The sequence below is a fragment of the Primulina tabacum genome, chromosome 5 (genome assembly GCF_025594145.1).
Source record: "Primulina tabacum isolate GXHZ01 chromosome 5, ASM2559414v2, whole genome shotgun sequence".
Taxonomy (NCBI): domain Eukaryota; kingdom Viridiplantae; phylum Streptophyta; class Magnoliopsida; order Lamiales; family Gesneriaceae; genus Primulina; species Primulina tabacum.
In genome coordinates, this window is record NC_134554.1 from 35,014,535 (window position 1) to 35,068,336 (window position 53,802).

Consider the following 53,802-nt stretch of genomic DNA (forward strand, 5'->3'; position numbering starts at 1 on the left):
TTGCTATCACGATTCAAAGCTGCTATATTTCTGGTGTTTTCGAGTATATGAGTGTATGAAGTGTAAAGGATGAAGGTGAATGATATAGGAGGTGTTAAGGGTTAATACTATGCATTTAGTTAGGAGTTACAAGTGAGAATTTGAATTGTTTCTTCCACCTTGTTGTATTTGATTTTATTCTTCCATTCTTGCTGCTAATTCACGATTTTAGTAGCCTATTTCTGATATTTTTCAAAGGTGAAAAAGTGGGTTTGCTGGATAATAAAGGTGAGTGTTATAAGGGGTGATAAAGGTGTAATAATATATATTAAGGTGGGAGGTTACAATTGAAGGAGTTGAATAGCATTTGAATTGTTTCTCCTTCTCCTAACTGCCTTCGGTTTATTCTCCATTCTTTGCTGTAGCTTTCCGTTAGTTTGCTTGGTTAATTAGTTGAGGAAAAGTTATGTGAATTATAGTATTTGAATGTACTAATAACTAGTGAATTAAAGGTGGAGAATTATATTTTCTTTAAAGACTAATGAGGTGATTTGAATGAAATTTACTACACCTAAGAAATATTTTGACCGAAATTGTTACTCATTTGCATGGTATATTTTTATTTAAACTTTGCATTTTTCTTGTTTAAGATTTTAAACCTTCATTATATATATTTTAATGCATTAACAAATTAATTTAGTTTAAAATCTTGCTTAGAATTTTGTATGGCATGCTTGACCTCAATTAAGTATTTAAATGTTATGTTTAATTTCTTGAATATATTATACCTAGATTAATTCATCCTCAATTGTTTACACATTTTAATTTAAGATTTAATTAAATATTGAACTTAAAAGAATTTATTTATCAACTTAGCTCTAATTAATTAAATAAATTCTAAAACATTCTATTTCTTTAAATTAAATTATTCCTTGACTTAAATTAAATTTAGGAATATTTCCTTATTATTATTCTTATCTCTAATCTCCAAACTTCGGTCCGACATCGCGTATTTATCCTGAAAAGATAAAGCTAAACATCTACTTTTAAAATAATTAAAACACTTCATATTCATATAAAATATTCATTTTTAATTTAAATAGTAGCAATTATGCATGGCTTATACGTAATCTGATTTTCGGGTTCTACAGATTATATCCGAGGAGGTGGAAAAAGCCGAAGCCTGGAGAGATGCTTCTCATCAAGCTACGCATGCAGGAGGAGAGCAGGAGGGAGAGCCGGAGGCGGGGGAGGGAGAAGCAGGGAGGGAAGAGAGAGAGTCAAGTGCTAGGTCCAAGTCCCCGACTGTGGTAGAGGAGTTGCAAGAGTTAAGGCAGAAGATGAGGGTGTTGGAGGGATAGATGGAGGGTAGAAGTCGTTCCCAGGTAGTTATTAAGGGATGCTCGTTTTCTAAAGCTATAGTTCGGGAACCTCTTCCTGGTAATTTCAAGTCTGCCAAATTTAAAGATTGTGATGGCAACGCAGACCCCGAGGAACACCTGGCCATGTTCGAGAATATGGCCATGTTGCACTGCTATACTGACAGAATAAAGTTCAAAGTATTCTTAACTACTCTGGTTGACTCGACGCAGAGGTGGTTTGAGGGACTGGCCTCTCAGAGTCTTCATTCTTTTGAGGATTTTCAAAAGGTGTTTTTACACCATTTTAGTAGCAGTAAGAAATACAAAAAGACTGCATTTAGTCTTTGTGAGGTTAAACAAAGCTCTGAGGAGAGTTTGAGGGCTTACATTCGAAGGTTTAACAGAGTGGCCTTGGATGTCCCTTCTTGTGCCCCCGAGACAAAGACAACTGCATTCACCTAGGGGTTGACGGAGGGTGAATTTTTCCTGTCGCTAACAAAGAAGACGCATGGGGACTTTGAAGATTTGCTAGCCCGGGTGGAAAAGTACATTATTAGGGAGGAAGCACAGACGCAGAAGAGAGAGGGAGGAAGGAGAGAGAGGAGAGAGCGGGCATCTAAGCACGATGAGAGAGGATCGAGGAGGATAACCAGGGGCATTTTTCTCAACATGTGCCCTTGAATATTATTTGGGACAGGGAGGTCCAAGAGTGTAGCAGAGAATTGCCTCCATCTCAACAGTTTACTAGGCATGAGAAGAATGAATTTTGCACCCTTCATAAAGTGTGCTATCATAACACGGAGGATTGGAAAACCCTCAAGAGAGATTATGTCCCGCCCTTTGTCCAGGGACATAATTAACTTAGCAAGAAGCCGAGGTTCCCTCCTTGGACAGCTCGGTAGCCAGGGCATAGTACTCGGGAAGATTCTAGAAGTGCCCCGAGGGAAAGAAGGGAGCCAGAGCCTGAGAGGAAGAAGACATCACCCCCGTCTTGGGGGTAATGAAGATGATATCTGGAGGCTCTACTGATGGATATTCCAATCGAGCAAGAAAGTCAAGAAGCAGGAGGGAGTGTATGGAGGTGGAGGGAGTAAGGAGGAACGAGGCAGACATTAGTTTTGGTCCCGAGGATCTCAAAGGTGTGAACATTCCTCACAATAACGCCCTGGTGATCCAAGCCTGGATAGCCAACTATAACATTATGAGGGTTTTCGTGGACTCAGGCAAATCTGTTAATGTTATATTCGAGGATGCCCTGGTACAAATGGATTTGCAGGGGTATCAGCTGGAGACTGTGGATACATCACTTTTTGGCTTTGCTGGACAGGTTGTTTATCCAGAGGGGGAGATTGTGCTGCCTTTGACTTTGGGTGCCAGGGAGATGAAGAAGACGGTGATCACTAGTTTCACTGTAACATAATATTGGGGCGGCCAGCCATGAACGAGCTAAGGGTCGTAGCATCCACCTATCATCAAAAGATTAAATTCCCACTGGGAAACCGGGTAGGCGAAGTCCGGGGAGATCAGATTTCTTCCCGGAAGTGTTATGTAGAAGCGGTCCGGGTGGACCAGAAGAGGGCAAGGATGGAAGAGAAGAAAGTTCAGGGTTGTGGGGAGATGGAGAGGGTAGTGGAGAAGGGAGAGGTGCAGTTTGTGGCAGAGGAAGAGCAGGAGGTGGTGGAGATTGGACCAGGCAAGGAAATCCGGGTGGCTCGAGACCTCGACTTATCCACCCGGGTTAGTTTGATAAAATGTTTAAAAACTAATCTTGTTTTTGCCTTGTCCCAGCAGGAGTTGATAGGGATCTCACCCCTGATAGCGTAGTATCACTTGAACATGCTCCCGGGATATCAACCTGTGAAGGAAAAGAAGAGACACTTTGGTCCTGAGAAGGACAAAGTGATTGATGTACAAGTTAAAGATTTGCTGAAAACCGGTCACATTCGGGAAATACAGTTTCCCACCTAGCTCTCGAATGTGGTGTTGATGCCAAAATCCACCGAGAAGTGGAGGATGTGTGTGGACTTACGGGATCTCAATAAAGCTTGCCCCAATAACCATTATCTGCTGCCTAGAATTGACCAGTTGGTGGATTCCACCTCTAGGTTCGATCTGCTTAGTTTCATGGATTCTTACCAAGGGTATCATCGAATTCCCCTGGCCAAGGAGGATCAAGACAAGGCCAGCTTCATCACCTCGTGAAGCACATTCTATTATGTGGTCATGCCTTTCGGGTTGAAGAACGCCGGGCCACATATCAGCGTCTCATGAACAAAGTCTTTGAAAAGCAGTTGGGCAGGAATGTAGAGGTGTATGTGGATAATATATTGGGTAATTTCAAGGAGGTTGCTAGATTCGTTTCTGATTTAGAGGAAATTTTTGCCACTCTCATGTATTATGGGATAAAGCTTAACCCGACCAAGTGTATCTTCGGCGTGAAGAGTGGTAAATTTTTGGGTTTTGTGGTTACTGACCGAGGGATTGAGGTAAATCATGAAAAATTCAAGTCTGTACTGGACATGCCATCTCCTCGGTCTATCCGAGAAGTTCAAAAGCTGACCGAGAAAATTGTTTCCCTTTCCCGGTTCATATCCCGATCAGCGCATCGAAGTTATCCATTTTTTCAGGTTTTTAGGAAGGCCCAGAAGTTTGGGTGGGATGATAAGTGTGAGTAGGAATGTAAACGAACGAAACCGTTTGTGAGCTATTCGAAGCTCGATTCGATAAAAGATCGTTTGAGCTCGTTTAATGAGGCTCGTTAAGATAAACAAACCAAACTCAAGCTTTACAGTATTCTGCTTGTTAGCTCGTGAACATGTTCGTTGGTAAGTTCATGAGTAATCTTTTAGATGAAAAAATAATAGTTTTGATATTTTTTTTATTGATTTTGCATATTATCTATGAAATATATAGAAAAATCTATTAAATTTATTTATTATAATAAATTTACAATTTTTAATAAGAATAATATATTTTTCTTTATATATATAATTTACTTTTTAATTAATTTAATGAAAATTTAAATTTATAATTCATATTTATTAAGCTTGTTTAGGCTCGATAAAGGCTTGAATAAGCTTGTGAGCCATGCATATATTCGTTAAATAAAGCTCGAGCTCGGCTCGATTATAAACGAACCAAGCTCAAACATTCAAGAGTTTGGCTCGACTCGACTCGATTACATCCCTAAGTGTGAGCAAGCCTTCCAAAACCTTAAGAGACATCTGGCCGAATTGCCTGTATTAGTGAAGCCAGAGCCCGGGGAGAAATTATTTGTTTATCTATCCACTACAGAGTATGCTGTCAGCTCAGTAATGATAAACGAAAAAGGCTATGATCAGAGGCCTGTTTAATATGTCAGTCATGCTCTTAAGGGCCCCGAGCTATGGTACAATGAAGTGGAGAAGATAGCTCTCGCTCTCGTTATGACTGCCCAGAGACAACGACCTTATTTTTGTCGCATCAAATTATTGTGCTAACCAATAGTCCTCTCGGGAGGATTATGACTCATTCAGAAGTTTCCGAGAGGATGATCAAATGGACAATTGAGCTGGGAGAGTATGATATTGAGTATAAGTCTCAGGTGGCAATCAAAGCACAAGCCTTGTCAGATTTCTTGTCTGAAATGGTCCAACCTGATGATTAGGAGGTCTGGAAGGTATTTGAGGATGAGACGTCTAGCCTTTCAGGGTGTGGTGTAAGAGTTGTGATAATAGCTCCCCCGAGAGAGAAGATTAAAATGTCACTCAGAATAGACTCCCGTGTGACTAATAACGAGGCATAATAAGAGGCTGTTCTCGCCGTTATTCGAGCTGCCCGGGAAGTTGGAGCTTCCCGGATCATTTTGTATTCTTATTCACAACTGATTACTCGGCAGATAAAGTGAGTTTATGAGGCTAATGATGATAGGATGCTTAAATATCTCAAGCTCATTCAAGCCTGGTTAGAAGTTTTTGTGGATTGGAATATTGAGCATATACCCCGGGATGAGAATGGGGAGGCAGATGCTTTGGCAAAAATGGCCGCTTCTTTATCACAAGTCAGTACCCGGGAAGTATTGCATGTTTCCCGGTTAATCCTCTCCACGGAAGAAGAAACATTGCCAGCACCAGAGGATTCTTGGATGACACTCATGATCAAATTCATTGTAAGCAATGAATTACCTGAAGACAAAGCTCAAGCTCAGAAGATCAAGAGACAAGTTCCCAGGTTTGTTCTCTTAAATAATGTCTTGTATAGGAGATCATTTCAGGGACCTCTATTGAAATTCTTATATGAGGGGGAAGTTGATTATGTCCTCCGGGAAATTAATGAAGGGTGTTGCGGTGAACATCTTGAAGGAGTATCATTGGCCCAGAAAGCAATGCTTGCTGGATTCTGGTGGCCAACTATTAGCCGGGACTCTGCACGAGTGGTTCGGGATTGTGAAGGTTGTCAACATCACTCAAATTTTCAACAAGCCCGGCCACTCCCATGAAGCCTATCTGGGCCTCTTGCCCCTTTGATCAATGGGTTATGGACATTGTGAGTCCATTTCCTGTTGTTCGGGCTCAGAAGAAGTTTCTTTTGGTGGATCTGGATTATTTTTTAAATGGGTAGAAGCTGAGACCCTAGCAAAGATTACTGAGCATGAAGTTTTAAAGTTTATGTGGAAGAATATAGTATGCCGATTTGGAGTCCCCAGAAGACTAATTTCAGACAATGGGAGACAATTTCAAGGAAGAAAGGTTACATCTTGGTGCCGAGAAATGAAAATCACTCAGTCTTTCACTTCTGTTGCCTACCCTCAAGCTAATGGCCAAACAGAGGTTGTGAATAGAATTATTGTTCAAGCCTGAAAAACTAGGCTACATGGCAACGGAAAAGACTGGGTGGAGAAATTGTTCAGTGTTCTTTGGGCATATAGAACTACTCTCCGGGCACCTACTCAAGAAACTCATTTTAATCTGGTGTACGGTTCTGAAGCAGTTCTTCCGGTTGAAATCGGACAATCATCTTCTGAGGTAGAATCTTACCCGGATGACAATGATCAAAACCGAGCAATGGAGTTTGACCTAGTAAAAGAGAAGAGAGAGCAAGCAATGATTCGAATGGAGGCTTACCGAGGTCGGGTTATGAAATCATATAACAAGCGAGTCTGAATCCGAGATTTTCAAATAGGAGATTTGGTCATGAAGAAAGTTAATCTAGCTGGAGATGTTGGAAAACTGGAAGCTCGGTGGGAAGGGCTTTATAAAATTATTCGGAAGGTTAGCTCGGGAGTTTTTTATCTTGAAGATGCTCAAGGACGTTCTCTCAAGAGACCCTGTAATGTATTTCATTTAAAAAAGTATTATGCTTGACAAATGTAATGATTTGTTTGAAGATATAATGAAAGTTCTATTTTTCTCAGAAAGTGTGTGAATATGATTGTTATCTAAATCCAGGAGGTACAAAGCCCCGGTTAATCTACAAGTCCCGGGAGCTTGTCTCTTGATCTGGGAGCTTGTCTCTTGATCATCTGAGCTTGAGCTTTGTATTCAAGTAATTCATTGCTTACAATGAATTTGATCAGGGGTGTCATCCAAGAATCCTCTAGTGCTGGCAATGTTTTCTTCTTCCGTGGAGAGGATTAACCGAGAAACATGCAATACTTCCCGGGTACTTGTGATAAAGAAGCGGTCATTTTTTCCAAAGCATCTGCCTCCCCATTCTCATCCCGGGGTATCTGCTCAATATTCCAATCCACAAAAACTTCTAACTGAGCTTGAATGAGCTTGAGATATTTAAACATCCCATCATCCTTAGCCTCATAAAAGCCCTTTGTCTGCTGAGTAATCAGTTGTGAATCAGAATACAAAATGATCCGGGAAGCTCCAACTTCTCGGGCAGCTCGGATACCGACGAGAACAGCCTCATACTCTGCCTCGTTATTAGTCACGTGTGAGTCTATTCTCAGTGCCAGTTTAATCTTCTCTCCCGGGGGAGCTACTATCACAACTCCTACACCACACCCTGAAAGGATAGATGTCCCATCCACAAATACCCTCCAGACCTCCTTCTCATCATGTTGGACCATTTCAGACAAGAAATCTGACAAGGCTTGTGCTTTGATTGCCACCTGAGGCTTATAATCAATATCATACTCTCCCAGCTCAAATGTCCATTTGATCATTGATATGTATCTGGCCGGGGGCATGGTGTTCAAAGGATTGGGAGAAGGTTCAAGAAAACATTGCATAAACTAATGAGCAACCGAGAAGAGCTTGCAAGCAAGATTCAAAGTATCGAAGGGTTCGTGATGCATGGAAATGAGCTTGGATGCTATAAGATCATTGTGCAAGTGTTTAAATGAACAAGAGGCCCGAACGCCTTGCGCCCGGGCGGAACAAACTTACCACCTGAGCGCAACACTTGGTCCAAGGAAAAAAAAAGTTGCCGAACACTTCCCGCCCGGGCAGACATAAATATCCGCCCGAGCGCGCCCTTGAAAAATAAAAACCGAAGACACTCCGCCCGGGCGGACGAAAGTTACCGCCCGAGCGCGTCGCCTGCGAAGAAAAGACCTAGTTTCTTAATTTAGCGTTTTATTTGTTTTGGTAACTAGATTTTGATATCTTTGAGATTTTTGAACAATATATGGACAAAAATTTATCATTATAAAGGACTTTTGAATGAACTAATCAGATTGATAGAGTTTTTCTCTCAACTTCAAAGCGTGGCTTTGTATACACCTTAGTGTGTTTCTCAAATCAAACTTATAAAAGTTTTAATACTTTGTGGAGTTTGTCGATTGTTCTTCACTCGGATTGTCAAAGACGAGTTCTTTGAAGGTTAGCTTGAATTTCGATTGTTTATCATTCGTTAATATTTGTTGCTAAATTCTTTGTAATTTAGAGGTGAATATTACAACCTTACTTGTTCAAAAAGATCGGGACAACACAGCCGTTCCTTTATTTCATTGAATCGAGGTCGTGACTCCATTTTTGAGCGCGTTTGCTTTTCGTGATTCGAAGGATCGCATCATTTGGTATCAGAGCTTTAGGTTCCCTTTGATTCAAGTAAGTTTATCCTTTTTATTTTCAGATCTGTATTTATCCTTGTTTGTTATCAGATCTGATTTATCTGTTCTTTCTTCGTCTTTCGTGAATCACTGATTCTCGAAATTTCTGAAATTTTTTTCTTTTTTTTTCGAGTGCACACAGAATCCATCTTGTGCAAGAGAAAAAAAAAGTACCAAAATTTCGAAATTTTGCCATAAATTGGTTTTGGTATTTTGTTCTATTCTCTTGTGGGAGCCATATTCAAGTGCCTCTCACAATAAAAAAAAATATTTAAAAAAATATATATTTCAAATTTCTTGTTTTACGCCGTCCGTGTAAGTCAGTTTGCAAGTGTCGTGAAGTTTGAACTTGTGAGTTTGATGCACACAAGCTACAAAGCCTGAAAGTTTACCCTACGAGATAACTCTCCAAATCGAGTGAAATACTTGAGTGTGAGCGTTTATTTCTTGGAGTGACGTGTGAGGTATTTGTAGTGAGGACAAAAAATGAAAAGGAAAAAGAGGCCAAAGAAAAAAAAAATAAATTAAAGGCCCAAAAGAGTGAAAAGAGTGAGATTGAGAGTTACTTGTTTTTGCATAAACCTCTTCCTGTACCTTTGTACAAAGTGGTTTATTATCATTGTGATGATATAGCCGGTTCAATCCCCAGCATTGTTATTTCACTCTTGCAGGATTATGAAGATGTCATGAGAAGGAGACGAGCAAGAACTGATGGTGGAGGAAGGCCATGTGTTGATCAACATGATGTTGAAAGTAATCAAGGTGATGTAAGGTTAGTTGCCAACGGAACAACCATGAGATATGACTTCCGTCCTTATCTTAATTATTTGGTGTATCGTTTTCAAGAGATTGGAGAACGTGTTGCAAATGTGGTGGTTAATGGGTCGGATGTAAATTTACCTTTATTCCTTGATTGTTATGAATTTGAGACCATGGATGAATTGCATGTACCTACTATGAATTTTGATGTCTCATTATTTACTCAGTTGATGGGGTTTGCTTGCTACAATGGTTTATGTACATTAGACTTAGATTTTTGTGATGAGATGAGATATTGCGTTGATACTACATGGGACGTGTCCTATTTTCAAGATTTATATTTGATTGGTGATGGTTGTGAAGATTACATGGATAGTACATTTAGTGTGTTCTATTTGCATGATTCATATTTGTTTGATGATGGCGTTGGAAAGAGCATGAATGAATATCAGAATTTTTATGTTCATAATGAGTACAATTTTAAGGAGAATAAATTCTTGATTCTATATACATTGCATGAGTTACGTACTAGTGATGCATGTAATGGTGTTTTTATCTTAGATAAAATGCATGATTATATGTGTTGGTTGCATATGAAGAGGTATATTGAGTGGGATTGTGAAACATGCATTGCATATAAGAGATTGACATTTTGGCTAGATTCTTATATCGTGCATGAACTATGTCTTATTCCTAGTGAGCTATGGTCGTACACGTGTATGGATTTCATTTTTGTGTTAACTAGGTCTAAGAAGGGGAGAAATCTGATTTTTGTGATACTTAATGATATCTTGTTGTTATTATTTGGTGTCATTTGTTATTTGGTATGTTGTGAAGTTGATGAGTTTATAGGAAAGACAACGGTGATGTTGGGGTTTCCAGTGCTGAAGGAGCGAGCTAACAATAACACCTACAAATTTAAATTGAAAGGTAAGCATGTTGATAATTTAATTATTTTTATTACTAACTTGCTTCGTTTTTGCGTAGGTAGACAAGATTTGAGGACAAATCTTTTTGAAGAAGGGGAGTATGATATGAATATGGCCGAGCATGGTGTTCAAAGGATTGGGAGAAGGTTCAAGAAAACATTGCATAAACTAATGAGCAACCGAGAAGAGCTTGGAAGCAAGATTCAAAGTGTCGAAGGGTTTGTGATGCATGGAAATGAGCTTGGAGGCCATAAGATCATTGTGCAAGTGTTTAAATGAACAAGAGGCCCGAACGCCTTGCGCCCGGGCGGAACAAACTTACCGCCCGAGCGCAACACTTGGTCCAAGAAATAAAAAAGTTGCCGAACACTTCCAGCCCGGGCGGACATAAATATCCGCCCGAGCGCGCCCTTGAAAAATAAAAGCCGAAGACTCTACGCCCGGGTGGATGAAAATTACCGCCCGAGCGCGCCGCCTGCGAAGAAAAGACCTAGTTTCCTAATTTAGCGTTTTATTTGTTTTGGTAACTAGATTTTGATATCTTTGAGATTTGTGAACAATATATGGACGAAAATTTATCATTATAAAGGACTTTTGAATGAATTAATCAGATTGATAGAGTTTTTCTATCAACTTCAAAGCGTGGCTTTGTATACACCTTCGTGTGTTTCTCAAATCAAACTTATCAAAGTTTTAATACTTTGTGGCGTTTGTCGATTGTTCTTCACTCGGATTGTCAAAGACGAGTTCTTTGAAGGTTCGCTTGAATTTCGATTGTTTATCCTTCGTTAATATTTGTTGCTAAATTCTTTGTAATTTAGAGGTGAATATTACAACCTTACTTGTTCAAAAAGATCGGGACAACACAGCCGTTTTTTTATTTCATCGAATCGAGGGCGTGACTCCGTTTTTGAGCTCGTTTGCTTTTCGTGGTTCGAAGGATCGCATCAATCATCCTCCCGGAAACTTCTGAATGAGTCATAATCCTCCCGAAAAGAGTATTGGTTATAACAATAATTTGATGCGGCAAAAAATAGGGCCGCAGTCTCCGGGCAGTCATAACGAGAGCGAGAGCTATCTTCTCCACTTCACTGTACCGGAGCTCGGGGCCTTTGAGCATGGCTGACTTAATAGACAGGCCTCTGATCAGAGCCTTCTTCTTTTATCAGTACTAAGCTGACAACATACTCTGTAGTGGATAGATAAACAAATAATTTCTTCACGGGCTCTGGCTTCACTAAGACAGGCAAATCGGCCAGATGTCTCTTAAGGTCTTGGAAGGCTTTCTCACACTTATCATCCCACCCAAACTTCTAGGCCTTCCTAAGAACCTGAAAAAATGGATAACTTCGATGCGCTGACCGGGATAGGAACCGAGAAAGGGAAGCAATTCTCCCTGTCAGCTTTTGAACTTCGCGGACAGACCGAGGAGATGGCATGGGCAGTACAGACTTGACTTTTTCATGATTAACCTCAATCCCTCGGCCAGTAACCGCAAAACCCAAAAATTTACCACTCTTCACGCCGAAGATACACTTGGCCGGGTTAAGTGTTATCCCATACTGAATGAGAGTGGCAAAAGTTTCCTCTAAATCAGAAACGGATCCAGCAACCTCCTTGGACTTACCCAATATATTATCCACATACACCTCTACATTCTTGCCCGACTGATTTTCAAAGACTTTATTCATGAGACGCTGATAGGTGGCCTCGACATTCTTCAACTCGAAAGGCGTGATCATATAACAAAATATGCCTCCTAAGGTGATGAATCTGGCTCTTGTCTCTTCCTTGGCCAGGGAAATTTGATGATAATCCTGGTAAGCATCCATGAAAGTAAACAGCTCGCACCTAGAGGTGGAATCCACCAACTGGTCAATTCTAGGCAGCGGATAATGGTCCTTGGGACAAGTTTATTGAGATCCCGGAAGTCCACACACATTCTCCACTTCCCGGTGTATTTTGGCACCTACACCACATTCGAGAGCCAGGTGGGAAATTGTATTTCTCGAATGTGGCCGGCTTTCAGCAAATCTTTAACTTGTACATCAATCACTTTGTCCTTCTCAGGACCAAAGTGTCACTTCTTTTGCTTCACAGGTTGAGATCCCGGGAGGATGTTCAAATGATGCTCCGTATCAAGGGTGCGATCACTATCAACTCCTGCTGGGACCAGACAAAAACATTAAGATTAGTTTTTAAACATTTTATCAAACTAACCCGGGTGGATAAGTCGAGGTCTCGGGCCACCCGAATTTCCTTGCCTGGTCCAATCTCCACCACCTTCTACTCTTCCTCTGCCACAAACTGCACATCTCCCTTCTCCACTACCCTCTCCATCCCCCACAACCCTGAACTTTCTTCCCTTCTTCCTTGCCCTCTTCTAATCCACCCGGACCGCTTCTACATAACATTTCCGAGAAGGATGATCTCCCCGGACTTCACTTATCCGGTTTCCCATTGGAAATTTAATCTTTTGATGATAGGTGGATGCTACAGCCCTTAGCTCGTTCATGGCTGGCCGCCCCAAAATTATGTTATATGATGACGGGGCATCCACCACATCTAAAGTAGTCATCATCGTCTTATTCAGCTCCCTGGAACCCAAATTCAAAAGCAGAACAATCTCCCCCTCTGGATAAACAGTATGGCCAGCAAAGCCAAAAAGTGTTGTGTCCACAGTCTCCAGCTGATACCCCTGCAAATCCATTTGTACCAGGGCAACCTGGAATATCACATTAACAAAACTGCCTGAGTCCACGAAAACCCTCATAATGTCATAGTTGGCTATCCGTGCTTGGATCACCAGGGCGTCATTGTGAGGAATGTTCACACCCTTGAGATCCTCGGGACCAAAACTAATGACTGCCTCAATCCTCCTTACTCCATCCACCTCCATACACTCCCTCCTGCTTCTTGACTTCCTCGCTCGATTGGAATCTCCGTCAGTAGAGCCTCCAGATATCATCTTGATTACCCCCAAGACGAGGTGTGAGGTCTTCTTCCTCTCAGGCTCTGGCTCACTTATTCCCCTCAGGGCACTTCTAGAATCTTCCCGAGTACTAGGCCCTGGCTGCCGAGCTGTCTAGGGAGGGAACCTCGGCTTCTGTGCTTCCTTCATATTAATGTGCTTTTTCGTCCAGGCCAGCACATCTTCAAAGTTCCCGGACGTCTTCTTTCTTAGCGACCGGAAAAATTCACCCTCCCTCAACCCCTGGGTGAATGCAGTTGTCTTTGTCTTGGAGGCACAAGAAGGGACATCCAAGACCACTCTGTTAAGCCTTCAATGTAAGCCCTCAAACTCTATTCAGGGCTCTGTTTAGCTTCAAAAAGACTAAATGCAGTATTTTTGTATTTTTTACTGCTACTAAAATGGTGTAAAAACACCTTTTGAAAATCTTCAAAAGAATGGAGACCCTGAGGGGTCAGTCCCTCAAACCACCTCTACGCCGAGTCAACCAGAGTAGTTAAGAACACTTTAAACTTGATTCTGTCAGTATTGCAGTGCGACATGGCCATATTCTCGAACCTGGCCGGTGTTCCTCAGGGTTTGCGTTGCCATTATAATATTTTACTTTGATAAACTTGAAATTACCGGGAAGAGGTTCCCGGACTATAGCTTTAGAAAACGGGCATCCCTTAATAACTACCCGGGAACGACTCTTACCCTCCAACACCCTCATCTTCTGCCTCAACCCTTGCAACTCCTCTACCACAGTTGTAATGCCCGAGATTATGTCGTTTAATCCGAAATTATTTAATAGATGAATCGATGTGATTATGGAAGGAACAGACCGAGGAAGACATAAGAAGACATGATTATATGTGTGAAATCCAGTAGGCATCGTGCACATGCGCGGAGACAAGGCACGCATATGCGCGAGCTGCCATATGCCGAGGCAAAAGACCTCGCGCATATGCGTGTAACGAGGCGCGCATATGCGCGAGCTTGTGAATTGCCCGAGTGCCGAGACAGTAGGTCTCGCGCATATGCGCGAGATGAGGCGCACATATGCGTGAGCAGTTGATGGTACAAGCACAGAGACAGTAGGTCTCGCGCATATACGCGAGCATGGGACGCGCATAATGCGCGAGATGATGAATTCATTATTGCCGAGACAAAGAGTCTCGCGCATATGCGCTAGGGTTGGACGCGCGTATGCGCGAGACGTGCTGAAGGAAGGATGAGCCACATGTCTTGCCATGCAATTAAAGATGTATGAATCTTTCATTCTCCTTTAGAAATTCAGCAAGGAAAGAACCGAAACCTCCATAGAATTCTCAAGCTTTCTTGAATTCCAAAAAATTGATGGTGCAAGATCCAGTCGTCTGATTTTCAATCCGAGTTTAATTCCATGCTTCTCTCGTCAAGAGCTTCAACGGGATGTAAGTTTTATTACTTTCCTGTATGGTTCGAAGATATGGTATTGAAGAAATCATGATATGATTGTTATTATGTGTTCTTGAGATTGTGGTAATCGTATAATCGAAACTAGATCGAAGAACGGACAGTTTATGCAATTGTTATCAATTTTCAGCCTATATTGAATAAGATTGTACAGATCTGGTAATTATGGGCTATAATTGTATTGATTATGAGTTATGATTTGTATTTGTTGATGTCTGAGTTGTTGGATATATCGAGATGGTGCTGTTATGCCGTCCAAACAGAATTAGATTGAGTTCTGATCATATCCAGTATTGCTTTGAGTTGTATATTGATATTGTACTCCTCAATAATGTCATTCCAGAGTAGGTATTGAAAGCTTCAAAGAACGAACAGAGCCAGATTGATATTTGATTTCATTGATCAGAACTACGAAAAGAAAGGTGTAAATCAATGTTCAACCGGGAGAGATAACTCGAGTAAGAGACAGCTTGAGTTTCCCAAAACCACATACTATATTGTTATTGCTTTGATGTGTTTGCAATTTTTGAGATTGATATGCTTAGTCTATTGAGTTATAGCAAAGCATGTGTTATGAGTCTTTGGCAGAGGTGTCAGGTCACTGGACATTTGGTTTATATCGAGGTGCTTAGGAGAAGATCGACTCCTATTGTAGAGATTCGATATAGAGGGCCAATGTCTGGGAATAAGAACGTACCACCATCTAGCTGGGAAGAGTAGGTGGGAGACTTGTTACGTTCTTATTCAAATCGGGATCCCTAGATAAGAGTCGAGTAAAATAGTAAGAGTCAAAGAGTTTGATTTACAGATTTGTATTGATTTATGTTTTATTAGATTACGATACATGTTGTTTTACAAATGTTATATGCTTCTGTATATGTTTGTATTAAATGCATGTATACGTTTATACTGAGAAATATATTTCTCACCGGAGTTATTCGGCTGTTGTTGTGTTTGTATGTGTGCATGACAACAGATGGGACAGGATCAGGGTCGAGAAGAGGATGAAAGATCGAGATTAGAGTGGAGATCCGGGCCTAGATGTAGAACTGGTTTTCAAAACTTGCTATGTAGTGGATGAACACTAGTGTGTTATGATTGTATAATGTACAAGACTTGTACTTTTGATCATGTTGTAGATATAAAACTTGATCTTGTAATTTGAATAAGATAGGACCTAACTTGTTGTAGAAATTTGTACACTTGTTTATAAAGTGTTCAGCATTTAAAAAAAAATATTTGCGACCCAGTTTATTTAATTGATCCATTTAATCCTAATAATGATTGAAAAGAATGGGTTAGCGTCCGGGTCCCCGCAACAGTCGGGGACTTAGACCCAGCACTTGACTCTCTCTCTTCCCTCCATGCTTCTCCATCCCCCGCCTCCTGCTCTTCTCCTGCATGTGTAGCTTGATGAGAAGTATCTCTCCGGGCTACGGCTTTTTCCACCGCCTCGGATATAATCCGAGCCAAATCCTCCGGGGATAAAGTTATAACGGGTGGAGGTCCTGTGAGTGGAGGACCACCCTGTCCAGAGATATGCGCATCAGTCTCCAGGAGCCCGAGACATATCTTGATTTGTTCTTCTAGTAGGAGCAATATCAACGTCTTAGACTCAATTTCCCATAGACGGCACCAATGATGATATCCAGATGAATCGGGCAGTGAAATACGTGGGAAATTCACCGGATAGTGAGGATAATTTTGTGTTAGAAAATTTGAGCAAGGATAATGGCTTCAACTGTAACCTGCAAACAAGTAAAGTAACTCGTGAATGGACGCCGAAGGAGTGTCCAGCGTATCCACTCCGATGCTTAAGTCAGCAGGTGAAGAAGAAAATAAGGACGGCTGTATATGTGGTAATATAAGTGAGTGTTTGAGAATTAAGAATTCCAGAATCTGTAAATGAGAAATGTACCTGCTATTTATAGGAGGAGATCTCAGCATTACCTTGTTTTCATTGACCACCTACTAAGTATGATAGGGCAGCTGCCTATACCCTGTGCTTCTGATGGCTTCTCTAACATGCTAAACCCATGTTATTCTGACAGATAATATTTCCCATATCAGTACAGTCGAGTGCAGTGCGCTTCTCAAGGTAGCCTGGGTAGAAGTTCCCGAAAGCTTGCTAAGAGCCCGGGCGCTCGATTGCCCGGGAAGAAAATATCCCAGGCGTCCCCATGTCTGACTGTTGAAGAAAGTACTCTGCATATTGGCTGTGATTTGGGCTGTTCATTTAATATTCCGGGTCATCCATGACCCGGAGTCTTATGGGGGTATCACCATTCACCTTATTAATTTAATAAAGTAATGGGGAAAAAATTATATTGAGTTGGGAGTAGGTATGAGCAAAGTCTCGGTTTAACCGAAATAATGGATCAAACCGATTTAAATCGAAAATTCTGATGAATATAAAAAATGGGTTGAATAGGGGTTTTTTTTTAAATAATTTAATTTTAAAAAATTAATTCAAAAATAATTTTAAAAAAATTGCAATAATACTGCAATCCGCGCTTTGTAAGCGCGGACGTGCTTCACGTTGGAGCGTCCACGCTTACGAAGCGCAGACGGTCCTACGTGGACCAGCGTCTGCGCTTACGAAGCGCGGACGCTGGTCCATGTGTACAGAGTCCGTGCTTCGTAAGCACGGACTCTGTATATTATATTATTATTTTTTTTAAATATTTTCGATTTTTATTATCCGTTCATTTAGTTCACTTTGTTATGTCCATTCATTGCCAGACCATTTCACGTGAAAGCTGAAGATCTGAAAATTCTCGTGAACTTCAATAATTCAAATATGAATAGTGTTCAAATTCTTCTCCTATATAATTGATGAAAAATTCAACGAATGAGTTATCAATTTTCTCTTAAATTTTCTCTCAATTTTCATTGGCAAAATGTCTAACATCGACGTACTCTTATATTTTGGTGGTCATGTAGTTAGCGATAATGGATCGGTTGAATATAGCATTTCATTTGTTAGACCGATACGAGTATTATGATCCATTAATTTGATGGAGTTAGTTGAAGTTGTGCATAAAATGTTAGCAATCGATCAAGCGAATTTTTCTCTGAAGATGTCAACAAAGTATTCATTCATGGAGAGAGCATTTTGGCATGAAATTCAAGTCAATCTCGTTGATGACGATGCTTTACATTTTATAATCTAATGTGACAATATGCATATTTTGCATTTGTACATGGAAGCAAATTAAATTGAGCATCATGTTGGATTTGATGATCCTGAATCCTACGTTCCACATGCATCCGATTCAGGTTTATATAACCAACCCGATGCGTCTACATATGGTGGTTTGCAGGAGCACGGATCTTATGTTCTACAGGTTACTGAAGGACTCGATAATATGAGTTTCGATGTTGTAAGTGGGCCTTGGGATCAATATATAAATGTTTCGTCGGAACAAAATAATGCTCCATATTGGCCGAATCCAACATTAGATATGAGTGCTCGTTGTCTGGATCAGGCCAATAATGATGATATTTGGAGGATTGATTCTGAATCCGATATGTCATATAGCGAGTCTGAAGAAGAAGAAGAAGTGAATGTTGATGATGAAGTGATTACTTTTACAAATCCTAATGAGGGGACATCATCTCGACAACCACCTACGCGACACATTACAGAGGCAGACCGTACCATTTCTTTCAAACACTTCTGAAACTCCATCATTTTTCAATAAATTTTTTGGGGAAGAGCCTCCTGATTCTGTCGATGTTCTTGTGGAGTGCAATCAAGCTATTACAATCCGGATAGAGGTGAATTATTCGTTAATATGTTATTTAAAGATAAGAATGATCTTATTGCATCTGTGAAGGATTATTCAGTAAGAGTTGTCAGGCGTGAGTACCGTGTCGTGGATATCACACGCAGTTCGTGGAAATTACGTTGTAAAAATAATTCTTCTACGGTCATTTGTCGATGGGGACTTCGCGCTTCTTTGAAGGCCAAGACTGGTTATTGGAAAATAACAAAATATGGCGGACCTCACACATGTATATCTACCTCTGTTGGTATAGACCATAAGAATTTGAACAGTGCTATGGTGGCACATATGCTATTGGGAGTTGTTCGTTGTGATCTTTCAGTACGAGATTAAGTATATCATCGAAAATATGAAAGATAAATAAGGATATCAAATCTCGTACACGAAGGCATGGCGAAGTTTGAAACGTGCTATGGAAATTGCATATGGTACATAGGAGAGCTCTGTTAAATTGCTTCCAAAATATATGTGTGTTTTGTCCAAATATAATCCGGGAACAGCTGTGGAGTAGAAGAATCTCAGAGCCAACACTGAAATTTGAAAGACACTGAACTATGTTTTTTGGTCATTCAGGCCGTGTGTTGATGGGTTTCGACATTGTCGGAAAATAATTAGTGTCGATGGTACACACTTGTATACCAAATACAAGCACAAAATGTTGATTGGTGTCACTCTGGATGCGAACAATCAGATTCTACCGCTTGCATTTGCTATTGTGGATGAAGAAACAACAGATTCTTGGAAATGGTTCTTGGAGAACCTAGGAAGACATGTTGTTCGCGGTGAAAATGGTGTGTGTCTTATTTCTGATAGGCATAAGGGAATCGTGCGAGCAACTGAAGATCTACCATAGTTTCAACCTCCTTACGGTGTGCATCGTTTTTGTTTGAGACCTGTGTTCAAACTTTAACGCTAAATTCAAAGACGTGCATTTGAAAGATTTATGCTGGGCGGCAGGCACACAAAATCAAATCTGTAAGTTTGAAGCAATAATGGAGGCAATCAATGCAAAAAAATATTTTGGCGCACCGATATTTGGCTGGAATTGCTAAAGAAAAATGGAGTTTGGCTCATGACGGTGATTGGCGTCGTGGGGTGATGACAACCAATATGTTGGAGTGTTTAAACAGTGTGTTGAAGGGTGCTTGTAGACTTCCTATATCTGCCATAGTACACTTGACACTTCTGAGGTGCGTACAATATTTCATTGAACGTGTGACAAGAGGTGGTCGTATGGTTCAGGAAAATCAGCTGTGGTCAGATTATGCATGTCGGAAGTATGAGAAATGGGCGAGAAAATCTAGTGAAAATCGTGTTTCCAAATACGATGTACGTGAGCAAACTGCTTCTGTTGCAACGGTAGGAAGACCAAGTCGTGGCCAACATATGCAGGTCGTCAAGTTATCAACAAATGATTGTTCATGTGGTAAATGGACGATTTTTGGCATCCCATGTTCCCATGCTATTTGCACAGCTAAGTGGCACTCCTTGGATCCCATGACACTTGTGCAGCCCTGGTATAACATATCTGAGTACTTGGCAACGTACGAGGGCAGATTTCAACCTCTTGCAGATGAGCGATACTGGGATCCTCCAACTTTCGAGTTGCGCCACAACCCGGTTAGACGTAAAAAAAGAAGAGTTGGTAGAGACAGAACAACTCGAATTAGAAATGAGATGGACACACCAGGTTTAAGAGAGAGACAACAATGCTGAAGTCTTTTTTTAATTTGTATTAACGTCTGATATGTAAGCAACTTATTTGTTAACAAAAAAAGAGTTGAAAAAAAATTCCGATTATTCAGCGCGTCGGCGTACAACTTTTTTTTAAAAAAAAAAATAAAATTCATAGCGCCGCAGCGCTATTACCTAAGGGCCTTGGCACCAGATTTGCGCAAATCTGGTGCCTCGGCGCTAATGTTTAAGCACCTCGGCGCTTGTCTCCCAAGATCTAGCGCCGCAGCGCTACATACACAGCGCCTCAGCGCTAGATCACCTATTTAAAAAAAAAATTCCTTCCCCTACCCTCATTCCTCCTCCTTTAACATCACCAAATCCTCCCACTTTGTTCTCCCACTAAAAAAAAATCGACTTCCACAAATCACTCCTGGTCGAAGTGCAATACAATTTCAGTTCTAACATAAGGTAACGTTATTCGTGTTATGAATCATTCATCAATTTCATGTCAAATTTTGAATTAACAATGTTATAGAGTTTGTGCATATAATGTGTTCGATATAATGCTTCAATTAGGTAGTTGTTATTAATAGGTGGATTTTTGCCTTGTACATACTAGGGCGATTTATGTGTTTGCTATGTTTTAGTTTCTGACAAGTTCTAGGTTATTAGCGCAATTTCAAACATGCCACCGAGGAAGAAAAGCAAGAAAGTTGCTTCTGGGGATGGTCAGTCGTCTCATGCTGGTTTTGATAGACGACGTTTTTGGGATGCAGTTGCTGCGGAAAATTATACTAAATTACAAGAGATAAACATGCAGCGAAAAAGAGGGATGGATCAGAGCGTCCAGGGTTGTGACACATTAAATCTGGCTCAACATTTGCATTGGGCTGAGTTTGTGAAGCCACCACCAGATGCTGTGATGTCAGTTGTCCGGGAATTCTACGCTAACTTGATGGTTAGGCATAAGGACTATCACGTGAGAGTAAGGGGGTAGATGGTTGCCTTTGACAGCAGGACTATTAACTCGTTGTATTCCATGCCTGACTACGAAAACGACGATTACACGAGATTTAAGAGAGATCCCTATCCCTATGAGACGATAATCAACACACTTTGTGAACCGGGCACGGTTTGGAAGCTAAATAATCAGCGAGCTCCGGTCACATTTTCTGCGACATGCATGAGTAAGGAGGCATATAACTGGTACCATCTTGTCGCAGCGCGTTTGATGCCATCCGGGCATGTTTCTGATGTCACAAAAACGAAAGCAGCATTGGTGTATTGCATCATCACCGGGAAGAAAGTGGATGCAGGTCGGGTGATTATGAATTCGATTCTGCAGGCGGCTCGAGGCACATCCACAGTTAGCATTCCCCATTCTTCGACCATCAAGGAGCTCTGCCGCCTAGCTGGGGTTATATGGGATGATAGTGAGCCAGTCTTGCACAAGAAAGACGATATTTTAATTTATGGAAAGATGCCGAGAGATAAAAGACGGAGGCAGATTGAGATTAGGTCCAGGCGAGGGTTCAGGGAGTGGAGCACAGCCACTGCCCGCCAGACAGGCACGACACGCAAGGACAGGCACGTGCAGAGAGGGGACAGACCGCACACCAGCGTCTTGATGACCTAGAGCGCATGATGAGGAGACAGTGGCAGGTAACACGCGAGCAGTTTGATTACGTGCATGATTATCATCGTGTTCTTGCGCAGCGCTTCCCTGCGACTAGCGCCTCCGAAGAGCCATTTCCACCCCCAGCATTTTCACATCGACCCGTTGAGGATGATTTTGAGTATGATGATGATGAGGATGTTGAGCTGTCAGGCGAGGACAGCGAGTCCTGATGCCTTTTATGATTTGGCATCTTATCCTTTCGTTTAATGTTCGTTATGAAATAATATTATGGATCATGTGTTTTTTATGACACGATGAGTTGAGGTGTATGTTTTTATTATTGAATTTTGTTATGGTTTAATTATGTTTCTTTGTTGTGCTATATTTCAATCGATGGTAACAATTTGTATAGATAATACAATTAAGACTATGCAACAATGCAAACTGTACAACAATAGAAAATTATATAGTTACAATTAAGTAGAAGAATCATCGTCATAGTTAAAATGATACAAATGGCTCCCTGTTCCACAATCAGGTGGATTGCGTCTTCTCGTCCCTCTACGCAATCCTACATTTTTAGGATTTTCCTCATTTGAGTAACCTGGATAAGTGATAGGTGAAATAACATTCCTCTGTGGTCGAGTGTCATGCACAATATGCTGAGGTCCAACATTAAGCAAATTCGTAAAACTTTGTGTGTTCGACCAATAAGGAGTCTGAAAATCCGGCTGACCAAACGAACGAAAGTCAGCAAACCCTGAATCACTGAGAAAACCAGGTTGAGTAGTAGAGGTTCCTGCAATATTCAATTCAGCTGTTGTGAAAATATTAGAGGCTCCTGCAAACCCACTTGGTTGCCTAACCATGTCACTTCTCCACCCGATTGATGACTGATGCGAAAAAGAGAAGACATACTGAAATTTTGTTGAACATTAAATTGTCCAACTAAAGTATTGTACGGATGTGGTTGAAAACCAACGACAGTAACTGCAGGTGATATGGTGCGCACCATTATTCGATTATACCATTGGACTAGTCTTCGTCAGTTTGCATCGATCGCCCGTGTCGCACCCCTTTAGAAACATATCTCAGCCTATTATTCCACAACTTACTTGAATTTCTCTGATAATCTCTCCAATCGGTGTTTCGATGTCCTATTCTCATGATATTATGCATATCGTCATTGTCGACGTCAGACCCTGGAATTGATTGTCGTCTTCGAAATTGTCGCATGACCCGATTAGGATTATGCATCTCCACGATGTCAAAGCATATAAGGGGACAAACACATCGCCATATTTTGTTGTCGTATGAATCAATAATCGTCTTCACATCTATGTCATTTTTCTGGTAAACGATCCAATTAAACTATAAAAAATAAATATGTTAAAATTAAATATTCAATATGTTAAATAGTCTTCATTTACTCACTATTAAATATTAAAATTCTATAATAACTCATTATTATTCATACGATCTAGAGAATCCCTTATAATTCTTACAGAATGTGTAGGCGAATGTGTGTAACTAAATCCAAATTTCCACCTAAAATTATAAAAAAAAATTTACATGTCAAGAAAATATACAAGATATATATGATATTACCACAATAATTTTTAAATATTACCGTGCACCATATGGAGAAACTGGAATAAAAGCATCCGTATCAACGGGAGGTACAACTAATGTTAACCCATCTCGATCGGGGTTAATACATTTAATCATGCTCCATGCCCATATCTGCTTATAATAATAAAAATTGTTCAACAAATTTAACAAAAAAATTGTGTTAAATAATCACAGCACATTAATGATACATGCAGGATATATAAAGGTCCAGCCATTGTAGTCTTCTTTATAAGTGACGCGTTACACAACTCACGGTATAGAAATGCTAAAATTGTACTACCCCAACTATAAGACTTCACGTTATCAACATCTCGTAGCAGTTGCAAAAATATTAGTCTAGTAGACCCTCCTTGATAGTCAGAGAACATTATTCCTCCAATAATTATTAACGCAACACAACGGGTAAATTTCACAACATCTACTTTAGAAGTATCATCATTAACAAGGTTATGCATACAATGATCGTGTAGTGCAGTCATAGACAGATGACCACCTTTCAAATGTTTTGATGCTGGCAAAAATCCCAACATATCCAAACATATGTGTTGTCATTCCTCAACTTTATGTGACACATCTACTCCAGTTACTGCTTCAACATCAATTGTTAGACCCCAAATTATTGAAACATCTTGTAACGTGACTGTTGCTTCACCATATGTAAAATGAAACGTCTGTGTCTCGCGTCGCCAACGTTCAACAAGCGCAGTAATCAAATGATTATCATAAACTTGTGAGCCACATTCTAAAACTCCATAAAAACACATATAATTTAAATATGACAGTACACGACTGTGTAAGTAATTATCAGTATATAACTTCCAAATCAAATTGTCTGACATCTTCACTTTGACAATATCATCAACGGTTAAGGAAGAAACTTATGATGACATATGTGTCGCTTGTAAATAGAGGACACTGGGATCTTCTGAATTTCGATTATCTGCCATTCTGAACTATGTTGTAGATCTTCTCAACTTCGTCTCAAAAAATTTTCGGTGAGGAAAGGAGAAACTGAGAAATGCGAAAATGAGACGGCAAAGAAAAGAGGAGGAAAGAAGAAGAGGAGGAAAGAAAAAGGAATCCATTCAGATAAGTGTCGGTCGAATGGAATGGCGCCACATGGACGCTCACATGGAGCATGTCCACGCTTACGAAGCGCGGATTGCAGTATTCTTGCAATTTTTTTTAAAAAAAAAGTTTTTGAATTAATTTTTTAAAATTAAATTATTTAAAAAAACCCGTTGAATAGGTTATATATGTTGAAAATTAGTATTTAAAATATGTGTATTGAATATTTGAATATTGAATATTTGAATGTTGAAAATAAGAGTTGTAAATATTGAAAATTAGTTTGTGATGATATATGTAATGATGAATTTATTTTTGGATTATTTGTAAATAAAATTCTATAAATAGATCTCTCATTTGTGAAGAAAATCACAATTGAGTTGAGAGAGAAAAATATTATAAAGTGTGTAGTTTAGTAAATTTTGAGAGTTTGAGATTTTTACTTTTTACCATAAATTTTTACTTTTTCATAACACGTTATCAGCACGAAGCTCTAAAAGTCCTCCATATTTTTCCAAGCTCCAAAACAGAAGAAAAAAAGTAACAAAAGTAATAATATTTATTTTACTGTTTATTTGTTTATTGTGTATATATTTAATATATAATATAATGTTATTATATAATAAAGATAAACAATAATAAAAATAAATTTTTCAAAAAACTTGTTATAAATCTTGGGAGGATGTTAAGACGACATCTCACACTCCCGGTAAGGGATACGACAAGTATAAAAGCCTATAAAGTTTTTTAAACAAAATACCTTATGACACATTATTATAATAATGTGATATGATATACATAATTATTTAAACATGACTAATATTATATACATCATATTATTACCATAAAATTATACAAATACATACATTTATTTTTTGTACACCAACGGTCATAAATTGTAACAAAAAGGATAGTTTTTGCCCTATAAATATGATCTCACAAACACATTCAATCACTCCAACTTTTTCTTTCTTCTCTAAACAATTATTCTTCATCAAATTTGCGAAGAAAAAAGAAGATAGTTTTCTCAAGGTTATTTTTAATTATTTTGGTTATCATACTCACGAGTCTTGTATTTATCAGAGAATATCCTCCTCGTGTGTATGCTTGTACTTGTTGTTTATCTATTACTTTATATTGCAATATTCATTAACTAATAAAATGCATAGCAAATTTTTTTAGTACCACCATGTCAAACTTGGCAAATCTCGAATTCATTGCTCTTGATATTACGATGAAAAATTATATGCAATTGACTCTCGATGTAGAAATGCATCTTGAGTCATTGGGTCTAAATGAGACCATAAAAGAAAATGGCATATCCACATCACAAGAAAAGGCAAAAGCCATGATATTTTTGCGTCGACATCTCGACGAGGATTAAAATGCGAATATCTAATTGAAAAAGATCTCATGGCTTTGTGGAAGAGATTAAAAGAAAATTTGAACATATAAGGGAAGTTATACTTCCGACCATCGGGGATGAATGGAATACATTGAGATTCCAAGATTTTAAAAAAGTAAGTGATTACAACTCGACGATGTATAGAATAATCTCGCAATTGAAATTTTGTGGGCACGAGATTACTGAATTGGAAATGCTTGAAAAAATATTTTTCACTTTTCACGCATCGAATATAACTCTACAACAACAATATATAGTGTGTGGATTTTCAAGATATTCTGAACTTATCGCCTGTCTCCTTGTGGCAGAAAAAAATGACGAGCTGTTAATGGGAAATCATCAGGCACGACCCATTGGTTCAACGGTATTTACTGAAGTAAATGTCGTAAGCAAAAATGAATTTGAATCTGGAAACCAAAATCAAAATTATAGACAAGATTTTGGTCGAGGACGAAATCGAGGTCGTGGTCGTGGTCGTGGACGTGGACGCGGCCGTGGTTTCGAAAATAATCGAGATAGTTACTTCTATAACTCATCTCAAAAGAACGTCCCAAACCATCCACTAAAAAGGCATCATGAGAATATGAGTGTTAATGATAATCACTCCAAAAGATTTGAAAGTTCTTGTTTTAGATGTGGTACTCCAGGACATTGGTCTCGTATTTGTCGAGCCCCTGAGCACCTTTGTAAACTTTATAAAGAATCAATAAAGAGGAAAGAAAAGGAGACCAACTTCACTGAACACAGTGAACCTTTGAGTGATTCAACTCATTTTGATGCTGGAGATTTTCTGATTGATTTCTCGGACAATGATCAATTTGCCTGGTGGAATAGATATGTAAAATATTTTATTTTTCCATGTATTCGTATGATAATGTTTTATCGTGTGTTATATTTTTACATATGTATGATGCTTTGTATTCACCACAATCGAAAAGAAATTTGTTGAGTTTTTATGATATATATTCCCATGGGTATGATACTCAAACAATGAATGAAGGGAATGAGAAATATATGTGTCTTACCACATATAAATCAGGAAAAAAATATGTGATTGAAAAACTACCAATGCTCCCTACTGGATTGCATTATACACATATATGTCTCATTGAATCAAACATGGTAGTTGATAATTCTTCAATATTAACCAATTGGCATGATCGATTAGGACATCCTGGTTCAACAATTATGCGAAGAATTGTAGAAAATACACATGGTCATCCGCTGAAAGACCAGAAGATCTTTCAGAATAATAAGTTTCAATGTAAAGCATGTTTTCTTGGAAAACTTATTATAATAACATCACTAGCCAAATCCAAACTAAATCACCAATGTTTCTTGAACGTATTCAGGGTGATATTTGTGGACCAATTCATCCACCATGTGGACCATTTAGAGACTTTATGATATTGATTGATGCCTCCAGCAGATGGTCACATGTATGTTTATTATCAACTCGAAATTTTGCATTTGCAAGATTACTTGCTCAAATAATAAAATTGAGGAATCAATTCCCAGATTATACAATCAAGAAAATTAGACTTGATAATGCATGTGAATTTACTTCCCAGACTTTCAGTGATTATTGTATGTCTATGGGAATCACAGTTGAGCTTCATGTTGCTCATGTACATACACCGAATGGATTGGCTGAATCATTGATTAAACGTCTGCAACTGATTGCTAGACCAATGATTAGGAAAACAAATCTACATATTTCTATATGGGGACATGCAATTTTACATGCTGCTGTATTAATTCGCATCAGACAAAGTGCATATCATAAATACTCCCCATTGTAGCTTGCATTTGGTAAAGAACCAGACATTTCTTATCTGTGAATTTTTGGAAGTATGGTGTATGTGCCTATTGCACCACCTCAACGAAAGTAAATGGGACCTCAAAGAAAGATTGGAATTTATATCGGTTATGATAGTCCATCAAACATTCGATATTTTGAACCTCAGACAGGCGACGTGTTCACAGCACGTTTTGTTGATTGTCATTTTAATGAGGAAATCTTCCCAATGTTAGGGGGAGACAAGAAATATACCGAAAAGGAAATTACATGGTATGTATCATCATTGTTACATCTGGATCCAAGAATAAAACAATGTGAAAAAGATGTACAGCAAATTGTGCACTTGCAAAGAATAGCAAATCAAATACCAGATGCATTTTCAGATGCAAAAAGGGTAACTAAATCATATATACATTATGTAAATGCTCCTGCTCGAATTGAAATTCCAAATAAACAAATTGAAAAAACTCATGATGTCGTAAAACGCCTGAAGCGTGGAAGGCCAGTCGGTTCCAAGGATAAAAATCCTCGAAATTATGTAACACCCCAGATTTGACGACTGTCCTCACTGTACCACGTGCGAGTCTTTCCAGCGTGCTTATGGACTGTCCTCACTCACACGTACCCTAGGAAACTTCCCAGGAGGTCACCCATCCCAAAATTGCCCCAAGTCAAGCACGCTTAACTTTGGAGTTCTTATGTGATGAGCTACCGAAAAGAAGATGCACCTTCGTGATATGAGTAGTACAAATCAAATCTTTTAAGCCCTCTTCAACTGTACAGTCAATTACATTGAACAGTCTCGGAATCCCTCTCATTCCCGTGTGGGTCGGTTCATTCATGTTCCCTCCGCCTAGAAGCCTGCCAGGAGCCGCTCATTGTCCGTGCAACTGATGGCACCGGCGATCACCCCCCGCCCTCTTCGGCCCCGGACCTCACAAATAAAATTCATAAAAAACACGATGATCACAAAATAGAGAATGATGTTCCTAAAAAAACACATGATGATCACAAAATAGAGAATGATGTTCCTGAAGAAACACATGATGATGAAAATGTTCTATCAGAACCACAAACTGACGAGAATCGTGAAATCTCTATCGATTATATTAATACTGAAAAAATATGGAACCGAAAAGATATAGAAAAAATTGATGATATATTTTCTTATAATGTGCCAATCGACATCATAAATGATAATGAAGATCATGAACCAAAATCTCTTGATGAATGTAAAAATCGACAGGATTGGATAAAATGAAAATATGTCATCCAGGTTGAATTGGATTCGCTAAATAAACATAATATTTTTTGGCCTATAGTCCTTACACCTGAAGGTGTAAAACCTGTTTGATACAAATGGGTTTTTATTCGAAAGCGAAATGAGAAAAATAAAATAGTAAGATATAAAACTCGACTTGTTGCACAAGGTTTTTCTCAAAGGCCTGGAATTGATTATGAAGAAACGTATTCTCCCGTGATGGATGCAATTATGTTTCGGTATTTGATTAGCTTGGCGGTATCTGAAAATTTAGAAATACGTCTTATGGATGTTGTTACAGCTTACTTATTATATAGATCACTTGATAATAATATATATATGAAAATCCCTGAAGGATTTAAGATATCTGAAGCACAAAGTTCAAAACCCAAGAATGTTATTATGTGAAATTACAAAGATCATTATATGGGTTAAAGCAATCCGACCAAATGATGTATAATCGGCTAAGTGATCACTTGATGAAAAATGGATATGTAAATAATTCAATATGCCATTGTGTTTTCATTAAGAAAACAACATCTGGATGCGTAATTATTGATGTATATGTTGATGATTTAAACATCATTGGAACGAATAAGAAAATTCAAGAATTTGTGTCATACTTGAAGGAAGAATTTGAAATGAAGGATCTTGGAAAAACCAAGTATTGTCTGAGTTTAAAATTGAACAAAAAGAATGTGGAATATTTGTTCACCAGATAAATTATACAGAAAAGATTCTTAAACGTTTTAATATGGATAAATCAAATCTTTTAAGTACTCCAATGGTTGTTAGATCATTAAACATAGAAAAAGATCCATTCCGTCCATGTGAAGATGATGAAGATATTCTTGGTTCAGAAGTACCATATCTAAGTGCTATCGGTGCCCTTATGTATCTTACAAATTGTACAAAGCCTGATATATCTTTTGCCGTAAATTTATTGGCAAGATTTAGCACATATCCAACAAAGAGACACTGAAATGGAATTAAACATATATTCCGTTATCTACGAGGAACAATAGACTTGTGACTTTTGTATTCAAAAGATGCTAATCCAAGTATAATTAGTTATGCCAATGCTGGATACTTATCTGATCCACACAAGGCACGTTCCCAAACTGGATATGTATTTACTCGTGGAGGCACTGCAATTTCTTGGCGTTCACAGAAACAAACACTCGTAACAACTTCATTAAATCATGTCGAGATTATTGCACTACATGAAGAAAGCCGTGAATGTGCGTGGTTAAAATCAATGACCCAACATATCCAAATCTCATGCGGATTATCATTCGACGATAAGCCTATGATACTATATGAAGAAAATGCTGCATGTGTTGCTCAAATGAAAGAAGGATACATAAAAAGCGACAGAACTAAACATATTCCTCCTAAGTTCTTTGCATTCACCAAGGAGCTTGAGAAGAATAAATATATTGATGTTCGTCACATTCAATCAAGTGAAAACTCATCAGATCTCTTCACAAAGGCACTTCTTACGACAATATTCAGAAATCACATATATAATATTGGGATGTGCAATCTACGAAATTTGTAAAGAATTGTTCGTGTCAACATGAGGGGGAGTTTACGTGACTGCACTCATTTTTCCTTACATTGGTTTTTATCCCAATGGGTTTTTCCTAGTAAGATTTTTAACGAGTAAGTATAAAAACACGTAATGAAGACAATCATTATGATCATCATCCTAAGGGGGAGTCTTGAAAATTAGTATTTTAAAATATGTGTATTTAATATTTGAATGTTGAAAATTAGTTTGTGATGATGTATGTAATGATGAATTTATTTTTAGATTATTTGTAAAGAAATTCTATAAATAGATCTCTCATTTGTGAAAAAAATCACAATTGAGTTGAGAGAAAAAAAATTATAAAGTGTGTAGTTTGGTAAATTTTGAGAGTTTGAGATTTTTACTTTTTACCGTAAATTTTGACTTTTTCATAACAATATATATATATATATATATATATATCCACAGCCAAGCTGGATCCCACTTTCCTTCGCACTCTAAAATGGCATATTATGCAAACCCTTTGGTTATTCCCTTAGCATCGATCGTTGCAATTGACATAGATGACAAAAGAAGAACGCTTATCTTCCACTTTTGCTGTCTCATCCTAAGGTGCTGCATTATTCACTGTCGACCTATTTACCTTCGAATTTGGATCTGCAATTCCGTGTTCTCCTACTTCGATTGCTTGGGGAGAAAAGGGGAATACAATTGACTCAAGGATCGAGACATGGGGTGAGTGTTGTATGGTGACACGTGGACGGAACTGGGTATGGCTCCCTAACAAACTGCCTTGATGAATAGGAACGCAAGCTAAATATATATTTTAATTTTTTTATCGGTTCGGTCTTCTCAGTTTCGATATGTACAATCAGTCCGTTTGGTTGATTGAAAAAACATTTTGGTCAGTTCGATTTTGCTAAGTTCGGTTCGGTTCGGTTCGGTTCGATTGGTCACCTCTAGTTGGGAGGGTTGTTGGCCCTTCTATTGTGACTAAATCTTTGAATTGAGTGGGTTAAAGTTTGGAGGTAAGGTTGTGCTTCGGACAGAGATGTATTTGATTTGAATGATTAAAATTTTTGAGGGATGCATTTTTAAATGGTATATTTTGGATGTATTTGAAATCCACTATAATTAGTGTTCACATCGCATAACTTGATATGAAGTTTACTTCAGTTTTGTCATTCAAACAAGTCAAGAAACATGCTTGGAGTACAGAAAATAATTTCTAAGAATGTCTTCCATCAGTGTGTATAGTAGAGTGCTCAGAAATCGAACCAAAATGTAAAACTAAACCAAATCGTACGGTTCGGATCTTTTTTTGACTCAATCATAGTTTGAATTTATTTTAAAATCAATTAGTCCGAAAAAATTTTAATGATTTCAGTTTTGGATAAAAATAAAATGAACCAAAACAATCCAAAAAAATTACATTAATTAAAAAAATTTATGTTAAGTTAATGTGATTTTTCTTAAATATAGAAATATTTTTATCTAAATTTTAGTTTTATTTTTTTAATTTATGAACTTTGTATACAACCTAAGTACATTGACAATTTATTTATTTTATACTTTATCCCAAATAAATATAATCACGACTCTAGAAGTTTAGATTTTTTTATATATAAATTGCAAAGAGGGTAACTTGTATCAATGTTTTAATATATGATATTTTACTTATCACAGATTTAGCTCATGACCAAATAAAATGTTCACATAATTTTCATCAAGTGTCAGTTGTTACATTTTCAAATATCTCATAATAATCCATTATAAAACTCAAAACTTAATATAAATAATTCAAACTAGACCAAAGGAAATGCATTGTTATAAATAATTCATGGTTTGATTTTAAATTTTATGAAAATGATAAATATGGTTTGCGTTGAGTTTTATTTTAAAATCGAATCAAACCGTAATTGAACATTTTAGCATCTAGGATAAATGTATTTTGTTCTGTTAAGTCAATAATAAATACGTTGCATCAAGGTTTTCATATGTTGGGTCAAACATTCAGAATCTTCAACACTTTTGAACTTAATTGTTCATGCATGTGCCGGACCCGAACACCAGAGGAATTTTTCAGCAATTTTGACAATATTATTTTTCATCAGTTTCCGAAACAGGGCCAAGGATGGGAGGACCATTTAAAAATTGACCTCGGCATGATTTATTTCATCTAAATTTCTCCGCAATATTATTTGAGTTGGTCTTTTGTGAGACGGTCTCACGGATCTTTATTCGTGAGACGAGTTAAGCCTACCAATATTTACAATAAAAAAATAATATTTTTAGCATAAAAAGTAATACTTTTGTAAGAGAAACCCAAATAGAATACTCGTTTCATAAAATTGATCCGTGAGACCATCTCACAGGAATTTTTGTGATATTATTTATCTGGTTAGCTTCGTGTTTGCAGGTCAGCACCAGCTTTTCTCCGGAGAAAAATCTCTGGTTTGGACACATCTTGTTGTGCTCTCATCCCTCATCATTTGCATAACCCGACCTGGTGAAATTACCCACGTATTTTGCACTCATTTTTACCCAGTCGCATCATTGGCGTGATCATGTCCTCATAACAGTGCAACATAGCCATATTCTCGAACCGAGCGAGATGTTCTCGACTACTCTGGTTGACTCGGCCCATAGATGGCCTCAGAGTATTCAGTCTTTCGAGGATTTCAAGAAATTATGCTTACACCATTTTAGTAGCAGCAAGAAGTACAAGAAAACCACTTTCAGCCTGTTCGAGGTAAAGCAGAGCCCGGAAGAAAATTTAAGGGCATACATGAAAAGATTCAATCGAGTCGCTCTTGATGTCCCCTCCTGTGCCCCTGAAACAAAAACGACTGCATTCACACAGGGACTACGGGAGGGGGAGTTTTTTCGCTCATTAAGCAAGAAACTGCTCGGAGACTTTGAGGATCTTCTGGCCCGGGCAGAAAAGTATATTAACATGGAAGAAGCTCAGAAGCGAAAGTGAGATGCTTTGAAAAGAGAGAGAGCTGACAGGGTGGTCAGACTCGAGGAGAGAACTCATAAGAGGGTGAATGCGGGGAATTTTTCCCATCATGTGCCTTTGAATATTGCGCGGGATAGGGATGTCCGGGAGTGTAGCTCGGATAAGTCGCGAGACCCGAACCCCAATTCATAATTTGTTAGGTCCGAGAAAAAGAGATTATGCACCCTCCACAAGGCATGTTCTCATGACACAAGTGAGTGACGAATGTTGAAAAAAGAATATAGTCGCCCCTCCGAACACGAGTGCAACCATCAAACTGAAGAACGAGGTTGCCACCCTGGTCAACTCAACGTCCAGGGCCTAGCTCACACGTTGGTTCGCGAGGCGCCTCAAGTGGAAGAAGAAACCAGGAGCCAGAACGGAAGAAGGCCTCATCTCCTGCCACATGTGTAATAAAAATGATTTATGGTAGTTCCACGGATGGTGATTCTAATCGGGCCCAAAAGGCACGAGGCAGGAGAGATTTTTTGGAAGTAGAAGGAGAAAAGAGGAGTGAGCTGACCATCAGCTTTGGCCCAGATGATCTCCGAGGAGTCAGCCTTCCCCATAATGGACGCTCTAGTGATCCAGGCCCGCGTTGCTAACTACGACGTAATGAAAGTTTTTGTAGATTCGGGCAGCTCTGTTAACGTCATATTCAAGGAAGTCCTGATGCAAATGGATTTGCAGGGGCACCACTTGGAGTAAGTAGAAACGACCCTTTTTGGTTTCGCTGGTCATGCTGTGTACCCGGAAGGAGAAATAATTATGCCATTAACCTTGGGCACCCGGGAACTACGAAAAACTGTTATGACTACTTTCACAGTTGTGGATGCCCCGTCATTGTACAATATTATCTTGGGTTGGCAAGCTATGAATGAATTGAAAGCCGTAGCCTCCACCTACCATCAAAAGATCAAATTCTCAGTCGAAAATCAGGTTGGAGAAGTAAGGGGAGATCAATCATCTTCCCGAAAGTGCTATGGGGAGACGGTCAAGGTAGGATCAGAAGAAGTCGAGACGGGAAGATAAATGAAAGAATAGGGCGCGGGTGGAGAAGGGGAAGCGCATTTTGTGGCGGAAAGAAGAGCAAGAAACTGTGGAGATCATGCCAGGAAAGGAGATCCGGGTGGCCCGAGACCTTGACTTATCCACTCGGGTTAGTCTACTTGAACTGTTTAAAAGCTAACATTAATGTTTTTACTTGGTCGCAACAGGAACCAGTCGGATTTCACACCTGGTGGCCGAACATAGGTTGAACATCATCCTAGGAGCCCGACCTATGAAGCAGAAAAATAGGCACTTTGGTCCAGAAAAAGACAAGGTGATTATCGCACAAGTCCGAGAACTGTTGCAAACCGATCACATTCGAGAAGTATAATTCCCTACATGGCTCTCAAATGTGGTATTGGTTCCCAAAACTACGATGAAATAGAGAATGTGCGTGGATTTCAGGGATCTCAATAAAGCTTGTCCTAAGGATTGTTATCCTCTTCTCCAGATCGATCAGATAGTGGATTCCACTTCTGGTTTCGAGTTGCTCAGTTTTATGGACACCTATCAGGGGTACCACCAAATCCCCCTGGCCAAGGCGGATCAAGACAAAGCCAGATTTATTACTTCTAGAGGCACATTTTGCTATGTGGTCATGCCTTTCGGATTGAAAAATGTCGGAGCAACGTATAAGCGCCTAATGAACAGGGTCTTCATGAAGCATTTAGGCAGGAACATTGAAGTTTATGTAGATGACATCTTGGCCAAGTCCCGGGAGATTTCCTGTTTTATTCCCGATCTTGAAGAGACATTTGCGACGCTTCTACAGTATGGGATTAAGCTCAACCCGGCCAAATGCATCTTCGGGGTAAAAAATGGTAAGTTTTTTGGGTTTCCTAGTTACAGATCGTGAAATTGAAGTGAACCCTGAAAAAATCAAGTCGGTACTCGATATGCCCTCCCCTCGATCTATCCGAGAGGTACAAAAGTTAAATGGGAGGATTGCCGCTCTTTCCCGATTCATCTCCCGGTCTACGCACAGGAGTTATCCTTTCTTTTAGCTCTTACAGAAGGCTCAAAAATTTGGCTAGGATGAAAAGTGCGAACAAGCATTCAGGGATCTCAAGAATCATCTAGCAGAGCATCCAATTTTGGTAAAGCCCGAACTCGAGGAGAAATTATTTGTTTACTTATCCACCACGGAGTACGCTGTCAGTTCTGCGCTTATCCGGGAGAAGGATTCCAACCAGAAGACTATATATTATGTTATCCAAGCTCTCAGAGGAGTTGAGCTCAGATACAGTGAAGTAGAGAAAATAGCTCTAGCCTTGGTAATGACTGCTCGGAAGTTGAGGCTCTATTTTCTCTCTCATCCAATCGTTGTTCTCACCAACAGCCCTCTGGGGAGGATTATGACTCACCCTGAGGTCTCGGGAAGGATGGTAAAGTGGACAGTGGAGCAAGCGCTAAATTCATTGTCTATAGCTTGACTATGGAGAAGTAGCCATCAAATAGCGGCTTCCGTCCACAGTAAATATCATACAATATTACATATGGATCTTGATTATATGCGCCCTCGAGCTTGGCATGATATTGACATTGTAAGTTTGTCGCTCCAGCAACACTCGACAAAAACTGATTATTAGGGGAAGAACAATCTAATCCATAATAAAGCTCGTATAGGGTGTAATATTCTTGAGTTTGCGTTGATGGAAATAAAGAATCTACTGGTGCAATATATGTTAAGACCATATATGAGTTCAAATCCTTCGACTTGTGTTCTTCTTCATCCTCCAACTTCACTTATGCCTCATCTTAGCATAGGAATTTTCTACATGATTTGAATCACTTTCCAGCTCAAATACTTGTGGAAGATCATATTCAGGTGAAGTTTCTACATGATTTGAATCACTTTCCAAACCTTGGTTGTTTGAGTTGTCATCATCCACCCATACCTGATTGGTCGTTAATTGATCGGCAAAAATCGCTTCATTCTTTTGGCGGATTTCAGAACTTGGTTGCACCAGAAGCTCAATCTGTTCATCTATGAAACGCAAAGAGTTGATGTGAATTTCTAAATATTTCTTACTTATCTCTGCTGAATCATTGACCATCTTCGCCCACTGAGCCACAATTTCATCTAAATGTGCACTACGCTTTTCTTGTTGCTCAAATGGTTGGTTTACAAAATTGGGGCAAAATTGTGGAGGATATTGGTGACTCCAACCCTGCAGTGAAGGATCACAATGCCAGTGGTAGTCGAAATATGTCATATCATCTAACAAGTGCATCGCATTATTATAATCTCTATTAAACAAGAGACTACCAGTTGTCAAAGCTCCATAGTTTACCCAACTTCTTGTTGCCTCATCCAAATCAATATAGAAAATTTGAATAAGGGTGTAGTTTGACAAATCATGGTACCGATATTTGGTTGACAAATCATGGAATATCCCCCAAGCAACATAGAATGGTTCCGAGTATTGTTGGACAAAATTCGTGAACACTTCTCGATGATCCATCTCGAAGTACCTCAGAATAAAATAAAATAAATTAAATAAATTAGAAAAAATAGAAAAAAAATCGTCTAGTATCAAGCAAACAATTTATTATAATATTAAATAAATTAGTCACATGCAACGGCGCCAAAAACTTGACCGACGATTTCGATTGGGAATAAATCTAGCAAGCGGACTAGGTCAAGTTATAGTAAATAGATGATGAGTCCAAGTATCGATCTCACAGAGACTAATATTTAATTACTAGAATTTATATCACTTAACTTAAGCTAAACAACATAAATAAAAAACGATATCTGGATTATTAATCTAAACTATTAAATAAATTTACAATTAAAAACGAGGGATTCAAATATCAAGGAGGGAATCAAATTCAAATAAATAACTAAGACACATAACGGTACCAAACTCTACTATGTTGAGACGTGTTAAAATCCAATTAATTATTTAATTCTTGACAATCATGGTGAAATCCCCAATTTTATTTATTAAGCAATACCTCGTGTCAATAAACCTATTTAAATCTAACAGTCCAATTATTTCTAATTGAATTTAATTAGATCTAAATGCATTAAATCTTTGTGGAATTTCAATTTTCACCTAAAACCCCACACTGAAACCGAACACTATTTCTAGTCAATTTAACCATGTGTTGATGACGTCTTTGTTGCTATATTTAACCAATCATTTTCCGATTCGTGATTAATCAACAAACATGTAAATAGTTGATCAGGCTATTAACAAGAAATATTAAGTCAACATCAATCAATAATTAAAATCAAGAAAAATAATATATTGAAAATAAACAAAATATCAATAAAGTATTGTTTGGCCCTATCGTGGTCTTAGTCTAAAGAAAATTATTTCATAAATTCAAAACATAAGTGAAAATTCATGTTTAAGTTCATAGAAGAAAACAAAATAAAGAAGGAATAAGAGAAATTCTCGGTGATTTTTGGCGTGTGTTGAGGAATTCCTCATGCTTCTGGCTCTTCCTGTTGTTCACGTACTATGTCTTTTATATTTCTTCGTGGACCTAATCTTCCAACTCCTTGAAGCTCATTTCATTTCTAAACATTGTAGATAAAATTGTAGATATTTATTTTTCAGTTTTGAAGTTTCAGTACCTCTATCATATCTACATAGATTTTCTTCCAAAATTTCAATAATCTCAAGGTAATAAAATATAAGAATATTTATTTCCTTTTTTTGATATTTGGTTTTCTTTGAAATTTTGTAAAATTATCTTATCTCCAAAATTAAGCATTTTTCATCTTTTATTCAAATCTACAAATATTATAAAATTAATTCAAATAAGTACAAAATTAAAGATAATAATTATAGATAAGCATCAATATTATAAAATTAAATCCTAAAATCTCTATAAGATTTGGGCTTATCATAGCTCTCTTAAATTCATTAAAAATAGATGTTCTTGGATGGATCAATAGATGAAAATCCGTAATAACACAATATCTACACTGACAAATCTAAGGAACATTTTAAATTCTACATTGATGATGCCTTTTTAATTCAGACAAATAACTTTCACACGATACAATAAAATAAAAACCTTCCCAAGATTAGTACATTCCAATTCTCATGGTCGATTTACAACATTTTTTTGTTATATCTACGTATGGAAGGATCTCATATCATAAGCATCAAGTTCTTTCAAAATAACCGAATTAAGGCATGAAGGGAATCCTAGAGTTTCATTGTCCAAAAAATAGTCGCGAATAGAGCAGACAGGACATCGTTAAATGCTTCATTTTGAACAGGATGAAACCTTCTCAGGTTAACACTGAACTTTCGTCCGAAACCGATCTTCTAGAATTCAGGCCGGTCTTAATGGGGGCCCAAATATCTGCTCCATTGCTACTCGCAACTCCGTCAATCAACGAAATTGGGATGACACACAAGCCTCTACCATTAAGGCCATTGCAAGTTTCCATTTCCTTGAAGAAAATAGCAACAGCATAACACAACAAACTTGATGAACACAGATTAAAGAACCAAATGCTGTGCAAATCTTCACAAGGCAGCATAGTCTAAGCAATTGCCATTTAACAGCAATTTATGAGTTTGTTTCAAGGCAGTAAAACTACAACACATCTATTGCAAATGTGTCATCACAAAAACCTATAATAGAATTCGTTTAGATTTAGGAATTCGCAACCATAGCAGTTCATCGAATTAGCCAAAGAAAGATGAATCTACCTGAAAGCATGATTCATAGAAAGTACATCTTATTTTACAAACATAACCCATAAGACAAGCATACTCTACAATATAACGAATTAAAACTCACCAGTGGTTGGGTCGTTGGTTTGCCATATAGGTATGGAGCACTCAAGACCTGAAAGTGTGAAAAATAAGGTGTTTCTAGCTTTTCTAGGTATCAAGAACGTCATCATTTATTAGCAGTAAAATTTATTGGTCAGCAAAGATAAAATTTCGAAGCACTTTTGTAATCTGTAGTCAGATGAAATGAAATTGAAGCTCGAAAGGCCGAGTACCTTAACCTGTTCATGAAGGAATTTTATGTATTCCATTGCCTCAAAAAGTACTGAAGCTGTATCGGTCTGTAAAAGAATCTAACTTTAGCACTGGTGGTAATAATCAGTGAAAATTTGTAAATTGAGAGGTGAAATCATTTATGCACCAAAAAATTAATTTTTCCCGACAATGCCACCCGCTACAGGGAATTGTTCGGCCTTAAAAAAATGAGACATATTAAAGAATGAGAGACCATATCCTAAACAGTTCTAGTGATGCATATATATTGTTTGATGCACAGATTGCAACAATCTGAAAAGCATGCTAGCATACACATTTATATCTTATGAAATACAAAATAGGAATGAGTTGTTAAAAAAAGAATGAGTTTAAATTAATTTGTGATAAATTTATTTATTTCTAATGCATGTTTGTGGATACATAAAATTATGAAAGCATGTTAGTTTAATAAATTCATGTGATTTATTTGTTTATTTTGCATGCTTGGGTACACACATGTTTATATTTTTGTGAGATGCATCACAGAAATACGTGGTTAATCTATTTCTAAGGCATGATTATACGAACAAGTAATTTTATTTTGTGATATATTTAGTGTGTCACATATAGTGGGAGTATGGTAGTAGAATTTTTTCTCCTACATAATTCTGAGCATGAATAAATCCCTGCTTCTTCACAATGTGAGTCCTTATAGACTAATATTTGTTGATCTCGTTATTTTTTTGTACACTATGTGACCTTTGACTAAGTCATAAAGCGGAGTTGAGACCTATGCTACTTTGACATGTTACCCATGCTCATGTTTGATTCAGCCTAAAAGGACATTGTTGGGAAAAAACTGAACTAAAGTTAAATGACATGAGAATAAAGGGAAGATTATTTGGCAACACATCCAAATTTTATGTTCACTGTCAACAAATTGTTATTATACGGTATGCAATATAACTGTGAAATAAAACTAAGATGGGGTTTTTAGCCAGCTCTTAAACACAAATTGTTTAGAGGGATTGGAGATGTTAAATCTGATGTGGCCAAATATGTCCGAGATACAACGAGACCATATTTGGAGATATGCTATGCTAGTCATTGTGGGATTTGTTATCGGGTTCCAAAACTAGTTTTCTTTTCAAGTGGCTTGGCGGTCGCACGACATATTTACTAGTACAAAATGAATAGTGATTGAGATGATGGAAGAAGTGCGCTTTTATTGCTAGTGCCAACTATGTGCGAGTGGGAGAGGTTGGACTTAGTCGCCTATAGCTTTGACCTTGTCACATGCATCAAACTTTAAAATTCTCCTCTCTCATATCTCTGATATTCATAACAAAAAGGTTCTTTGTGTTGTGGAATTGTCGTGAGCGTTCACGTAATACTCACGTAACCGCAAGTATATTTGCTTGTGATCAAGATACCGTAGGAGTACCAATCAAAGGTCATGGATCAACACTAGATCTATATCATACGCTTCTGTCATGTATACTTCACATACCTTTCCATATGGTGAGACAAGCTGTTGAAGAGCTGAAATTCGTTCACTAATCTTCTCTTTCTTATCCTGTAGCCAATAAAAATCACAATTAAACAAGATGACCCTAGTAAAAAGTTTATTTAAAAAGCATGGGAAGCATGATATCCTTGGCAATTTTGGCTAGAAACCAACATCATAATTCAACAAAATTTGGCTGTGTAGCCTTCATAATATTGTAGTACAAAGTTATCTGGAATGTAAATACTACTGATGGGATTTTACTTTATGGCAAAGTTCAAACTCATTTTTCGAAAATAAATAAATTTCAAACAATTAGCTTACGATCATGATACAAGTGACCTCTAGTTTCTATTTGACAGTCCAATAAATAAGTTAAAATACACATTAACCAGTAAATGACAAAAACGAAAGCAGACACACACAGAAACGGATATCTAGCATATGCCAGTCTTGGGCTGTAGTCCAGCAGAAATTTTTTATTTTTTATTATCTATGTAAGTTTTTTACTTAGCCCACTAAAGCCCACCTTTCTCCACATCTAAAGCTCAACTCACATCCTTAGTTCTATGACACAATTTCATTGAACAATATAATATAAAGGTTTTTTTGTGTTATATATATGTATATATATATATAAATAATTTATTACATATTTTGGTAATAATATTTAATCTATTACATTAAGTTGCACCCCTAACTCTAATTTTTGGATTCGTCCCTGACGCAACATAAGTTCTAGTTATCAAGTGGGAATATTCAAATTCATAAAAAAATAAAAAGGCAGATTGATTACCTTGGGAGAGAGTGCTACATCAGTCTTTAATCGCTTTGGTATCAAATTTACAAAGCTGCTTTGGTCAAGTGAGCTAAGGCTTCTTTTGTGTTCCATCATCTTCTTTTCTATCAGTTCCTCAAACTAAACAAAATTGGCATACAGCATAAGCGTATGAAGTGAACTACAAATTCAAGCAAACATGCACTCAGTTTACACATTTCCAGAGCATGCTGTTTTGCAATCTCGGCATATATTTTTTGAAAAGTTTCACAAAGTAATTAATTAACTAAATTAAGTCTTGGCTTTTATCTATTAAAAAGATCCAACGAGAATCAAGAAAAGAATAGAAAGAGGCTGCTCAAAGAAGTTCCTAGGTCAATTCCCACCAGCCTCCACAGGAAAAAATAAGAAGTTTAGAACAGAATTAGATTAAAAATTATACTCCGAATTCTTTTTATTTTACTTAGGAATCATGCATGGACATGTTCAAAGCCACATCTGATGAAAATCCAGTTTCTATATTAGAATATAGTCAAGAGAGCATAAAGCTAGCATCAACGTGTTAATACATCATATAGTTTGAAATATTTCTTTCATTAGGTTTGTAACGGCAACGCTTTAAGGTGGTTTGAATGAGAATAAGGGAACTATAAGAGTAGTGCAACCTAAATTGTCCATTTACAGAGCTTTGAAGGTTGGGGAGTTAAAGGAAAAATACCCAAAGCATTTAAAAGAATGAATATTAGAGACATTTTCAGATGAGAAATATTGAATGATTCATTTATATATCTTTCTCGCTCTTCACATCAATATTTTGCAAGGAGGACACCACTTCTAGCTGGTATGAAGTAACTAAGTTAAAAGCTAAGGCATGCTAAGGAAAACATTAAATAAGAGGCAAGAAGCTAAGGTAGAAGGTTTATCTTCCTCTAGTTTCTCTTGCTATTGGAGCACCCAAAAGCTGGTGCTTAAGTTCCTAGCAGCTTGCCAGCATCATTAGAAATCGTAAAAGGTTTGCTTTATGTACATTGATTCAGAGTGTTGACTGAAAGAATTTTTCATGGGATGTGTAAATATAAGAAACAGAACATCGTTTCTGAAAATGCATCCTACTAGGACTTTGATTGGAGGACACAATTAGATAAATGCCAAGTATGAGACAACTGGGAGATTACATCAATTGGTCAAAAATCAAAACCAATTAACATTAAGTTGAAGTACAATACCACTGTCAAGATTTGTAAAACTTATGGTGTTTCATCTCCGATTTAGAGCGACACATGTGTAAAATATATTTAAAAGTTACATGGCATTTATGCTCCTTCACACGCATTAACATAAAATTTACTAATGTGAAACAGAAGGCGTGGAGTAGGAATAGCAATAACTTAAGACCAACAGCATTTTACATTGTCTTGTAATGAAAAAAATTGCAAAGATTCTACCTTCAACCAAATAGCCCATTCTTCTCAGCTGGTCTCCAAAAGCATAAGATTAGGTTTGAGCCTTATCCAGAACACAAGTATGAATTTTAAAATAAGTAAAAGTCAAATGTCTTATAGTCATGAATCATACAACAATAAGCATGCACTTTCTATATCATTCACGTCGCAAGTGTAGCATTTTCTATTCCAGAAATACAGCAGCATTGGGGTCAAAGTTCGTTCCTGAAAAGGCTAAGCCGATGTTTAATTTAATACCAATGAACGAGAGGTGACACCAAGAAAACAATAATAAAATTACAAAATTTGAAAAACAAACAAGATTGCATTCCATATTTAATTATACCAGCCGTCATCTACTTGTTGAGTAAATTAAGGGATACTAAACAGCAAGAATTTCCATTTACGTTATCATTTTAACAAAAGAAAGTAGTTCTACATTATAACTATTCAAATTCATTAATAAACAAATTGTATACCAGAATTTAGATTCCCTTTGCTGGGAAACATGATTTTTTATTAGATAAATTGATAACAACCATACAACCACCATTTATGTTTTTCTCTATAATAAAGATTGAGTTTTTCTGGCAACTGTTCCCATTAAAATATTAAGAGCAAAAGAATCACACTAATTTGTTTTTGCTTTTTATTTTTTGACATTGTGTGATTGATATTAACTCTCCCATCATTTATATGAAGGTGATTGAATAACCCCATTAAATAAATCAACATCCAGTGGCCCAAATTTACTAATTATTTATTAGTTTATCATGAAAATCTTCCATAAATTCATTTAAATATCCAAACATTTAGTATATTAAAAGCAGACAAAGTCCATATCTAACCATTTAAAGACCAATTAAATATACATGCAAAACTTAAGAGTATGAAAATATTCAGTAATCCCATTAGAAACAAATGAAAAATCTATTAACTCAATTAGACTCAGACAAAACCCATCAACCGTAGAGGTCAAATATTGTAAGAAATAGCTTAAAATTTCAATGAATTAAAGGTGCATAAAGTCACACAGTTTCTATAGACTTCAATTATTTTTATACAAACTAATTCACAGAAAGAGTTGATGGATGAGTTATACTCAAAAGGCTTTCTATCAAATTAGAACAAACCCATGTTTACTACACTCATCAAGACAGGTTATAGACTAGTGAAATGAAGACTGCAGAACTCACCATCAACGAAGAATCGGCATGAGAATCAGCAATTTAAAACACCAACTTGGAAATTTAAAGAAACGGCAGTGGAAAAAAATCTCAACTTGTCGCAGCACAATCCAAGAATCCCATCAACCTTCCACCCCTGCACAGTTTGGTGGCCTTAAAATTCGTAAAGCGCGTTTCACTTGTCTATCTCTGCATACGTTTGTCGTCCACAGAGTGCAACACAACAGAAACCGAGGGAACCGCGACACAAGCTCTGCAAACAAGCTGAACCAGAAAAAAAGAAGCCTGGAATTTTCAAATATCCCACAAGAATTTTGTTGCAAAATAATGACAATGGGCATGGAAGTGGAGAGAAAGCTGTGTGTAGTGTGAAAGGAAACGAGGGGTTTTTGAAACTTTGTTTTATAGTTAAAAAATTTGTGGAGCGACAAAGATTATGGAAAAAGGCAAAGAAATTCAGAGAAATTTATTTGACAGCTAATGTACAGCCGTGCTGATGGAAAAAGGAAGAAGGGAGTAGTTCCATGCTGAGCTCACTATTACTTTTGACTATTTGTTGAAGCGAACTGTTGAATGTGATGGTCATTTGCATTAGAGGGTGGAGTCTCCTCATGAAAATCCTATTATTATTTTCATTTCTAATATGATCTTTTTATTTTAATTAATCAAATAAGGGTAAATTGTCTATAATTCCCCAAACCCAAACTCAACTTTACCCAAACTTTCTACACATCAAAACATTTCTTTAAACTCTCTAATACCATAAAATTGACAAAATTACCCTTGTTCCCTATTTGATTTTAATTGATCCCCGCACTCCCGAAAATGGTATCAGAGCTTATAAGGAACCCTGATCCTCTGTCGTGTGAGCTGACACGAAGCACGAATCTCCGTAGGGGACAACCTTAGCTCTGATAAAGAGTTTGAGGTTAGCAAACTGATAGGTACCACTTCGTGTGTCACCCTGTGATTGATCACATGATCCCTCATCTCCTGATGCAAAAGGTGGAGCTCTGAGTTGGGGTACTGCCCGAAAATGGTATCAGAGAATGGTTGATTTATTTCAAACACATGATTTATTTTTATAAAGAGATTAAAATGTTTGAGGAGGAGAATTTCGAAAAAAATTATGAATCCGAACTTAGGTTCGATAAAAATAATTTACAAGATTTATTCCAATATTTTGGAATATACACAAGTTCATCTAACTATTGTTAGATCTCCAAAGGGAAAAGGGACGCATCAGCACCCTCAAGTAAACTCTCAGGTAAACTTATGATTCAAGCAAATAAGTTTCTGGAGATAGTACCAGATTCATCTAAGCTCCCTTTAGATCTTAGAGAAATCCAGAAAACAGTACAAAATTATGGTAACATGTTATATTTTGTACCCCAACGAATTGAAGAAATCCTTAAAATTCAGGAAGAAATTCTTGGAATATTAAAGGATATTCAAACAAGAATTCAGAAACTAGAACAACAACCAGGTTCTAGTAAAAGAACTTCAGGAGGATGGTTACCACCATCATTTGGCACCGAACCTTTGTTACATCAACAAGGGAAGGCCAGAGTGGTGTCAAAACCATTGACTGGAGAATAAAAGATGATCAATCTAATTAAATCTGTCTCAGAAAAGAAATTTATCTGATGACAACTTTAGAGAGGATTGGTCTGGAAGATCTACAAGAGCTTGCGGAATCTTTCGCAAATCTCAAAGTTGTAGATTTGAAGATGAACACGGCAGGAGGTGAAATACCTGCTATAACCTGGTCATCTACTCAGGAACCACCAAGGGAAAGTATGGGATCTCAAAATGTTAACATGAGAGAATCTCAATCTGATTTCCATACTGGTGGAGGATCACACCCAACGGGAACAAGGACAAGGAGAAATCAAAATCCCTTGCACCAAACACCCTATGAGAAAACCGTTTTAGATCCGATACATCCTTATGGGGTTATGCTTAACTTTGATGTATTAGATTTTAAAAACAGAGAAGATCTCATAGATGACTGGACATCTGCTATTATGGGATCAGTGAAAATTGCGTGGGACATGACTTCATTAGAAATGAAAGAGTCAGTCCTGGCTGGAGAATCTCTAAGCGAGATAGCCGGAAAAATGGCTACCCTATTTAAAGCACAATTTATAGGGGTAGACTATTTTAACAGTCAAGATACAGAGAAGAGGAAAAAATATACTCAAGCTCTGTATAGTCTTGAATTACATGATATATGTTTAGTGGATGAATACATCATGTTATTCACTAAATATAGATGGAATTCAGGAGTCGAAGAAGATATAGCTATGCAACTTTTCTTCGCAAAGATGCCAAGTCCCTGGAGAGAAATGCTCATAAGGGAATATGTACCTGGAAATCCAGATACATCGACACGAAGGGCCTCTTTTCTTAAAGGAAAATTGGCAGAATTGTGTCATATGGCAGCATTACAAAAGAATTACAAACGCTTAAGGGGTATCAACAAAAGAACTCCTTTGTGTTGTAAAAAAAATGATCTTCCAACAATTATTGGAAGTAAACCACAGAAGCATAAGAGGAAAAGTTTTAGGACTCATCCTTATGCTCGAAGTGAAAGAAGTTCTTGGAAACCAAGAACTGTTTGGTCTAGACAAAAATCCAGATCTTATAAATCTGGACAAAGAAGTGGACCATCAAGGAGTAGGATATCATCACAGGCATCGAGTACATCTCGAAGCACAGGAAGAACACCTACGAAGAACACTTTTTGAAGAGCTCATACTCGAACAAATGAAAGTTTTAAGGATTGTAATTGCTGGACATGTAGAGCAAGAGGCCATATCTCGACCAACTGTCTAGAAAATGAAAAAAGAGGTATTAAACGCTTCGATCCAACCCCGGATATTGAAGAAGCAGTTTATTACCAAGATCTTATTCAGGTATACCGATTCGAGGACATTGCCTCGGATGAAAGTATATATGAAGAAGAAGAGGTCGTAAGTCAGGGAGAATCTGATGGAACAGAATCGGAATCTGACTGAAGACGAGGTGTTTCAACACGAAACACATGAAGATTTGTCTGAGTTTTTCAGCCAGACAACAATATCTCATAACATGGTCCAAAAGATCATGAGAGAAAATCCTAGTCTACAGAGATATCAAGGATTCTCTGCAGGACAGGTAGAAAAGTTCTTAGGAAGTCTTGGCCTAAGAAACAGAAAGCATCATCTAATCTATAAAGTTTCTAGAAGAGAAATGGCAATCCCTATGAAACTTACAGGCAATAGAATGGAGATGCAGTTAATTCCTTCCGAAGAGATTAAAGAGGAATTACAAAAACTCAAGATAGAAGTAGCAAGGACTATGTCCTGGATTCATATTGGAGCAATCCAGATTATGATAAAGGCTACTTTCAAAGAAAGAATAGATTCGCCTATTGATATTGCTATATGCGATAAAAGAATGGGTAATCTACAAGATTCAGTACTGGGAACTATCTCAGGAAATCTCTGTGCAAGAAAGATTGTAGGAGTAATCTATCCAAGGATAGCCTACAACCTGGCAGATTGAGATTTCAGCCGAGCCTTGACATTACATCAGAATTTCAAGGAAAAGAGGCTGATGAAAGAAGGTGATAGACCATATTCTATTACTTATCAGATTTCATATGCTCTATCTAATACACATCATTCCGATTTGTTTATTAGAAATGAGTTCATTGAAATCCCTGAGATATTCGGAAAAGTTGCTTAGGCAATTTATCCAGAACGAATTGAGTTTCCTTTAATACAGGAAACAGATATCCAAATACAAGACAAACGGATTCTACAAAAGAATCAAAGTCTTAGATTGGAATCAAGAAGACTATCTTTTCAGGGAGATAGAATTACTAGTTACAGGTGGGAAAAAAATGCCTGTCATAGAAACCCAACAGGAGCCGAAAAGTTTTTCTACAATGGGAAAACTTAGATGCCCAGAAGGGTGGAAAGAAGTAGAAATAGTATTTGATATTACGAAGCAAAGGGATCAATTTCTTGTAATTCAATATACTATTTGAAACAACCTATGATAGGAACTTACCAAGGACTGATCAATATCGGAGAATTGGAAGTTCATATTCAGGGAATTCCAAGGAAAGAATCAGATCTCATAATTCTTGGACTAGATTTTCTCGAGGAACACAAACCTTGGAAACGTCTAGAATATGGAATGGAGTTTATGGCAGATGATAAAATGTGGAAAATACAATGACCACAAGTCCATTCTCCATATACATTCCAGTAGGAATGTTGTATGAACAATATAAGGCAGAATATTTTGCTGCTTATATTGATTCAGGTGCTGAAATCTGTACAGCGAAACGAGGAGTTTTTTCAAATAATTTGGAAGAAGAATTACCAAAGATTGCTGGAAGAGATTTTTTCAGAAGAATCTTAATCTTATATAAAGGGATTAAGATGACCGAAATCATGATTGGTGGTGCTGGACAAACACCTTGGTACAAGGTAAAAACACCACCAATTTATTTTCATGATACATGAGCTGACATATTGTTAGGAAACTATTTCCTACAAATGTTCAAGTCCTATACTCAGGAGAATGAGACTAGACGATTAGTGTTCACAACACCCTGTGATCACAAGATAATAGTCCAGAGACTGAAAATTGCCGATCCAGTTTCGCAGCAAGCGTGGTAATTCAGGACAACTTCTGAACCCAAAAATGAAATATTCTAGACGGTTTGGAGAAACAATGCTCAAGTTAAGAGCAGATCAAGTACTCCAACCAGAAGATATAGAATGTCTTAAGATAACTCTACAAAGGAATGAAGTAGAGTTCGAATCTAGTGTATCATTGGAAGATGTCAAGAAGAAGATCAAAGAAAATTACAATAAAGATCCCTTGGCATGATGGGACAGAAATCAATTCAAAGCTTGCCTTAAAATTAAGGAAGGCAAAGAGTATGAATTTGTCCGTTGCAAGCCTATCCTAATGAATATCATTGATCAAAGGGATATGCAGATTATAATCAAGGAACATTTGGACCTCGGTTTAATCAAAGCAGGTATGTCACCATATAATAGTCCAGGTTTCCTGGTAAGAAATCATAGTGAGATAAAACGAGGAAAACCCAGACTGGTTATTAATTATCAAGAAATTAATAAGTTTTTGGAGTTTGATGGGTATTTAATACCTAGTAGAGAAAACTTGATTAGTTGCATACGCAACGCCAAGATATTCTCTAAGTTCGACTGTAAGTCTGGATTTTATCAAATTCGGATGCATGAAGAAAGCAAGAAGTTCACAGCTTTCTCCACACCGCAAGGACATTATATTTGGGAAGTATTACCAATGGGATTGGCTAATTTACCCCAGATATTTCAAAGGAAAATGGATAATCTTTTTAAAGATTATTTTAAATTTATGTTTGTTTATATTGACGATGTTTTAATAGCATCTAAAAATATGGATAAACATATTAAACACTTGGAGATTTTCTCTAAGGGTTGTAAAAAATAAGGACTGGTTTTATCTGAAAAAAAAAGCAGTCATTGCAACAAGAAAGATTGAATTCCTCGGAATTGAAATCGGTGAGTCAGGAATAATTCTGCAAGACCACATAGTCGAAAAGGTGCAGAATTTTCCAGAAAGTCTCAAAGACAAGAAACAACTTCAAAGTTTTTTAGGAGTTGTTAACTTTGCTGGGATGTTTATTAAAAACCTAGCAAAACACAGGAAGGTGTTCAGTCCATTATTGAAAAAAGATGCAAGATTTATATGGACAAAATAATACACATAAGGACTTGTCTATTTAAAGGAGATTTGTAAGAATCTTCCAAAAATGTCTATTCCTAAAGACGAAGATGATCTGGTATTATATACCAATGACAGTGATCATTGGTGGGCAACAGTTCTTACTAAGCTCACACCAGATGGAGAACAACCATGCAGATATTGCAGTGGGTTATTCTCATATGCAGAAGACATCAGATGGCATATCAACGAGAAGGAATTCTATGCAGTAAAAAGGGCTTTTGAAAAATGACCATTATTTTTACTTGCAAAGAAATTTACTTTGAAGGTTGATAACACACATGTAAAAGCTTTCTTAAGGAATAGAATTGAGTCTAAACCTGAGAAGGCCAGATTATTAATATGGCAGGCACTATGTCATAATTATATTTTTGATATTGTGATAATAAAATCTCATGAAAATATTTTGCAAATTTTTTAACAAGAGATGGACAACGGTGATATCGATGTCATCATCAAGATTCAGAGGCATTTGAGGGAACACCTTGAAATGCTTCAAAACGAGTTTAACAAGCTAGTCTTAAACGCAGAAGTTGCGGGAAGACTACAACAAGCCGATAAGAGAGTTGTCTCTGATCGAATTACAGAATGTTTACAGGCTTATACTCAGTTATGGTCTGTAACACAAAGGCCTATCCTCCAAAGCATTGAGAAGCCATTGGTTTCCCAAATAGAGAGTTTTCGAGTACAGGACTCTATACCTGGAGCAGGGGATTCAAATACCCCTAGCACAAGTGTTAAGTCGGGATCATCTCCAGATGAGTCGGCTGAAACAAAAATTGAGACTCCTGATCCTTATCTTGAGTCTTCAAGTCAACCCTCCACCTCGGGGATTGAAGAGAGAGAGATCAACCTTAGGCCTCGTACTGACAAAGGCAAATCTAAGGTTGGTACTGATGAAGTTGCAATTTCTCCATTTCAGGCTTACCAACAGAACTGGGAGAAATTAAAAACATGAGTTGGCATTAACCCAGCTACCAATAGGGCTGATGTTTCAGGAAAATATCCTAGGGTATGGATGAAACCTAATTCATATCCCAAGGAGGTCAAAGCATGGTACGAATTTAGGACACTTGCCTCAGTTTATACCACTTCACCCAGCTTTCCGGAAATTTCAGGACTACCTAAATGGATCCAGGAAGCTGTTCATGAAACATGGGCAAAATAACGACTATTTGTCCAGATGAGATGTTTTGGAGCTATACTTTTTCAGTGCAGCACCAGAACCAGCAGGGAACTCCAACAGAAGAAATACCCCTGGTTGCTTCAATAACTGAAGACGATATTTCAACAAGAAGAGCATGAGGTTTATGGATCTGTCTCATTGAGATGGATAAAGTCAAGTTTCATTTAAATTTTATCAAAATTATTTGAATGGATCGTTCCTGTTAAATACAATGACAGGATAAACCACAAGTTTTGTAGAAGAAATATTTGAAAAGAAAAAAAATCTTCTGTGGAACAGTAAGCTGCCGGCAAGTAAAGAGATTCGTCGGAAATTCTGCAATATGGCACATGTAGGAAGATGGTCAGAGAACATCTGTCCTGAATGCCAGAATCAGAAAGAACTGGAGTTCGATAAAGGTTTCAAATCGAGATCTGATCGGAAACATTTTACCGAAACAAGGACAAGCAGGGAAGGACCTTAAAAGAAACATGTGATCATCCCACCAAAAAAAGAAGGACCACCATGTGAAAAATCATGTGAGTGGAATTCAAGGACCACCAATAATAGGTGGAAAATAACAAAGGACATTGGATTCCATATCTATACAGATAATGAAAATCTGATAAATGGACAAGAAAACTGGACCCAAAATTAATACTATAAATAAGGGTAAATGGGAACCAGTAAACCACACCAGACTTAAACCAAAACTGGAAACAAAAGAAAATGTATTTTTCATATCTCAAAGTTTCCAGAAGAAGGATTAAGGCAACAAGAAAAGAGCTGAAAAATTCCAAAGATTATTATAAACGGCTCAAATAAACAGGAAGGGAGATACAAACTAATCTGATCCAAATGCATATAAACTATTTATGCAGACAGATAAAAATTCAAGAAATGACTGTTTCTAGATTGATGATCTAGAAGAAGACAAATCAAGAAAGGTAGAGGGACCATCCCAATGGACCACTCAACCACCATCTCAATGGACCACTCAACAACTACATGGTCCATGTGCAAGCTGTAAAGGTTTATGAAGATTTGAAATCCGAAGTTCAAATCCGAAGAAGCCTTCTATAAATAAGACAAGAAGGAAGAAGTGAAGATCATCGAATATTTTCTTCATTTCTTTCAACAATAAATTGTAATAGTTTTCTCTTTCTAGTTTATGAGTTTTTCAAGTTCGGCTACTATTAGTAGCTAAACAAGTTCCTTCTCCTCTACAGGAGGTTTCAATGTATTAATAAATGTTTGTGTTTGAATAAAGAGATCTTTGCTCTTAGCCCCTCTCATGTATTATTTTCAAAATTTTATCTTTTATTGTACACCCTAAGGTAGGAAACGAATTAGGGTTATGCCAAATACTGCTGAAGAAATCTGTGTCGGTAACCATCGGTTGCGATCGCGTGGTTGGACTGTGAGGAGCAGTTCGTAAAATACGGTGGATATAACCCGGTGGTACTCCGGTCAAAGAGGTAAAAGATTTAATTTATTTTACGGAAGCATGATGGGCCATTATTTATAAAAGAAAAATCAATTATTTAAAAATAAAGATATAAGGATAAAATTGGAAATTTTATAGATATGGGGAGTTGAAACAAAGTTCTAGTGGGGTAGGGAGTAAAGAAAAGATTGAGAATTGGAATAGGGATTTTTTGGCAAATTCCCCATCAAATAATTATAATTTAATTTTATGTTATCCTAAAGATAGAACTGTTTTTTTAGTCTTAAATATAACAAGAAAATTTATGTGAGACGTCTCACCAAACGAATCTCTTATGTGGGTCACTCATAAAAAAATATTAATTTTATGATAAAATTATTACTTATTATTATAAATATGAGCACGACTGACTCATCTTATAATAGACTTACTATTTTAGATAAGTAGATAGATATGGTTTAAACTCATAAAACAATCGTTTTAAGAGAGTTTTAGATCAAAATTTGTTTGATAATTTGTTTTTTTAAAAAATAAACTTATAAGCGATCAAAACATGTTTTAAAAAAGTTGAATTTTCTTATTTTAACATATTTGCAGATTATTATCTATATAAATTTTATCTATCATCGTACAATATATCTTAAATTTTAATTTTAGATATTATTATAATTATTTATTTATTATTATTAGTATATAATCATAATATTTTGACATTAGTTATTATTAATTATATAATAATAAATAATAACACTGTAGGACTGATTATTTTATAAAATTAATAATATTATGACTAATTTATAATTATTCCAAACTCAAGTCATTCAGTTTGATTTATTATGCATGGATCTTCTAGAAAACAATCAAAGATTTAACGATGGTCACCTCAGAAAATTAAATTCATAAAAAAATCACTCATAAAAGCCTTTAAACGCCTTCTCTTGACAAAACAGGTAAAGAGTTACAACATGAACTTTATAATTTTTTTATTAAACTAGAACCTGATTGTTTTAACCAATAATAAATCATTTTAAATTTCAGAGTTGAATAAAATTACACCATATTTTAGTAAGGCTATGATCTAACACAAATTATTTATTCTATCATCTAGGCTAGAATTCAAATTGAAAATTTAAATATTAACAATTAAAAATAAATACTTACAAATTTGTGCACCAGAATATGAGAGCTTTAATATGTAGACATGAAGAT

General features: G+C 37.3%; 5 protein-coding genes across 9 annotated transcripts; 2 read left to right on the plus strand and 3 right to left on the minus strand.

Annotated features, from left to right (window-relative positions):
* Positions 1-5,250: 5,250 nt before the first annotated feature.
* On the plus strand, positions 5,251-6,481 carry LOC142544357 (uncharacterized). The gene is made up of 3 exons (XM_075651413.1): positions 5,251-5,770; positions 5,940-6,078; positions 6,187-6,481. The coding sequence occupies exons 1-3, from the start codon at positions 5,251-5,253 to the stop codon at positions 6,479-6,481; spliced, it is 954 nt and encodes a 317-aa protein (XP_075507528.1).
* A 470-nt stretch (positions 6,482-6,951) lies between these two features.
* On the minus strand, positions 6,952-7,518 carry LOC142544358 (uncharacterized). Its single transcript, XM_075651414.1, has one exon. It carries the CDS (start codon positions 7,516-7,518, stop codon positions 6,952-6,954), a length of 567 nt encoding a protein of 188 aa, XP_075507529.1.
* A 4,935-nt stretch (positions 7,519-12,453) lies between these two features.
* Positions 12,454-13,038, minus strand: LOC142544359 (uncharacterized). The gene has a single exon (XM_075651416.1). It carries the CDS (start codon positions 13,036-13,038, stop codon positions 12,454-12,456), a length of 585 nt encoding a protein of 194 aa, XP_075507531.1.
* A 5,618-nt stretch (positions 13,039-18,656) lies between these two features.
* LOC142544360 (uncharacterized) lies at positions 18,657-19,119 on the plus strand. The gene is made up of 2 exons (XM_075651417.1): positions 18,657-18,694; positions 18,840-19,119. Exons 1-2 carry the CDS (start codon positions 18,657-18,659, stop codon positions 19,117-19,119), a joined length of 318 nt encoding a protein of 105 aa, XP_075507532.1.
* A 19,112-nt stretch (positions 19,120-38,231) lies between these two features.
* Positions 38,232-44,709, minus strand: LOC142547461 (transcription factor bHLH153-like). 5 transcript variants are annotated; one of them, XM_075655774.1, is made up of 7 exons: positions 44,198-44,704; positions 43,005-43,065; positions 41,578-41,700; positions 40,785-40,850; positions 39,295-39,360; positions 39,087-39,134; positions 38,236-38,733 (listed from the first exon to the last, which is right to left on the minus strand). In XM_075655774.1, exons 3-7 carry the CDS (start codon positions 41,674-41,676, stop codon positions 38,569-38,571), a joined length of 444 nt encoding a protein of 147 aa, XP_075511889.1. In that variant the 5' UTR covers positions 41,677-41,700; positions 43,005-43,065; positions 44,198-44,704; the 3' UTR covers positions 38,236-38,568. The 5 variants fall into 5 exon arrangements, with proteins under 5 accessions (XP_075511887.1, XP_075511891.1, XP_075511889.1 ...); XM_075655772.1 differs by lacking the exon at positions 43,005-43,065 and having other exon boundaries at positions 38,232-38,733; positions 39,301-39,360; positions 44,198-44,709; XM_075655776.1 differs by lacking the exon at positions 43,005-43,065 and having other exon boundaries at positions 38,234-38,733; positions 41,578-41,684; positions 44,198-44,705.
* Positions 44,710-53,802: the final 9,093 nt, after the last annotated feature.

What these genes read in the sequence shown, in the direction of transcription:
- LOC142544357 (XM_075651413.1), top strand. Translation starts at nt 5,251, where the DNA reads ATGCTTAAATATCTCAAGCTCATTCAAGCCTGGTTAGAAGTTTTTGTG. An exon ending in AGTGGTTCGGGATTGTGAAG is followed by an intron (nt 5,771 to 5,939) that starts GTTGTCAACATC and finishes TTAAATGGGTAG; the next exon opens with AAGCTGAGACCCTAGCAAAG. An exon ending in GGAAGAAAGGTTACATCTTG is followed by an intron (nt 6,079 to 6,186) that starts GTGCCGAGAAAT and finishes CTGAAAAACTAG; the next exon opens with GCTACATGGCAACGGAAAAG.
- LOC142544358 (XM_075651414.1), bottom strand. Translation starts at nt 7,518, where the DNA reads ATGCCCCCGGCCAGATACATATCAATGATCAAATGGACATTTGAGCTG.
- LOC142544359 (XM_075651416.1), bottom strand. Translation starts at nt 13,038, where the DNA reads ATGATATCTGGAGGCTCTACTGACGGAGATTCCAATCGAGCGAGGAAG.
- LOC142544360 (XM_075651417.1), top strand. Translation starts at nt 18,657, where the DNA reads ATGGCGAAGTTTGAAACGTGCTATGGAAATTGCATATG. An exon ending in TGCTATGGAAATTGCATATG is followed by an intron (nt 18,695 to 18,839) that starts GTACATAGGAGA and finishes TTGGTCATTCAG; the next exon opens with GCCGTGTGTTGATGGGTTTC.
- LOC142547461 (XM_075655771.1), bottom strand. An exon ending in ATGTAGCACTCTCTCCCAAG is followed by an intron (nt 40,851 to 41,577) that starts GTAATCAATCTG and finishes TATTGGCTACAG; the next exon opens with GATAAGAAAGAGAAGATTAG. An exon ending in TCCTTCATGAACAGGTTAAG is followed by an intron (nt 39,135 to 39,294) that starts GTACTCGGCCTT and finishes TCACACTTTCAG; the next exon opens with GTCTTGAGTGCTCCATACCT.